This window comes from Hyla sarda, unplaced genomic scaffold, assembly GCF_029499605.1.
Source record: "Hyla sarda isolate aHylSar1 unplaced genomic scaffold, aHylSar1.hap1 scaffold_18, whole genome shotgun sequence".
Lineage (NCBI taxonomy): Eukaryota > Metazoa > Chordata > Amphibia > Anura > Hylidae > Hyla > Hyla sarda.
The window spans coordinates 1053393-1125481 of NW_026608445.1; the positions used below are offsets into that span (position 1 = coordinate 1053393).

At 45.9% G+C, this 72089-nt stretch overlaps 2 protein-coding genes across 2 annotated transcripts; both read right to left on the reverse strand.

Moving 5' to 3' along the window:
• Positions 1-34845: 34845 nt before the first annotated feature.
• Positions 34846-35781, reverse strand: LOC130313955 (olfactory receptor-like protein OLF3). The gene has a single exon (XM_056552682.1). It carries the CDS (start codon positions 35779-35781, stop codon positions 34846-34848), a length of 936 nt encoding a protein of 311 aa, XP_056408657.1.
• A 31957-nt stretch (positions 35782-67738) lies between these two features.
• On the reverse strand, positions 67739-68653 carry LOC130313983 (olfactory receptor 1019-like). The gene has a single exon (XM_056552715.1). The coding sequence runs from the start codon at positions 68651-68653 to the stop codon at positions 67739-67741; it is 915 nt and encodes a 304-aa protein (XP_056408690.1).
• Between the last annotated feature and the right edge of the window lie 3436 nt (positions 68654-72089).

Consider the following 72089-nt stretch of genomic DNA (forward strand, 5'->3'; position numbering starts at 1 on the left):
GTCATAGATGACAAACAGAAGCAGACAGCAGTTATAATAACAAATGGCTCTAAACTCCTTTTTAAGTCCAACACATTTGACCAGTGTTTCAGCTATCCGGGCATTCTGGGAGTTGTTGTTTTGCAACAGCTGGAGGCAACCTGATTGGGAAACACAGTGTTAAAGCGTGCGCTCCGGTCCCCTTCCCCGGACCGGAGCGTCCGCCCCCTCGGCCTTCTGCCCCGGGTTCCCTCGTGTCGGGGACATGGCTGTCGTGACGGCTGGCCCCCGTTCACGCGCCGCGTCCCAGCTCCACTCACCTGGCTCCACCCTCCTCGCGCCGTCCTTCTCGGCCTCCCGGCGCGCGTGGCCCCACTTTCTAGGGCGCGCGCGCGCCGCCTTCAGTAAATTTAAAGGGCCAGTGCACCGGTAATTGGTGCACTGGTTCCTCACTTCCCCTGCCTTCCCTATAAAAGGCACCTGCCCCTTCCTGCTCTTGCCGGATCTTTGTGCCCTAGTGCCTCTGAGAAAGCGTTCCTATAGTGTGTATTGCCTTGCCTGTTGCCGAACCCGTTGCTACCGCTTACTCGCCTGTGAACCCTTGCCGCCTGCCTTGACCTCTGCTACGTCCGACTACGCACCTGCCTGCTCCCTGTGTACCACGCCATATCAGCTGCCTGAGAGGTTGAGTTGCTACTGGAGGATACGACCTGGTGGTTACCGCCGCAGCAAGACCATCCCGCCTTGCTGCGGGCTCTGGTGAAAACCAGTAACCACTTAGAACCGGTCCTCTGGTACAACCCGCGCCATCGCCTCTCAGGTCCAGAGGATCCACTACCAGTCCAGCCGGTACGTGACAGTAAGATCCGGCCATGGATCCCGCTGATGTTCCTTTGCCAAGCCTAGGGGACCTCACCTCCATTGTAGCCCAGCAAGGTCAGCACCTGGCCCAGCTAACCGCCATGATGCAGCAGCTCCTGCCGTCTCAGCAACAACCAGCTCCTCCTCCTGCATCTACTGTATCTCCACCGTCTGCAGTTATCACCGGTTCCCGAGTCCGTCTTTCCCTGCCGGACAAGTATGATGAAGATCCAAAGCAGTGCCGGAGGGTTCCTCTCACAGTGCTCTCTCCACCTCGAGCTACTGTCTGACCAGTTTCCTTCCGAGTGAGCCAAGGTAGACTTTATCCTCAGTCTGCTCTCCGGGAAGGCCCTGCCTGGGTTACACCGCGGTGGGACCGCGCTGATCCAGCCACCTCCTCTGTCCAGAGCTTCTGCCAAGAGTTCCGGAATGTTTTCAAAGAACCGGCCCGGGTTACCTCCGCAGAGACTGCATTACTAAACTTGTCCCAGGGAAACTCTACCGTGGGCGACTACACCATTCAGTTTCGCACCCTAGCCTCAGAACTGAACTGGAACAATGATGCCCTTTGTGCCATGTTCAAGAAGGGACTTAATAGTGAAGCAGAGGACGTTCTGGCTGCATATGAACTACCTTCCACCCTTAGTGACCTCATCTTTCTGGCCACTAGAATCGACAAGCGTTTTGCCAATGACAGGAGGAACTTCTTCTAGAAGAAGGAAAAGCTCAACCTAGACGCTACCCTTGTCTGGCTCCCGTTTTTCAGCGTCCACCTCAACCCCTTTCCGGGCCTCCCGCTGTGGAAGCCATGCAGGTGGATCGGTCACGCATGACTCCGCAGGAACGAAGAACCTATGTCTGTACTGCGCCAGTACTGAGCACTTCCTACGAGACTGTCCTCTCCGTCCACCGCGTTCGGGAAACGCTCGCACCTAGTAAACGTGGGAGAGGTGTGGATTCCTCCTCTCCACGACTCATCATACCCGTGCAGTTGTTCATCTCTTCCAAGTCCTCTTTCTCCGCTTCCGCCTTCTTGGATTCCGGTTCAGCTGGCAATTTCATTCATGCTTCCTTGGTTGACAAGTACCATATTCCAGTAACCCCTCTTCCTAAGCCGTTCCTCATTTCTACAGTTAACGGTGAGAGACTCTCTACCATGATGTAGTTTCGTACCCAGCCTCTGCAGATGGACATTGGAATATTCCATACTGAAATCTTAGAGTTCTTTGTCCTCCCATTCTGCTCCTCCGAACTCTTCCTGGGTGTGCCGTGGCTGCAACGATATTGTCCCGTCCTGAATTGGACCTCCGGGGAAATCCTGCGTTGGGGCTCCTCTTGTTCTGGCCGTTGTCTCAAGCCTTCTCCTGTCAAACAGGTCCCGCAAGTCGCTCCGCCTCCTGGTCTGCCCAAGCCGTACCCTTCTTTTGCGGATGTCTTTTGCAAGAAGCAAACTGACGTCTTTCCTGCTAACAGACCTTATGACTGTCCTATTGACCTGGTGCCCGGTTCGACCCCACCTCGGGGTAGGATATATCCTCTCTCTCCTCCTGAGACTCTTGCCATGTCTGACTATATTCGTGAGAATCTAGAGAGAGGATTTATTAGAAAGTCTTCCTCCCCTGCTGGAGCCAGGTTTTTCTTTGTGACTAAGAAGGACGGTTCTCTCCGTCCCTGCATTGACTACAGAGGACTTAATAAGATCACCATCAAGAACCGTTGTCCTCTGCCCCTGATCTCGGAACTGTTTGATCACCTCCGAAGGGCAAAGATCTTCACCAAATTGTACCTACGAGGGGCCTATAATTTGATCCGCATCTTAGAGGGGGACGAGTGGAAGACCGCCTTCAACACAAGGGACGGGCACTTTGAGTATCTGGTGATGCCCTGCGGCCTTTGTAATGCACCTGCCGTCTTTCAGGAATTTGTCAATGACATCTTCAGAGACCTACTCTATACCTGCGTGGTCGTATACTTGGATGACATCCTAATCTTCTCCCCCAATTTGATTCAACATCGGGTCCATGTGCGTCAAGTTCTCACCCGCCTTAGGAGCAATCACCTATATGCCAAACATGAGAAATGCCTTTTTGAACGGTCCTCCCTACCTTTCCTGGGATACATTATCTCAGCCCAAGGACTTCAAATGGATCCAGACAAGCTCTCTGCGGTACTAGATGGGCCACGCTCATCTGGACTCTGATCCATACAAAGATTTCTGGGCTTTGCTAATTACTACAGACAGTTTATTCCGCAGTATTCCACTCTCGTGGCTCCTATCGTGGCTTTAACAAAATAAGGAGCCAACCCCAAATCCTGGACTTCTCTAGCCGAAGAAGCCTTCCAGTCACTGAAAGCTGCCTTTGCCTCTACACCGGTTCTCTCTAGGCCAGATTCCACCAAGCCCTTCTCTCTCGAAGTGGATGCCTCCTCGGTGGGCGCTGGAGCTATTCTTACCCAGAAGTCTCCTGGGGGCAAAACAGTTACTTGTGGCTTCTTTTCTAAAACATTCTCCCCCGCAGAGAGAAACTATTCGATTGGAGACAGAGAACTGCTGGCCATTAAATTGGCACTGGGGGAATGGAGGCATTTACTCAAGGGCGCCTCACACCCTGTGAACATCTTCACTGATCACAAGAACTTGGCTTATCTCCAGTCCGCCCAGTGACTTAATCTCCGCCAAGTTCGATGGTCCTTGTTCTTCGCCCGCTTTAATTTTGAAATCCATTTCCGTCCTGCATGCAAGAACATTAGAGAAGATGCTCTGTCTTGCTCTTCTGATGTAGTGGGCGATGAACTAACACCTCAACATATTATCCCACCTGAAAGGCTGATTGCCGTAGCTCCCTTGGACCTGAGTCTTCTTCCTCTTGGCAACTCTTATGTACCTCCACGTCAGCGGTTGCAGGTGCTCAAGTGGGGCCACTCTTCTCTTTTTGCCTGGCATCTCTGGAGAAGGATGTCTCGGACTTTGTCCACGCCTGTGTGATTTGCGCCCGGGATAAATCGCCCCGTCAGAAACCAGCGGGTCTTCCCTTGCCTCTGCCCGTTCCTGCAAGGCCCTGGTCTCACATTGCCATGGACTTTGTTACAGACCTTCCCTCCTCCCATGGCATGGCTGTGATCTGGGTTGTGGTTGATTGCTTCTCCAAAATGGCTCACTTTGTACCTCTCTCCAGTCTACCTTCTGTACCCATGTTAGCCAAACTATTCTTCCAATACATCTTCCGTCTCCATGGTCTCCCCGAACATATCATCACGGATCGTGGGGTACAATTTGTCTCCAAGTTCTGGAGGGCCCTTCGTGGGCAATTTGGGATCAAATTGGATTTCTCTTCTTCCTACCACCCTCAGTCCAATGGCCAAGTAGAACGGGTGAATCAAATTTTGGGCGACTATCTGCGCCACTTTGTATCCTCCCGCCATGACAATTGGGTGGATCTCCTTCCCTTGGCGGAATTTTCTTACAATTACAAACAATCTTCTGCTACTAACAAATCTCCTTTTTTTTGTAGTTTTTGGACAACATCCTCTTCCACCTCTGCCGCAGTCTTCCACTCCTTCTTCTGTACCTGCTATTGACAATCTAGTGCAGGACTTTTCCACCATCTGGCATGATACTCAAACGGCTCTCCTCAGGGCATCTGCTCGTATGAAGGTCCAAGCCGACAAGAGATGCAGAGCTCCTCCGGAATTCCGCCCAGGTGACAAGGTTTGGCTCTCCTCGAAATATATCCGATTCAAAATTCCTAGCTACAAATTGGGTCCTCGCAACTTGGGACCCTACAAAATCAAGAGTCGGATTAATCAGGTCTCCTACCAGCTCCATCCTCCTCCCTCCCTCCGAATCCATAACTCTTTCCATGTCTCCCTTCTTAAACCTGCTGTCTTCAACCGTTTCTCTCCCAAGCTTTTTTCTCCCACCACTGTTGCTGGTACCTCCAATATTTTTTCTGTTAAGGAGATCTTGGCGACCAAGATCTCTCGGGGGAAAAGATTTTGTCTGGTGGATTGGGAGGGTTGCGGCCCTGAGGAGAGGTCTTGGGAGCCTGATGAGAATATCTTGGGCCGCAGTCTCATTCTCTCTTTTCTGGGCACCAAGAAGAGGGGGAGACCTAAGGGGGGGTACTGTTAAAGCGTGCGCTCCGGTCACCGTCCCCGGACCAGAGCGTCCACCCCCTCGGCCTTCTGCCCCGGGATCCCAGCGTGACTGACTGGGTTCCCTTGTGTCGGGGACGCGGCTGCCGTGACGGCTGGCCCCCGTTCACGCGCCGTGTCCCAGCTCCACTCACCTGGCTCCCCGCTCCTTGTGCCGTCTTTCTCGGCCTCCCGGCGCGCGGCCCCGCTCTCTAGGGCGCGCGCGCCGCCTTCAATAAATTTAAAGGGCCAGCGCACCGGTAATTGGTGCGCTGGCTCCTCACTTCCCCTGCCTTCCCTATAAAAGGCACCTGCCCCTTCCTGCTCTTGCCGGATCTTTGTGCCCTAGTGCCTCTGAGAAAGCGTTCCTATAGTGTGTATTGCCTTGCCTTTTGCTGAACCCGTTGCTACCGCTTACTCGCCTGTGAACCCTTGCCGCCTGCCCTGACCTCTGCTACGTCCGACTACGCTCCTGCCTGCTCCCTGTGTACCACGCCATATCAGCTGCCTGAGAGGTTGAGTTGTTACTGGAGGATACGACCTGGTGGTTACCGCCACAGCAAGACAATCCCGCCTTGCGGTGGGCTTTGGTGGAAACCAGTAACCACTTAGAACCGGTCCTCTGGTACAATCCGCGCCATTGCCTCTCAGGTCCAGAGGATCCACTACCAGTCCAGCCAGTACGTGACACACAGCATGTTCACTCATGGTACTAAGTTCACACATAGCGTTTTGGTCACTATTTTTTGCAAAAACCAGGAATGGAGCCGACACAGAGAAAACAATAACGGAAAGATTTACACATTTTACTATTTTGCGTCCAGTTCTAGTTTTGGCTTAAATGGGTACTCCGCCCCTAGACATATTATCCCCTATCCAAAGGATAGGGGATAAGATATAAGATCACCAGGGTCCCGCTGCTGGCACCCCGCTATCATTACTGCACAGAGCACGCTAGCTCTGTGCATAATGACTGGCGATACAGCGGCCGGAGCATTGTTACGTCCCGCCCCCTTAATGACAGTCTATGGGAGGGGGCGTGATGACCGCCACGCCCCCTCCCATAGACTTGTATTGAGGGGGAGGGTCGTGACGTCACGGGGGGGCGGATCCGTGACGTAACAATGCTCCGGCCCCTGTATTGCCGTCATTACGCACATAGTGAGCGTGCTCTGTGCAGTAATGATAGCAGGGTGCCCACAGCAGAGATCCCAGGGGTCCCCAGCAGCGGGACCCCGGCGATCTGACATCTAGGGGCGGAGAACTCCTTTAACCCTTCTATTTACTACTTTTTTTAAATGTAAACTTTTTGTAAAAAAAAAAAAATGCTGTAAAACCCTGTACTTTTATACATTTTTATCCTGGTATATAAAGTAAAAAAAAAAAAAAAATCAGCAATTCTGGATTTTGGTATAATTTACATTTATGCCATTCCCCATGCAGTTTAACCCCTTAACCTCTTAAGGACCCATGACCAGGGGCGTAGCTGGAAACCACCAGGCCCTGGTGCAAAAAATTGCCCTGGGACCCCCGACTATAAGGTACCATGTTTCTGGCCTGAATGGGGCTCTTTATCAAGCATGAAACATACAGATAATAAAAAAAAGCATTAAAAGTGCCAATACGGAAGAGTGATTCCAGATCACTAGTGAGTGTAACTGAAATGCAAAAAAACTATAAGTAATAACACAGAAACATAAATACAACATAAGGTAGATTCTTAGCATGGATAAAATATAAGGTAGATTAGTAGCTAAACACCATAATAAAATTCATGATCATTGTAAAAAGATAAAATAAAAATCACCTCAACCTATGGAAATTGCGTTGGTGCATTTCCATTTTGAATGTACCTTTATATTTTATCCATGCTATGAAGCTACTTTAATTTAAAAAAAAATTTGTAGTATTTATCTTTCTGTGTTATTGTTACTTATTTTTTTTTTCCGGCTCAGTCACACTAGTGACGTGGAACCACTCTTCCGTATTGGCATTTATAATGTATCCTTTTATTTGTATGTTTCATGCCTGATAAATATCCCTGTTTGGGTCAAAAACACTAAATGCATGGTACCTTATAAAATAAAGCAAATTTTATTATCCATATGAATTGGCCCATCATCTATTCCTTGGAGAAGCGCCTTGATAGATATCCCACTTTTCCATGTGATTTTCACACTGTTCCCGCACATTTACCCCGCACGACATGGTACTGGATCTGTGAGAGATCATCATATACAATGGATCGTTCTTCATATAATTTGTAATTGTGCAGTGTTACTAATGTTCTAGTGACTAAGGTCCATTATTTGAAAAAGCAGAAAACCATTTAAAGGGGTACTCCGCCCCTAGACATCTTATCCCCTATCCAAAGGATAGGGGATAAGATGTCAGATCGCCGGGGTCCCACTGCTGGGGACCCTGGGGATCGCTGCTGCAGCACCCCTCTATCATTACTGCGCAGAGCGAGATCGCTCTGCACGTAATGACGGAGGCCGGAGCATCGTTACGTCATGGCTCCGCCCCTCATGACATCACGACCCGCCCCCGTTAATACAAGTCTATGGGAGGGGGCGTGGCAGTCGTCATGCCCCCTGCCATAAACTTGCATTAAGGGGACGGGCCGTGATGTCATGAGGGGCGGAGCCATGACTTCACGATGCTCTGCCCCTGTATCGCCCGTCATTACGCACAGAGCGAACTCGCTCTGTGCTGTAATGATGGTGGGGTGCCGCAGCGGCGATCCCCGGGGTCCCCAGCAGCGGGACCGCGGCGATCTAACATCTTATCCCCTATCCTTTGGATAGGGGATAAGATGCCAGGGGCGGAGTACCCCTTTAAGGGTATGTTCACGCAGAAAATTTCCACCTGAACAAATTCAAGGCAGAGTTTCTCAGTGCATCAGGTACCACTGGCACGAGGATCGGACAGACCTGCACTGTCGCCACTGACAACAATTCCTGTCAACACTGAATTTTGCCGAAAGAATGAACATGTTCACTCTTTTAGCAGAAATCCTGCAGAGGAAATTCTGCAGTTGTAATTCAGCAGCAGAATCCCATTGACAGCAATATGGGGCTGTTGCTAATTGGATTCTCAGTGTATACTGGCCCTAACCCTACCAGTTACTTAGAGAAGAACCACTTCCTATACTGAGCCAAGTAGAAAATTACGTAGCGAAGATGTCCCCTCAGATCAGTGTTTCCCAACCAGGGTGCCTCCAGATGTTGCAAAACTACAACTCCCAGCATGCCTGGACAGCCAAAGGCTGTCCAGGCATGCTGGGAGTTGTAGTTTTGCAACACCTGGAGGCACCCTGGTTGGGAAACACTGCCTCAGTTGAAAGTAGTAGTGTATATATGTCCTGTACCCATTCCTATCTATGCTTTCCTCCTGAACTTTAGTCACTTTTGTTCCCTAATATTTACTGTGGGGCCCCCGTGCCCCCTCACCCTGATCTGCCTGCAATGTAAGTAATAGTTTTGTGTGTTTGTTTTTTGTCATGAGTAGAGAAAAGATATGGGTGAGCACTGTGGCGTAGCGTGGGTTGTCAGCACCCGGGGCAAGGCAAGTAATTTGCGCCCCCTAACCTGTGGATTTTAGCACTCGAGTCTCTTCTACTAGATTAGGTAAAGAAACGCTTACCCCCTAAGCACATGTATTGTTTGTTATGAAAATACTGATGTAATTAAAGTAAAATGCATCTAAATACAAGTTTATTTTCAAACACTTTATTGAGTGCGAACATGCATTACACATTCTCCACATTTTCAGCAAGTCTATGAATACAAATCTACAAATGTAGTAACCTAGCATGGGCCGCGCTATTATATGTCGTCTCACAACCATCGTAAACGACAAAAAATATCAAGAACAAAAACTAAACATCAAAATGGAACCATACCCTGGAGATGATCCAAGGCACATGACTTTGGGTATTATAAGTAAGCGGCAAATGTCAGGGGGGCATTATATGTGCATTATATGGGCACATGACAGGGGGCCCCTGTCATGTGCCCCCACATATATTGCCCCCTGACATGTGCCCCTCACATATAATGCTGCCTGTCATGTGCCCCCACATATAATGCCCCCCTGACATGTGACCCTGACTTATAAGGTCCCTTGTCCTGTGCCCCTCACATATAATGCCCCATGTCCTGTGCCCCTCACAAATAATGCCCCCCTAACATGTGCCCCTCACATATAATGTCCCCTGAGGGGGCAGGACAGGGGGCATTATATGTGAAGGGCACATGTCGGGGGGGGCATTATATGTGAGGGGCACAGGACATGGGGTATTATATATGAGGGGCACATGACAGGGGGGGGCGTCCTGTCATGTGCCCCCACATATAATGCCCCCCTGACATGTGCCCCTTACTCATCATTTGCCCCTATCACTTATAATTTGCTTCCCCCTCCCCTTTCTCACGCCCGTCACCTTTCTCCCATGCTGCGGCTGCTCCATTCCTGCAGTCAGTGAGAGCCGCGGGGGCATGATCTCCGGGCGCCGGCGCGATGATGTGATGTCATCGTGCCGGCCTGCTGTGATTGGTTCTCACTGACTGCAGGAATGGAGCAGCCGCGGCGTGTGATAGCAAGGTGACGGGCGTGAGAAAGGGGTGGTGGAGCGGGACAGCCGACAGCTCCCGCTCCACCATGCGATAGTTCAGGAAGAGGGGCCACAATCTCGGGGGGGGGGGGCAATTGCCCCGTTGCCCCCCCCCCCCCTCCCTGGATCCGCCACTGCCTCCACAGTGGGCGGCGACCCGGCGGCTCGCATCGGATTCGCACAGCCAGCACTGCAGAGAGAGTGAGTGAGCCAGGCAGGGGCAGAGAGCTGCGAGCGCGCCCCCCCCCAGATGTTGCGCCCCACGCTACGCCTCTGGCAGACTGCTTGGTGAGATAGACACTCAGAGGGTCTGTAGTGACAGGGGGGGGGGGGGTTCCAAGGCTGGCTGAATTGTGAAGCCAAGCTCCGGGGAGGGGGAGGGTTGTGACTTACTAGGGGCTTGTGACTCCTGCATACACCATGTTATAACAGTCTTTCCCAGACGTAAATAAATCACTACGTTTATCACACCGGCTATGCGCTTCTCCTCACACAGTCCGAGATGGACGTCCTCACGCAGCAGTGCACTTAACCTCCGCGCGTCTCCGATACAGAAAAGCATAGGTCAAGAATACAAAAAATTGACCCCCTGGCTGCTGGCAAGTACTGTCTCCTTGCAGAAGCACTGCTAATCTCTGCTCTGCAAGCAAATTGTGCAGAGCCAGGAAGCGCTACATGGTAAGGGTTTTCCGGTGGGGCTGGGAGATAAAGTAGTGGCAGGGGGGCCCCCTGGCTACGAGGCCAGGTCGCAATTGCAACCTTTGCGACCTCTATAACTACGCCATTGCCCATGACATAATTGTACGTCCTGAGTCCGCTCCCATTCTATAACGCGGGGCCACATCGGGCCTGGCCTCTAACAACGGCCGGGACCCGTGGCTATTAACCCTTTAGACACGGTGTTCAAAGTTGAATGCCGCGTCTAAAGTGAAAGTAAATCATTGCTGGTTAGCTCAGGGGGCTGTTCGGGATGTCCGTGGCGAAATCGCGGCATCCCGAACAGCTGTAAGACAGCAAGAGGGTCCCTTACCTTGCCTCCTGGTGTCCAATCTCCGAATGACTGCTCAGTGCCTGAGATCCAGACATGAGCAGTCAAGTGGCAGAATCATTGATCAATGGTTTCCTATGATAAATCATTGATTAATGTGAAAGATCAGTGTGTGCAGTGTTATTGCCCCCTATGGGAGCTATAACATTGCAAAAAAAAAAGTGAATAAAGATCATTTAACCCCTTGCCTAATAAAAGTTTGAATCACCCCCCTTTTCCCATTAAAAAAAAAAACTGTGTAAATAAAAATAAACATATCGCCACATGCGGAAATCTCCGAATTATAAAAATATATTGTTCATTAAACCGCACGAGCAATGGTGGACGCACAAAAAAATTCCAAAGTCAATAAGTCCTATCAATACAAAAATGGTACTGCTAAAAACTTCAGATCACGGCGCAAAAAATTAGCCCTCACAACGCCCCATCCGTGGAAAAATTTTAAAGTTATAGGGGTCAGAAGATGACAATTTTAAATGTATAAATTTTTCTGCATGTAGTTATGATTTTTTCCAGAAGTACGACAAAATCAAACCTATATAAGTAGGGTATCATTTTAATCATATGGACCTACAGAATAAGGTGTCATTTTTACCGAAAAATTTACTTGTGTAGAAACAGAAGCCCCCAAAAGTTACAAAATTGTGTCCTTTCTTCAATTTTTTCTTACAATGTTTTTTTTTCCGTTTTGCCGTATATTTTTGGGTAAAATGACTGATGTCATTACCAAGTAGAATTGGTGGTACAGAAAATAAGCCATCATGTGGCTTTTTAGGTGCAAAATTGAAAGAGTTATGATTTTTTAAAGGTAAGGAGGAAAAAATGAAAATGCAAAAACTGAGAAACCCCAGGTCCTTAAGGGCTTAAGGACCAAGCCCATTTTCACCTTAAGGACCAGGCCAATTTTATTTATGTGTTTTCGTTTTTTTTCCTTCTTGCCTTCTAAAATCCATAACTCTTTTATATTTCGATCTACAGACCCATATGAGAGCTTGATTTTTGCGTGACCAATTGTACTTTGTAATGAAACCTCTCATTTTACGATAAAATGTACGGCGAACCCCAAAAATATTTTTTTAGGTAGGAAATTTTAATGAAAATCCCAATTTTGCACATTTTGGAGAGTTTCGTTTTCCCACTGTACAATGTATGGTAAAAATGACATGTGTTCTTTATTCTGTGGGTCAATACGATTAAAATGATACCCATGGCTAGATACTTTTATATTTTTGTACCGCTTAAAAAAAGATCTAAAACTTTTTGTACAAAATCAGTCATCTAAAATCGCCCTATTTTGACCACCTATAACTTTTTCATTTTTCCATATATAGGGCGGTATAAGGGCTAATTTTTTTGTGCTGTCATCTGTACTTTTTATTGATACCACATTTGCATATATAAAACTTTTATATCATTTTTTTGACTTTTTTATTTTTTACATTTACGCCGTTCAGCCATCGTATGTTGAAGTAAGTATCGACATACGATACTTTTTGCGGGGCCATCACTATGATTTTACTTACCGGTGCGGGCTATGGGGCGCCATGGTGCGGGTTGCCATGGTGCGGGGTGCCGTTGTGCGGGTTGCCAGTGTGCCGTGCTTCGGGGTGCTGTTGCGCCGGAGTCCTCCTCTTGATGCTGATTGGCGAATCCGACGTCACATCACATGACAGTGACGTCGCCAGCCTGCGTCTACGCCGCCACTTGAGGAGCGCCGCCCATGAGGAGAAGACATGAGGAGCTGGTGAGTATGACTTTGTAGCTCACTCACGTGGCAGAGTCATTAACCACTCACCCCGCGGCAGCGTTAATGCTGCCGCGGGGTGAGGGGTTAACGTTACCGCTGCCATGGGGTGAGGGGTTAACTTTACCCCTCACCCCATGGCAGTGGTAGCGTTAACCCCTTACCCCGTGGTAGCGTTATCGCTGCCACGGGGTGAGGGGTTAACGCTACTGCTGCCATGGGGTGAGGGGTTAACTTAACCCTTCACCCAATGGCAGCGGCAGCGATAACCCCCTCTCCCCAGGACATAAAAGCAGAGACCCCAGGCCTGGCACAAGGCCCCCCAGGCCTGGGCCAAAGGACCCCCAGGCCTGGGCAAAAGACCCCCAGGCCTGGGCAAAGGACCCCCAGGCCTGGGCAAAGGACCCCCAGGCCTGGGCAAAGGACCCCCAGGCCTGGGCAAAAGACTCCCAGGCCTGGGCACAAAGCCCCCCAGGCCTTGGCCCAGGCCTGGGCACTAATCTCCCCCACCCCAGGCCTGGGCACAAAGCACCCCAGGAATGGGCACAATTCCTCCCACCTCAGACCTGGGCACAAATCCCCCCACCCCAGGCCTGGGCACAAAGCCTCCCACCCCAGGCCTGGGCACAAATCTCCCCCACCCCAGGCCAGGGCACATATCCCCCCACCCCAGGCCTGGGCACAAAGCCCCCCACCCCAGGCCTGGGCACAAAGCACCCCAGGCCTGGGCACAAATCTCCCCCACCCCAGGTCTGGGCACAAATCCCCCCAGGCCTGGGCACAAATCCCCCAGCAGCACCAGAAGGACAGGAACAGACTCTTCCATCCTTCCAGAAGTTGACCAGTTTACCGGTTTCCAGTTGCACCAGTTTACAGTTGTACCATTTTCAAGTTGTATCCTTCTAAAAAGTGATTAAACTGTAAGGACATGGTTTATCTGTACTTTGTGTGGTTATTTTTACTTACTTTGGGTTGAAATTTCATGGACTCTGGAACCAATTACCAGTTTTTCATAGAGCTATGTACTCAACATATGATTGTCTCGGGGCTCCAGAACCAATTACCAGTTTTCCATAGACATATGTACTCAACATATGATGGTTTCAACATATGATGGTCCTCTCAGAACCAATTACCATCATATGTTGAGGGACCACTGTATATTTTGATAGTTCGGACTTTACACACGCGTCGATACCAAATATGTTTATTTAAAAAATATATGCTTTTTGGGGGTAAAATGGGAAAACGGACAATTTTCATTTTTATTGGGGGAGGGGATTTTTCATTTTTTTTTACTTTTTAGTTTTACATTTTTCAACTTTTTTTTTAACACTTTTTATGTCCCCATAGGGGACTATCTATATCAATCATTTGATTGCTAATGCTGTTCAGTGCTATGCATAGGACATAGCACTGATCAGCATTATTGGCTATCTCCTGTTTGATATCAGACCAGAGCAGAAGACCTCCGTCCGCCATTACAGATGATCGGATCACCACGGCAGCGTTGCGGGCGATCCGATCATCTATTTTATCTTGCGTATTGCCGCAGATGCCGTGATCTGTACAGATCACGGCATCTGAGGGGTTAATGGCGGACATCCACGCGATCGCGGATGTAGGCCATTACCGGCGGGTCCCCGGCTGAACCTGTCGTGTATGATGCGAGCATCGCTCCGATGCTCGCGGCCGCACACAGGACATAAATGTACGTCCTGGTGCGCGAAGTACCGCCAAACCAGGACGTACATTTATGTCCTTGGTCGTTAAGGGGTCAATTAACATTTTTGCATGCATCACTATTACATATGTTTATGTTTACCTTTGTTTACATTATTTTATTTGAAAAATGAGTAATGGGGAGTAGTTCAAACTTTTATTAGGGAAGCGGTTTATTAACATTTATTAATATTTCTTTTGTTTTACTTTTAATTCACAAATTTTTAGTCCCCATAGGAGACTATTCACTTCAATTTTTTAATTGCATACATTGCACAGCATTGATTAGTGGTATCGGTGCTTCACTTGCACAGGCTGCCAATGCACATGTACAGTTGAAGCGCCGATTGAACAGGCAGAAACAGGGTAGGTAAGCTCTGCCCTTCATCTAACCTTTTCCTCCCATGGTCCCAAATAGCTTCCATGAGCTTACCAGCAACTATTTTAGCATTTTTGGATGCTGTAATCAACTTTGGACACAGTGACTAAAGGGTTAATGCCAGATATCACCCTGATCCTCTATGGGTTAAAGGGGTACTCCGGTGGAAAACTTTTTTTTAAACCCTTAAGGACCAGGCCCATTTTGGCCTTAAGGATCAGAGCATTTTTTGCACATCTGACCACTGTCACTTTAAGCATTAATAACTCTGGGATGTTTTTACTTTTCATTCTGATTCTGAGATTGTTTTTTCGTGACATATTCTACTTTATATTAGTGGTTAAATTGAAAATTTAGCATTTTTTGAACATTGAAGCTCTCTGCTTGTAAGAAAAAATAGACATCCCAAATAAATGATATTTTGATTCACATAAAAAATATGTCTACTTTATGTTTGCATCATAAAGTTGACCTGTTTTTACTTCTGGAAGACATCAGAGGGCTTAAAAGTTCAGCAGCAATTTTCCAATTTTTCACAAAATTTTCAAAATCGAAATTTTTCAGGGACCAGTTTAGTTTTGAAGTGGATTTGAAGGGCCTTCATATTAGAAATACCCCACAAATGACCCCATTATAAAAATTGCACCCCTCAAAGTATTCAAAATGACATTCAGTAAGTTATAAAGAAATTAGTGAAGCTCACTCAGTGAATAGACATACCTGAGGTGAACTGATGTTACCTTCACCCAAAGGTCTATTGGAAATTGAATAAATGGGATGGTTGAAAATCAACCTAAAGATCCGTCCTCAAGGTATACTAGAAAGATAGGTAAAGAATAAAGAGTAATCCAGATGGGTGTAAATTAAAAATATTTCTTCAATAATAATATGATATATTGTAATGTTTGCTGATGCTCACAGTCCGTGCAGGGCCCTTGCATGGGACATAGAACACAGTATAGACATATATGTAAAAAATACAAAAAATACAAAAAATTGTTAAAAAGTGATTGAGTAAAAAAGGGGTTAATAATCTTGCATCTAAAAATCAGTAAATGTCCTGTAGATAGATCATAAGATCAAATGGATAGCGCTGTTCAATTGTAGCCAGAGAAACATAAGTTTTTATCCACACTGGTACTCTGAATAAACAGTAACAGTTTTTGCATATAATGTATGAAATGTAGATACAGTCCTTGTGTGCAATGCAGCAGATAGTAGCACAAAGAACAGGGTCCGGTGCACGGCACCACTCACCACTCCTGGGATCGCTGATGTGACTATCTCGACAGGATGGCACGGAGGTGTCAGGCCTCCGGCGGTGACCGGTCTTCGTCCCCTGCACTTAGTTGCGCTGTAGGTGTTCCTCCTTTAGGGATATGCGGTTGTGATCTTTCCGAGGTCCTCGGCTGCCTCGGATGGCACCGGCCTGGTAGGTATGCCGTGGATTCTCGGTAGTGCGGGGAGACAGCAGGGTCGGTGTGATTGTAGCAGCGGTGGGAGTGGATGCTAGCGTGCCTCGTGTGAATAGGGCGCTTGTGCGCGCGTAGAGCAGCAGAGCGATTATAGTGGTCCCGGGACTAGGGACCTCCAGCAGTTGCAAATAAAGTTCTGTTTTTAGCTGGAATTGGAGTGGATATGGGTAGATGCAAGATAGATAAAGGTATCTAGACGCGTTTCAAGGCCTGCGGGCCTTTTCCTCAGTAGAATAATGGATGTGTGGTGTGTGTCAAAGGCGTTTTTTTATAGTGTGAATGGTGGTTAAGGGAAAATTGGAAAGTCTAGAAAATCGAGGTTGGAGATAAAATCAGGTACTGGATCAGATAAAGGGAATTGAAAACAAAGAAAATAGAAAGAAAGAGAGAAGAGGATATAAGTAATGGAATGAATGTTAAATATTAAATGGTTTGGGAGAAAGTAAAGCAATTTACAGGAGTATGTCCTGTATGGATGTGTGGTACATATATTGAATGATAATAGAATATTTGTATCTATGTTAAATAAATAAATAATTTTGAAATTGCAGACTAATCGTGGAAATAAAAATTGAGGTTGAGAATATGGTGGACAGTATACAGTATGTACTGTATATATTATATGGATGTAAAATAAAAATAAAATAATGTAATGCGAAAATGTTACTAAAAAATCTTAATATAAAATGTTAATAAAAAATATTAAATATCTAAAATTATTACCGTATATATCAAAAAATTATTAAATATAAAAAAAAAAATATTTCAAATGAGAGAGTATTAAGAGAGTAGATGTGTGATCATCTGCTCTGCATTTGGATCAATGTGTAAATAAACATGTGATTATAAATATGAATATATAAATAGATAAAGATAGATAAAAATGAATATCTGGATATGAATGGGAAATGGGTAAAAAGCTGGGATAGAACCCTAATAACATATTAAAACATATCAGGAAACATGCGATAAAGCGCTGGAACATGTAGTGTTGAAGACGTCATACTTGGATGGGCCCCCACTATCCGCCAACCCCCTTCATCATCATCCTCCACTTGGCTCCAGACTAAAGGATTCGACAAATGTGGATCCTGCTCCGGTTGTAAAATCACCAACTCACCCAAAACAGTTACTGAAATCTCCTCTAAATCCCATCAATTTACCCATAAAATTACAGACTGTTTAACTTGCCACAGCAAAGGGATCATATACCTAATCCAATGCGCCTGTGGCAAACAATACATTGGATGAACTGAAAGGCAACTAAAAATCCGTATTTCAGAGCACATCTACAATATCAAAAAAGGCAATAAAACACACCCATTGTCCCTTCATTTCACAGAACACCATGGCCAAGATCCCTCCCAACTCTTCTTCACAGCCCTTTTAAAAGTAAAAAATTGTTGGAGAGGTGGCGATTTCATAACACGTATGTCCAAGGCTGAATCCCGCAAGATCTTTGATTTTGACATATTGATCCCTAAGGGACTCAATGCTGAGATGGAGAGTTTTGGATTCCTGTAAGACTTGAGATTGGGCTCTTCCTCACGACCCGTCGTTGACGTAATCGACTCGGCGACGGTTCCTGAGGGCTAGCCCGTCCAAGTATGACGTCTTCAACACTACATGTTCCAGCGCTTTTTCGCATGTTTCCTGATATGTTTTAATATGTTATTAGTGTTCTATCCCAGCTTTTTACCCATTTCCCATTCATATCCAAACATTCATTTTTATCTATCTTTATCTATTTATATATTCATATTTATAACCACATGTTTATTTACACATTGATCCAAATGCAGAACAGATGATCACACATCTACTCTCTTAATACTCTCTCATTTTTAAATTTTAAATTTTTTTGATATTTAAATTTTTTTGATATATAATAATTTTTGATATTTAATATTTTGTATTAACATTTTATATTAAGATTTTTTTGTAACATTTTCCCATTACATTATTTTATTTTTATTTTACATCCATATAATATATACAGTACATACTGTATACTGTCCACCATATTCTCAACTTCAATTTTTATTTGTATGATTAGTCTGCAATTTCAAAATTATTTATTCATTTAACATAGATACAAATATTCTATTATCCTTCAAAATATGTACCACACATCCATACAGGACATACTCCTGTAAATTGCTGTACTTTCTCCCAAACCATTTAATATTTAACATTCATTTCATTACTTATATCCTCTTCTCTCTTTCTTTCTTACTATTTCTATTTTGTTTGTTTTCAATTCCCTTTATCTGATCCAGTACCTGATTTTATCTCCAACCTCGATTTTCCAGACTTTCCAATTTTCCCTTAACCACCGTTCACACTATAAAAAAAAACGCCTTTGACACACACCACACATCCATTATTCTACTGAGGAAAAGGCCCGCAGGCCTTGAAACGCGTCTAGATACCTTAATCTATCTTGCATCTACCCATATCTACTCCAATTCCAGCTAAAAACAGAACTTTATTTGCAACTGCTGGAGGTCCCTAGTCCCGGGACCACTATAATCGCTCTGCTGCTCTACGCGCGCACAAGCGCCCTATTCACGCGAGGCACGCTAGCATCCACTCCCACCGCTGTAACATTTGATACATTATATGCAAAAACTGTTACTGTTTATTCAGAGTACCATTGTGGATAAAAACTTATGTTTCTCTGGCTACAATTGAACAGCGCTATCCATTTGATCTTATGATCTACCTACAGGACATTTACAGATTTTTAGATGCAAGATTATTAACCCCTTTTTTACTGAATCACTTTTTAAATTTTTTTTGTATTTTTTCCCTATCTATACTGTGTTCTATGTCCCATGCAAGGGCCCTGCACGGACTGTGAGCATCAACAAACATTACATTATATCATATTATTATTGAATAAATATTTTTAATTTACACCCATCTGGATTACTCTTTATTCTTTACCTATCTTTCTAGTATACCTTGAGGACTGATCTTTAGGTTGACATTCAGTAAGTGTTTAACCCTTTAGGTGTTTCACAGGAATAGCAGCAAAATGAAGGAGAAAATTCAAAATCTTCATTTTTTACACTCTCATGTTCTTGTAAACCCTTTTTACAAGGGTTAACAGGAGAAAAAGCCCCCCAAAATTTGTAACCCAATTTCTCTCGAGTAAGGAAATACTTCATATGTGTATGTCAAGTGTTCACTGGGTGCAGTAGAGGGCTCAGAAGGGAAGGAGCGACAATGGGATTTTGGAGAGTGAATTTTGTTGAAATGGTTTTGGGGGGCATGTTGCATTTAGGAAGCCCCTATGGTGCCATAACAGCAGAAAACCCCCATATGGCATATTATTTTGGAAACTACACACATCAAGGCACGTAACAAGGGGTACAGTGAGCCTAAACACCCCACAGGTGTTTGACGATTTTTCCTTGAATTTAGATGTGTAAATGAAAAAAAAAATAGTGCAGTTTTTTTTCCCACATTTACCATTTTTACAATGGTTAATGGAAGAAAATGCCACCCAAAATGTGTAACCCCATCTCTTCTGAGTATTGAAGTAACACACGTGTGGACATCAAGTGCTCTGCTGGAGCACTGCAATGCTCACATGAGAAGGAGCGCCATTGAGCTGTTACGCCGAGCGCTCCGGGTCCCCGTTCCTCCCCGGAGCGCTCGCCTCATCCTCGTTGCTGCAGCGCCCCGGTCAGATCCACTGACCGGGTGCGCTGCGGTACCGCCTCCAGCCGGGATGCGATTCGCGATGCGGGTGGCGCCCGCTCGCGATGCGCACCCCGGTCCCCGTACCTGACTCGCTCTCCGTCGGTCCTGTCCCGGCGCGCGCGGCCCCGCTCCCTAGGGCGCGCGCGCGCCGGGTCTCTGCGATTTAAAGGGCCAGTGCACCAATGATGGTGCCTGGCCCAATCTTCCCAATTAGCTTAATTAGTTTCCACCTGTGCACTCCCCACTTATACCTCACTTCCCCTGCACTTCCTTGCCGGATCTTGTTGCACTTGTGCCTAGTGAAAGCGTTCCCTTGTTTGTTCCTAGCCCGTGTTCCAGACCTCCTGCCGTTGCCCCTGACTACGATCCTTGCTGCCTGCCCCGACCTTCTGCTACGTCCGACCTTGCTTCTGTCTACTCCCTTGTACCGCGCCTATCTTCAGCAGTCTGAGAGGTTGAGCCGTTGCTAGTGGATACGACCTGGTCACTACCGCCGCAGCAAGACCATCCCGCTTTGCGGCGGGCTCTGGTGAAAACCAGTAGTGACTTAGAACCGGTCCACTAGCACGGTCCACGCCAATCCCTCTCTGGCACAGAGGATCCACTACCTGCCAGCCGGCATCGTGACAGTAGATCCGGCCATGGATCCCGCTGAAGATCCTACACTGGTCGCCCAGCTAGCCCTAAAGATCGCCCAACGAGATCACCAGCTGACCTCCGTGACACTGCATCTTCAGTCACAGATACAGCAGCTTCAGTCACAACTTCAGTCACAGCTACAGCTGCAACAACCATCTCCTCCGCCGGCTCCTGCAACTCCTCCGCAGCAACCGGCCGCTCCTAACCCCTGCTTGTCCCTGCCGGACAAATTTGATGGGGACTCTAGACTCTGCCGTGGTCTCCTTTCTGGAAAGGCCATGGATCCCGCTGAAGATCCTACACTGGTCGCCCAGCTAGCCCTAAAGATCGCCCAACGAGATCAACAGCTGGCATACTTGACCTCCGTGACACTGCATCTTCAGTCACAGATACAGCAGCTGCAGCCGCAGATACAGCAACTTCAGTCACAGCTACAGCTGCAACAACCATCTCCTCCGCCGGCTCCTGCAACTCCTCCGCAGCAACCGGCCGCTCCTAACCCCTGCTTGTCCCTGCCGGACAAATTTGATGGGGACCGCAATGATCCTGCCACAGCCACAGTCCAGTCCTTCTTCGCTGAGGTCCGTGGTGTCTTCGAGGAGCCTTCCCGAGCTTCTTCTGCCGAGACTGCCCTGCTGAACCTGGCCCAGGGTGTTTCTTCCGTTGGCGAGTACGCCATTCAGTTCCGTGCTCTTGCTTCCGAGTTGTCCTGGAATAGTGAGGTTCTCTGCGCGACCTTTAAAAAAGGCCTATCCAGCAACATTAAAGATGTTCTGGCCGCACGAGAGACTCCTGCTGACCTACATGAACTCATTCATCTTGCCACTCGCATTGACATGCGTTCTTCCGGATGGCGTCTGGAGCTCCGCTTGGATATGGACTTTGTTCGCACGAGGCGTTTTTTCTCCCCGGCTCCTCTCTCCTCTGGTCCTCTGCAATCCGTTCCTATGCTTCCCGCCGCAGAGGCTATGCAAGTTGACCGGTCTCGCTTGACACCTCAAGAGAGGACACGACGCCGCATGGAGAATCTTTGCCTGTACTATGCCGGTACCGAACACTTCCTGAAGGATTGTCCTATCCGTCCTCCCCGCCTGGAAAGACGTACGCTGACTCCGCACAAAGGTGACACAGTTCTTGATGTCAACTCTGCTTCTCCACGCCTTACTGTGCCTGTGCGGATATCTGCCTCTACCTTCTCCTTCTCTACTATGGTCTTCTTGGATTCCGGATCTGCAGGAAAAATTTTTTTGGCCTCTCTTATCAACAGGTTCTACGTCCCTGTGACCAGTCTCGCCAGACCCCTCTACATCTATTGTGTTAACAATGAAAGATTGGACTGTCTCGTGCGTTTCCGCACGGAACCCCTCCTAATGTGCATCGGACCACATCACGGAAAAATTGAGTTTTTTTTCCTCAGGTTCTTTGGCCCCAAGAAGAGGGGGAGACCCAAGGGGGGGGGTACTGTTACGCCGAGCGCTCCGGGTCCCCGTTCCTCCCCGGAGCGCTCGCCTCATCCTCGTTGCTGCAGCGCCCCGGTCAGATCCACTGACCGGGTGCGCTGCGGTACCGCCTCCAGCCGGGATGCGATTCGCGATGCGGGTGGCGCCCGCTCGCGATGCGCACCCCGGTCCCCGTACCTGACTCGCTCTCCGTCGGTCCTGTCCCGGCGCGCGCGGCCCCGCTCCCTAGGGCGCGCGCGCGCCGGGTCTCTGCGATTTAAAGGGCCAGTGCACCAATGATGGTGCCTGGCCCAATCTTCCCAATTAGCTTAATTAGTTTCCACCTGTGCACCCCCCACTTATACCTCACTTCCCCTGCACTTCCTTGCCGGATCTTGTTGCACTTGTGCCTAGTGAAAGCGTTCCCTTGTTTGTTCCTAGCCCGTGTTCCAGACCTCCTGCCGTTGCCCCTGACTACGATCCTTGCTGCCTGCCCCGACCTTCTGCTACGTCCGACCTTGCTTCTGTCTACTCCCTTGTACCGCGCCTATCTTCAGCAGTCAGAGAGGTTGAGCCGTTGCTAGTGGATACGACCTGGTCACTACCGCCGCAGCAAGACCATCCCGCTTTGCGGCGGGCTCTGGTGAAAACCAGTAGTGACTTAGAACCGGTCCACTAGCATGGTCCACGCCAATCCCTCTCTGGCACAGAGGATCCACTACCTGCCAGCCGGCATCGTGACATGAGCTTTTGGAAAGGGGATTTGTTTGGAATTGAAGTCAGGGGCCATGTGCCTTTACAAAGCCCACCGTGGTGCCAGAACAGTGGACCCCCCCCCCCAACATGTGACCCTATTTTGGAAACTATACTACGCCTCACAGAATTTAATAAGAGGTGCAGTGAGCATTTACACCCCACTGGCATTTGACAGATCTTTGGAACAGTGGGCTGTGAAAATGAAAAATTACATTTTTGCATTACATGAGGGGTGTAGTTTCCAAAATTGGGTCACATGTGGGGGGGTCCATTGTTCTGGCACTTTGGCGGCTTTGTAAACACACGTGGCCTTCAATTCCTTACAAATTTTCTCTCCAAAAGCCCAATGGCGCTCCTTCTCTTCTGACGTTTGTAGTGTGCCAGAAGAGCACTTTACATCCACATGCTCAGAAGAAATGGGGTTACAAATTTTGGGGGGCTTTTTTTCCTATTTTCCCTTGTGAAAATAAAAAAAATTAGGGTAACACCAGCATTTTAGTAAAAATATATATTTTTTTCATTTTCCCATCCAACTTTAATGAAAATTCTTCAAACACATGTGGGGTGTTAAGGCTCACTATACCCCTTGTTATGTTCCGTGAGGGGTGTATTTTCCAAAATTGGGTCACATATGGGTATTTATTTATTTTTCAATTCAACGAGAAATTTATTGAAACGACATGTGCAAACAGAGTACAATACAGAGAAACAGAAAAAATTACGGCTTTGTGGGCCGAGACAATGAGCCAAAAAGAATATCAGATGGCATGAACAACAAGTGGACACACATAAATGAGAACTAAGTGCGTTAAGCATAAGGCACAGGATCTGACTATCTATGCACAGTCCTAATGTCGCTGCAGGAACATTAGTAAGGGTGATGCACAACTCAATACAGACAGCAGATATGGCCCGCAGTGAACAAACACAGTGAAGTATACAAGGTAGATAGGGGAATAAAGCAGGGGGGAAAACCCCAGAAGAGGACAAAAGGAAATTTAGGGCAAGACTGAAAAAGGGGGACAGGGGATAGAGTACAGGCAAGGAGACAGATCACAAAGAGACAAACCTTGAAGGACTCAGCTGAGGCGGAACAGCGGGAAACCTCGGGCAGGCGAACATCTCCAGCAAAGCGAAGCACACCTCCCCGGACACAGATATGGCGTTCTGTGTGCTAACACAAGGAATGGAATGCAGATGAGGAGCAAAATTCAGACCACGGGAGCCAGGTGGCACCAAACCTAACTACATCATCAGGCTGAACGTCAAGGAGTTCTTCCATGCGGTGGACCTGGGCTATCTCCCCAATCCACTCAGACAGGGAGGGGGGTTCGGGGGACTTCCATTTCCTGGGAATGATAGTTTTAGCTGCCTGAAGTAAGTGATGGGCCAGGGACTTTTTATATTGCACCTGCGCCATGGGGAAGATGAACAGGAGAGCCGCCTCCGGGCACCAGGGAATCTGGACCCTGGTGGTCTCTCCAGAAGGGCTGCAGTTTAGGGCAACCCCACCATATGTGGACCATCGACACCCCCCGCCAGCACCACACCTCCAGCAGGAGCTCGGCACGCTAGGGTACCAACGATGGAGAACCGCCGGGACTCTGTACCAGCGAGCTAGAATTTTAAAGCTGTTTTCCTGAAATTTTGTGGCTATGACTGCCTTGTGGGTCAAGAAGAAGCAATGGGCCCATTGTTCAGGGGGAAAGGATTTACCTAGCTCGGTTTCCCAGGTGCGACAAAATGTCGGGAGGGAGTCTGTCCTAACAGACAGCAACAGGCCATAGATGGAGGAGATGGAGGAGGGGCTGACGAGGCCAAGCACAGGTGTTCGAAGGGAGTTAGGGAGCGGTGTAGCGAGGGAAGGTGTGGGTGGTGGTCGTAAAAGTGGCGCAGCTGTAAATATGCAAAGGAGGCCCGCCTGGTGGAAGGGCGATCATGAAGGAGAGCGTGTAAGGGTTTGAGTCCCGTACCGGACAGCACGGGGTGAAAACGGAGAGGTTCTAGCAGGGAAGCACCAAAAAAGCTACCGGAGGAAGAACCCGGAGGAAACCCCGGATTATCCGTGATAGGGAGCAAGGGGCCAGTACAGTCCACCAGGGCATCCGATAGCCCTGAGTTGGCCAGACTAGCTAGGGTGTGGCGGGTGGAGAACGACAAGTGGGGAGGGAAATGAGCAGGCGCGGTCATAGTCCATGGTAGTGTAGAAAGAGCAAGGGGGCATATGTCTTGCGCTAGGCTGACCCAGAGTTTGGAGGAGAGATTATGGAAATAGTCCAAGACCCGGGCATGGACATAGGCTAAATAGTAGGAGCGACAGTCTGGGAGTCCCACCCCCCCTTGTGACTTGGGGCGCATCAGGGTGAGTCTGTTTAACCTAGGGCGAGCACCGGCCCGCACAAAGGAGCCAAAGCATGCCTGCATCTGCTTCCAGAAGGAAGAGGGGATATATAGGGGGAGTGTCTGAAGTAGGCACAATAAGTGTGGCAGCAGGGTCATTTTGAGTATATTTATGCGGCCAAACCACGAGAATTCTTTGTTGTTCCACGCCGCCAGGTCCGTACGAAAACGGGCCAGCAACGGGTAAAAATTGAGAGAAAAAAGGCATTAGAGGTCCGAAGGGAGTACAGTACCTAGGTAGGAAATGTCCCCGGGGGGCCATCGGAAGGGGAATGAAGACTGGAGCTGGGACACAGTACGTTCTGGCAGCGAAACATTCTGAGCTTCCGATTTAGAATAGTTGATTTTGAAGTTTGACCAGTGGCCAAACTCAGATAAGCAGGCCATGAGGCTCGGGAGGGATGTTAAAGGATAAGAAATATAGACCAGGAGGTCATCAGCAAAAGCCAAACATTTGTAGGTACGGGGTCCTATCGTAACTCCATGAATGTCAGGGTCCGCCCTAATACTAGCCATCAAATGTTCCATCACCAGAATGTACAGGAGGGGGGAGAGGGGACAGCCCTGACGTGTACCATTATGTATTGAGAAGGGGTCAGACAACGAACCATTAATTTTAAGACGTGCAGAGGGGGCGTGGTACAGTGCCATAACTTTCCCTATAAAAGAGGGGCCAAGCCCAGCATGTCGTAGGGTTTGTGCCAGGGAGGACCAGGAAACCCGATCAAAAGCCTTTTCGGCATCTAGGGAGAGGATCATGAGAGGTAGCTTGCGAGATTGAGCATGGTGGATATTGTCAACCTTTTTAATTGTATTATCCCTGGCTTCCCTCCCTGGCAAAAAAGCAACCTGATCAAGATGGACAATCGAGGGGATGATTAAATTAAGCCTGTTGGCTAGCAGTTTGGAATAGATTTTCAGGTCGACGTTCAGTAAGGAAATCGGCCTATAGCTACTGCAGGTGTGAGGGTCCTTGGCCGGCTTAGGCAAAACAATGACATGGGCTAGGGTAGAGGCAGGGGGCAACGGATGCTCAGGGGAGACTGAGTGGAAGGCTCTCAACAAGAAGGGTAGAACGGGCTCTAGCAGACATTTATAAAACTTGGCGGCAAATCCGTCCAGGCCCGTACTTTTACCACCTGGGAGCCCTCGAATCACAGAAGCAATATCCTCAGATTAGAAGGGGGCATCCAGCGCCTCCCGCTCATCCGGGGAAAGGGGGGGGAAAGGAGAGGGAGGGTCCAACAGGGGCGACGACACGGCCAGTGGCAGGTGGTACAGATCAGAAAAGAAAGATTGAAATACGGATTTAATTTCCTCTGTGGTGTGTACCATTGGTCCAGCGGGGGATTTAATGGATGGGATATGAGTTTGGGATCAACGGGTCCTCAAGGCCCTGGAAAGCATCCAACCACTCTTGTTCCCATATTCATAAAACTTACTTCTACCCATTTGAAGCCAACAGCCCCAGGAGGCCTCTAAGAGGCATTTCACCTCCAGGCGGGCCAGCTGTAGATCCTGCAAAATGGGTTGCGAGAGTGATCGTTTGTGCGCCAGTTCCAATGAGGAAACCTTCGCCAGAGCTACCTGAATGGCGTGGGCCTTTTCCCGTTTCAGACAAGCTCCATGCCTAATCAGGATGCCGCGGAGAGCGCACTTTAGTGCTTCCCATTGGATAAAAGGGGCCGTGGGATCCGAGGCGTGAGTGGAGGCAAAGTCAGAAACGCACCTGGACAGGTCCGCTGCACAAGCCGCATCTAAAAGAAGAGATTCATTCAACCTCCAGGACCAGGCCGACTTAGTCAGGGATAGAACTCGGAGGGAACAGAAAACAGGGGCATGGTCCAACCACAGGATGTTTCCGACACTCGACCCAGTCAGCCAGGGAAGGGCATCATGGTGAACTAAAATGTAGTCCAGGTGACTATAGGAATCATGCGGAGAGGAATAGAAGCTATAATCCCGATCAGAGGGATGCTGCAGGCGCCAAGCGTCATTGAGCAGGAGGAGGGCTAGGGAGCGTTTCACTCGCTTGATGGCCGCATAAGAGAGACTGAAGCGACCCGAGGAATTGTCCAGGGTCGGATCCAGGGTGAGGTTGAGATCTCCGCATAACACCACAGTCCCCTGCACCACCGGCAATAACACGTCAATGAGACGAACCAAGAAATCACATTGACCTTGGTTAGGGGCATATACATTAACAAATGTGAAGGTTCTGCCACCTATGAGTAGGGTCAGGACTATGTACCTAGCCTGAAGATCAATAATGACATTGGTGACCTGATGTGTCAGTGATTTGTGTAGAGCTATCGCCACACCCTTGGACCTGGAATCTGGGTTGTTTGCGCAAAACCAGACAGGGAAATGTTTGCTAGCGGTGAGGGGGGTATGACCGGACTTAAAGTGTGTTTCCTGCAAACAAACAATATGTGCCTTACGCTTGTGGAGATGGTGCAGGATCTGTGCTCGCTACGCTGGGACATTGAAACCTTTAACATTGAAGGAGGCAATGTTGAGGTCCGCCATATATGGAAAGAACGACCCGCAGAAGGTCCGCCTCGGCTAGGAACAAAATAAGAGAGAAAACAAGTACCTGTGGAGAAGGAGAGAATGGAAAAATATCAGTAACACGGAAAGGAACAAAATGAGATGGAGGGCAGGGGTAGGAAAGCAGAAGCGGGGAGACAACTACTGCAGCACAACTAAGCAAAGCAGCAAAGGCTGGCAGGAGAACCGAATGCCGACACACCGTCGGGCTGGACTCCAAACTATTGGGGGGAAGTGGAAGGCACGAGAACAGAGTTGGAGACCGGTCCAGCAACCACAATAAGGAAAGGCAGGAAATGCAGGGGACCAAGGACTTAGGGAGCAAATGAGGACAAGGAGGGAGTGGGAGGAACCGCGCACGCCACACACTCGCAGGAGGGTACAGGCTTGGGAGCATGCCCTAGGAGGGGAGGCCAGGAGGCAGGGTAAAGAGGGGGGAAGGGGGAAGGATGGGAGGGGAGGAAGGGAAGGGGGGAGAAAAGGAGGGGAGGGGGGAAACGGTGAATAAGCTGACAGGCCATGGAGAAAAGGAAAACGGGATGGAAGGATAGGAGAGAGGAGGAGTGGAAGGGTGAGGAACGGGGAGAGAGGGGAAAAAGAAAAGAGAGGAAGGGGGGATCGAGGGGGAGGTAGGGGAGGGGGAGAGGAGGGAAAGATATGGGATGGGGGGAAGGGGGGAGGAGGAGGAGGGGAACCTAGGATAAGCACCAATTGCTCTAACAATTAAAAACATTAGTAAATACACCAGGAGTAGGACAGCTGCCGCTCAAATCAACCTGAAAGAAAGGGGGGGGGGGGGGAGAAGAGCATATCAACATATCAATTCAAAAATGCAGCAAGTCAAGTGGGGTGAAGCTGTCCATTTTGAGAGCCGGCAGGGACAGATTCCCAGCGGGTGACCAGCCTTTGACGGCGACCACCCCTGGGGGGTAAACCAGACTGGGGCATCTTAGAGGACTGTGGGGGGGGGGACCTCGGGACAGGGCGCTTCGGGGCGCCAGAGGACAACTGGGGCCAATGAGAGAGGGGGATGTCTGGTAAGTCCAAGTCACTGAGGAAGGTCGGGACATCCGCAGGAGAGCTCAGGGTGTAGGTCTTACCATTTCTCCGAACTGATAAAGCGAACGGGAAACCCCAGCGATAAGGGATGTCTTTATCTCTCAGGGCCTCCAGGATAGGTTTAAGCGCAGCTCTTTGAGCTAGGGTATGTCTTGACAAGTCCGGGAACAACTGCACCTGAATGTCCTTGTAGTAGATGCGTCTGCAGGCCCTGGCCGTCCGAAGTATATCCTCCTTAAGTGTGTAGTAGTGCACCCGACAAATCAAATCCCTGGAGTGCTGATCATCCTGGCTGGGAGGGCGCAACGCCCTTTGTGCCCGGTCCAGCTCAATGTGAATATCAGGGGGACGTTCCAGCAAGTCAATGAATATGGAATGCAGAGCAGGATACAGTTCGTCAGAGCCCACCGCCTCAGGGAGCCCCCGGAGGCGAATATTGTTGCGTCGGTTACGATTCTCGACGTCGTCAATATGCTGTTGTAGAGTGAAGAGCTGGGCACTGTGTTGTTTAACTGTTTCTTGCAGGACCTGAACCGAGGAAGAGGACAAAGTAGTGGCCCCCTCAACTGCCTTCACTCTGCGTCAGTGTATAAACGTCCTGACGCAGTTGAATAAATTCTTCCTTACACTCCGCAATAATTTGTTTAGCCAAGGATGAGATATCTGTTTTTGTAGGGAGAGAAGCCACCAGGGCATGGAGGTCCGCAAGAGTGACCGGGCGGTCACAGGGGAGGAGTGAGAGAGTCCCAAGAAAGCAGAGTGCCCCCATGAGGCTGGGGACGGGGGCAATGCGGAGGAAGCGGGTGAGGGGGCCCTAAACACTACTGGGGTACTCGCCAGGCTAGGAGGGGGCCCCTGAGATGGAGGCAGGGGGGGCCCAGCCAGGTCAGGTGGTCCATAGGGGCCAGGAGGAGGGGAAGGCCCCTGCAGAGCAGCGTCCTAAGGTTGGTGAGCTGGAGAGTCCCAGGGTGATCCAGAAGCCCATGAGGGTGAGGCAGCATGTTGCATGTCCTGCAGAGGCAGGGGAGCAGGCACAGCATAGAAGGCCTGGAGCAGAGGAGGTGAGCAGGGCTGAGCTGGTGGCCAGGCACTTGGGATCAGCTTCACCCCCCGGGTCTCCGTCGCAGCCATGACTGTGGGGGCTGGAGGGGCGCCAGGAGCATGTCGGGACCCGGGGAGAGGGGCCATGTGAAGCATTCAGGCCCACGTGGGGAGAGCTGCAGGGGAGGGCACAGGTCCGGACCCTGTGAGGCAGCCGGACCGGGCAGGACACCAGAGGAGGTGAAGGGAGATGGCAGTCCTCCTACCTTGGTCCCGGAGCACTGCCCCTGCAAGGGGCTGTGAGCGCAAGCTGTAGCAGGCGGGCGCTCACATGGGCTCGGTGTGCCGCCGCCGCCATCTTTGGGAGCACTGTCGGCGTAATCCTCCTGAGTCATAGGCCGGCACTGAGGGGCATCACTCCGGCGGGAAGCTGGAACGGCAGCCTCGGGGTTCGCTGGCAAGGTGTGTGTGGGCTGAACAGGGATCTGCGGCGCTGCGGTGGTCCGAGCTGCAAGTGCAGATGGCGCCGGGACCTCTTGTCTGGGAGTGCTGGCGGCCATGGTGCCCGGAGGTAGGGAGGCGCTCCTGCTCGGCTGTGAGCGGGTGAGGTACGGTACCAAGGTCCCTTTTGGAGATGGGGACGAGAGCGGGTCTTCCTCTTAGGTTTTTTGGTGTTTCCTCCCATAAAGATAGCGGGGAGATCAGAATAATGATAAGTGCAGGACAGGAGCTCCAGTGAAGCACGTCTTCACTCCGCCATGTCAAGCCACGCCCCCTGGGTATTTATTTTTTTGCGTTTATGTCAGAACCGCTGTAAAATCAGCCACCACTGTGCAAATCACCAATTTAGGCCTCAAATGTACATAGTGCGCTCTCACTCCTGAGCCTTGTTGTGCGCCCGCAGAGCATTTTACGCCCACATATGGGGTAGTTAGTAAATTGAGTTACAAAGTTTGGGGGTATTTTTTTCCTTTTGCCCCTTGTGAAAATAAAAAGTTTGGGGCAACACCCAAATTTTTGTGTAAATTTTTTTTATTAGGCTGGTGTAGCCCCCAACTTTTCCTTTTCATAAGGGGTAAAGGAGAAAAAGACCCCCACAATTTGTAGTGCAATTTCTCCCGAGTACGGAAATACCCCATATGTGACCCTAAACTGTTTCATTGAAATACGACAGGGCTCTGAAGTGAGAGAACACCATGCGCATTTGAGGACTACATTAGGGATTGCATAGGGGTGGACATAGGGGTATTCTATGCCAGTTTTTGCCAAACAGGGTGCCTCCAGCTGTTGCTAAACTCCCAGCATGCCTGGACAGTCAGTGGCTGTCCGGAAATGCTGGGAGTTGTTGTTTTGCAACAGCTGGAGCCTTCATTTTGGAAACACTGCCGTTAATTTTTATTGGGGGGGGGGGGGGCAGTGTAAGGGGGTGTATATGTAGTGTTTTACCCTTTATTATGTGTTAGTGTAGTGTAGTGTTTTTAGGGTACATTCACACAGGCGGAGGTTTAGAGTGTGTTACCCGCTAGGAGTTTGCGCTGCAGCGAAAAATTTGCTGCAGCTCAAACTTCAAGCAGGAAACTCACTGTAAACCTGCCTGTGTGAATGTACCCTGCACATTCACATGGGGTGGGGGGCAAACCTCCAGCTGTTTCAAAACTACAACTCCCAGCATGTACTGACAGACGGTGCATGTTGGGAGTTGTACTTTTGCAAAAGTTGGAGGCTGTTACCTAACTCAGTTACCTAACTAGTTGGTTCTGTTACCTAACTCAGTATTTTCCAACCAGCGTGCCTCCAGCTGTTTCAAAACTACAACTCCCAGCATATACTGATTGCCGAAGGGCATGCTGGGAGATGAAGTTATGCAACAGCTGGAGGTACACAACTACAACTCCCAGCATGCCGAGACAGCTGTTTGCTGTTTGGGCATGCTGGGATTTCAGTTTTGCAACATCTGGAGGGCTACAGTTTAGAGAAGACTGCACAGTGATCTCCAAACTGCGGCCCTCCAGATGTTGCAAAACTACAAATTCCAACATGCCCACACAGCAAACTCATTGGTGAATTCACCGGCGATTTTCGGCCGGCATAGAGGGTCTCAGGATGCCCCTGGGCATTTGCACAGGGTGCCTGCTGATATATATCAGCAGTCACCCTGGTCTGGTCCCCGCCCGGTGCGCGGCAGGGACCGAAATTCCCACAGACGTACGTGTACGTCCTTGGTCCTTAAGTGGTTAAATGAACTGGTGCAAGAAAGTTAAACAGATTTGAAAATGACTTCTACTAAAAAATCTTACTCCTGGTACTTTTTAGCAGCAGTATGCTACAGAAGAAATTCTTTACTTTTGGAATTTCTTTTTTGTGTTGCCCACAGTGCTCTCTGCTGACACCTCTGTCCATGTCAGGAACTGTCCAGAGCAGCATAGGTTTGCTATGAGGATTTTCTCCTGCTCTGGACATCTGATACGGGCATCAGGTGTCAGCAGAGAGCACTGTGGACAACACAATTTTTTTTTTTTTAAATAAAGATTTTCCTCTGTAGCAAACAGCTGCTAGAAAGTACTGAAAGGCTTAAGATTTTTTTAATAGAAGTAATTTACAAATCTGTTTAACTTTCTGACACCAGTTCATTACAAAAAATCCACTATTCTAGTGAGTTTTTATTCAACCTTTTAGTTTCACCGGGCACTAGCTGTTTACCCATAACCATATATGTTGCCAAAAAATCCAAACTAAATTTGCTTTAATAACAGCTCAGAAGTACATGCTTATACTTTTAGGTGACCTAGCAGGAGCTTTAAAGGGGAACTCCAGCAGAAACAAGTGGAAAACAAATGTTTTCAAATCAATTGGTGCCAGAAGGTTATATAGATTTGTAAATTACTTCTATTTAAAAATCTAAACCCTTCCAGTACTTATCAGCTGCTGTATACTACAGAGAAATTTGTAAAGTGCATTCCAGTCTGACAACAGTGCTCTCTGCTGACACCTCTATCCGTGTCAGGAACTGTCCAGATTAGAAGCATATCCCCATAGAAAACATCTCCTGCTCTGGACAGTTCCTGACACAGACAGAGGTGTCATCAGATAGCACTGTTGTCAAATTTCTCTGTAGTATACAGTATCTGTAGTATACATCAGCTGATAAGTACTGGAAGGGTTAAGATTTTTAATAGAAGTCATTTACAAATCTGTTTGACCTGTTTGACCTCTGTCCTCATTGACCCAGGGCATACCTGTACTTCCGTGGAAATTCCGGTCCCCGCCACTCACCATTGAGCAGCGGTGACAGGAGCAGGAGCAGCAGCAGGAGGAAAGGCTTAGCAACAACTTGTTGCATAGCAACAACTCTCAGCATGCTCAAAAGGGCATGCTGGGAGTTGTTGTTATGCAACAGCAGAAGGCACACCTACAACTCCCAGCATGCCCTTTGGTAATGTGTGCATGCTGGGGGTTGTAGTTATTCAACAGTTGGAGGCACATTTTTTCTATGAAAATGTTTGCCTCCAGCTGTTGCATAACTACAACCCCCAGCATGCACTGACAGCCAAAGGGCATGATGGGAGTTGCTGTAGTATGCCTCCAGCTGTTGCATAACTACAAATCCCAGCATGCTCTTCATGTGCATGCTGAGAGTTGTAGTTTTGCAACAGCTGAAGGCACATTGGTTGCGAAACACAGATTTTGTTACCTAACACAGTGTTTTGCAGCCAGTGTGCCCCCAGCTGTTGCATAACTACAACTCCCACCATGCACGGACAGCCAAAGCGAATGCTTGTAGTTTTTCAACAGCTGGTACAGGGTACATTTACACGGGCAGGGGTTTACAGTGAGTTTCTCGCTGCAAGTTTGAGATACAGCAAATTTTCCTCTGCAACTCAAACTCCCAGCGGGAAACTTGCTGCAAGCCCCCGTCTGTGTGAATGTACCATAAAAATACTACACAAAATAAAAAGTCAAACACTACATATACACCCCTACACAGCTACCCCCCCCCCCCCACAATAAAAATGAAAAACTTCTAGTACAGCACTGTTTCTAAAACGGAGCCTCCAGCTGTTGCGGAACAAAAACTCCCAGTATTGCCAGACAGCCATTGACTGTCCAGGCATGCTGGGAGTTTTGCAACAGCTGGAGGCACCCTGTTTGGGAAATGCTGCCGTAGGATCATTTTGGTATGGGAGGCAAGTGTAATTCTTGCATCCGTGTCCGTCTCTATGAAAATCCCTAATTTAAGCCTAAAATGCGTAATGTAATAAGGGGTACAGTGAGCATTTACACCCCACAGGTGTCTGACATATTTTTGGAACAGTGGTCCGTGAAAATGAAAAATGTAATTTTTCATTTGCACAGCCCATTGTTCCAAAGATCTGTCAAATGCCAGTGGAGTGTAAATTCTCACTACACCCCTTATTACCTTCCATGAGGGGTATTGTTTCCAAAATGTGGTCACATGTGGGGGGAGGGGGTCCATTGTTCTGGCACCATGGGGGCTTTGTAAACACCCATTGCCTTCAATTCCAGACAAACACAGAAATCCAGATAACTAAACTGTTTCACTTACATTTTCTTGCAACTGTATGTTATGTATACTAACAAGCTTTTTGTGATTGAATTGATGCTGAGAAGCAAGGAGATCAAAATACAAATTGTGGATGTGCGGCTGTGTTTCTTTTTCTCAATTTTTTTTTTTTTTACAATTGTAGTCTGTCTCCTCTTTCATAGCCAGCACTCTGCTCCACCCATTAAGCCCAGGCGTTTTTAATTAGCAGGAAACTGCATAAGTACTTGGTAGGTATTCACATTATTGTGGTTGCACTGCGGCGGTCATTGTCACTGTGATGCTTTGTCTGTGGGGTGGGGTGGCCCAGAGCCACGGGCTTTTTCGGGCAGCAGTGGGGCTGCCTGGCCACTGGGTTGCTCCCCCTGTGGGCATGGTGTAGCAGTGGTGGTGGTCGTCGCCCAGTGCTACGCCAATGTTGAGTTAGGGACCCACTCTAAATAGGTGGCCTTGACGTGGCGAGTGGGCTTGTACATTTTGATCAAAATGTATACAAACAACCTGTTAGTGTTTGAATTCATGCTGAGAAGAAAGAAGCTCAAAATACAAATTGTGGATGTGTGTCTGTGTTTCTTTTTCTCTATTTTTGTTTTATAATTGTATGTTATGCTATACTGGTTGACATGTGCCAAACAGAAAAAACAACCACCAAAACAATAGAAAATATTATTTTATTTGAAAACAAAATTACATTTTTAAGATTTTTACTAAATTTTGGCACATATATAGCAATTAAGAATTGACCTTTGGTAGCAGCATCTTCTTTAGACTTCCTTTCACTTCCTTGTTCCTTATGCTGTAGATGATTGGATTGACCATCGGAGTAATCACCGTATACAGAATGGACACTGCCCTATCTTTCTCAGGTGAATAACTATTCCTGGGACGCATGTACATGAAGACAATGGTACCATAATAAAGGCAGACCACTGTAAGGTGTGAGGCACAAGTTGAGAAAACCTTGTATCTCCCTTTGGTTGAGTGGATCTTCAGGACGGTGGAAATGATTTGGACATAAGACATGAGCGTCAGCACGAATGCAAGGAGGGCCACTAGTCCACCAGAGACATATACTGCTATTTCATTCATTAATGTGTCTTTACAAGACAAGCGGAAGAGAGGAGGCATCTCACAGAAATAATGGTCAACATGTTTTGATCTACAGAATGGCAAATGGAAGGTGAAGAAGGCATGGGACACTGAGTTCAGAAAATTTGCACACCAAGTCCCAACAGCTAACTGAATACACATCTGTGTGTTCATAATATTGTTATAGCGTAAAGGGTTGCAAATAGCCACATATCTATCATAGGCCATAATTGCCAAAATAATACACTCTGTTCCACCCAAGGCTAAGTGGAAATACATTTGAATTGCACATCCTAAGAAGGAGATACTTTTGTCTTTGGCCAAAGTATTTATCAGAAGTTTAGGCACAATAGTGGAAGAGAAACAGAGATCAATGAAGGAGAGGTTACTGAGGAAAAAGTACATGGGTGTCTGAAGCCGAGTGTCCATCCTTACCACTAAAATAATGAGAACATTCCCTAGTACAGTGACCATGTACATCAGCAAGAATAATATAAAGTAAAGACTCTGTAGATAAGGGTTGGTGGAGAGTCCAATGAGAATAAATCTGAACGCCTCTGTTTTGTTCATGTTTTCCATAACACTTATAACCAATGCGCTGTAAGAAATAAAACACTAGTAAGACCAAGAAGACAGGTGGCAGTGTAAAGGTGTCTATATATATATATACATATATATATATATATATATATATATATATATATATATATGCGTCAAATGCTATTGCATTGTGTTTAGAATAATTTTTACGTACAGGTTGGCTCCTGACAACAAGTGCTTCACCATAAGTGTATGATCCATGAATCATCAAAGACATGTTATAAAAATATACCAAAAAAACAAAATAGAAATACACAGGTCTGATCACTTGGCCAGAAAGCAGTGCAAAGCATGTGACATTTCTCTAATAAAAGAGAGAGTTGAAAACAGCCTAGTGAACATGCCCGGCTGTTACTGTCAGTACTGTACAGGCATAGCATGTGCTCACACTGCTTTAAATCAGAAAATATATTTGGGGTCCCTTGTACTTGGCCATGGTGAGTAGAAAAAAAAGTGGACCCCCATGTTGAATTTGTTGTTTGTTTGGTCCTCCCAAAAAAAAAATAAAAAAAAACGTGCACATCTTTTAAGCATTAGGCCTCACAAACACACAACCATAGTATCAATATGTACTACAGAACACTCATGAAAATATTTAGATTCACATTTATGCAGTTTATAGTGCTGCTTCCATGAAATATGCTTCCTTGCTGCATAGATAGATGGCAACAATAGTCCATCTCAGTACTTTGTACGTGACAATGTTTTGTGCATGTGTTGTTACCTTTATTAACTTGCTTTTCAATGTACAGAAATATGGAATGAGATGGTGATACAAATCTGCAAAGTAGTAATAATTACTTTAATTTAAAAAAATTATAATTATATGGTCAAATAAAATGATTATTGTGAGTATTGCTGCTTTGTAGATTTATATCACTATTAATATTGCAACAAAAATACATTATTTATTTTTACTATTATAACTACTACTATATTCATAATAATTAATAATAATAATATTTATAATAATAATAATCTTTCGGTCCTCTCCACAGGGAAAAAAAAAGCCATTGTAAAAATCAGAGTAGATATAAATTCAGATAAATGAATATTTCCATTAATCCCTTGACTCCTCTTTGGTTCCAAGACAATCATAGAATTGAAATAAAAAAGATGGAAAAGTGCTCCACTGTGAAGGACGGTATAAAAAAGGTGAGCCCCTATCAATAGAGCAACTCACCAGATGGTGTTGTGCTAAGGGAGAGGCACAACACTCTTGTAAGCATGTAATCCTTTCGGAAGGTTGTAGTGGAGATCCACCTAGGACTACAGCTTATCCCGCCCTTGGCAAAGCATAGGGAATGTATAAAGAAGATTGTGCACTTTTCCGGTGCACAGATAATAAGGATTTTTCAGAGCTGTCCACAACCAAGGTAAGTAATTTAGAATTTTTTTATTTTACATGTAACGCGTTTCAAGGACGTCTGAGGAAGAGGACGGAGCGTCCTTGAAACGCGTTACATGTAAAATAAAAAACTTCTAAATTACTTACCTTGGTTGTGGACAGCGCTGAAATATCCTTATCATCTGTGCACCGGAAAAGTGCACAATCTTCTTAAGACAATCATAGAGAAGACTATTGTTAAAATTATTTATACCATATAAATAGAAAGATGATAGATAGATAGTTAAAACAAAATACAGATTAATACAGGTTGCGATACATGAAGGAAGGTATCTATTAAACTTACTGTATTATTTATTTCTGTTGATCAAATACAAATGTTTTGGCTGCTTAAAAAAAAATATTAGCACAACTGTATGTTACTTTATTATACTTATTATTTACTTTATTATTTTCAGTTGTATGGTAAACTACATTATGAAAGCTCTGCCTCGTAGGGCCGAACAGTTGGCCAGCTCAGTTGAAGTATCTGTCTGTGACTATGAAGTAGAATGATGCAGGAAGCTCCTGTTGAAGGGAGCAAACATGAACTCCGCAGTGTTCAGTTATATATAATTTTATAATCATATCCTGATTGATCCCAGAAGAAGAAGGTTTCAACCACGGTCCCTACACAATTATGAGGTTCTAGACAATAATGTCCCCGAGCGATATAATGTTATTGGTTGTTAGCATTTTCTTAGAGTAAAAACAGCAGTGTTATTAAATATACTTCTTAAATAGTTTGTAAAGATAGAATGGATGAAGAGAGATTAATGTGTTATCATTGTTTCAGAGAAAATCCTAAAAAACTCTAACAGTAGCAATGAGAATCAAAGAAACAAAAAGGCGTTTTATGAATCAATAATTACACATTTATTAATTTACCATAGTAAGAAAAAAGAATATACATTTAAAATTCATAAAATGCATATATGGGGAGAATAAGGCTGGTGGAAAACCAAACAAGAAATGGAAGCATACATAGAAAATGTGACCACAATGTTGAAAATTGTAATGTAACAAGTCTAGGTACCACAAACAAAAGTGGGGTCTACAAAAAACGCCACAGGTAGAGGCCAAAAAAAGTGCCAGAAGTGCTGTGCAAAAAGTGGAAGGCAAAGAGATCACATAAATAAACATGTAGAGCTACAAAGTATTAGTATGCAATAGATATTAGCAATTATTACCAAGTGGTACAGACAGTTTGCTTCCACCACCCGATGTTTGCTCAAGGCTTCTTGATCATGTGCAATAACTATATGTGCAATAAGCGTGCTGTAACTATTTCTCCCTTATTTATATGCTGCATCTATTTATTGCTTGCCCTGGGATACGACATATTCATATAGATTGTTTTGTGCTGCTAATGTGCAGAGCCGGTGATATCACTGTTTTGTTGCTGTATTCCTCTCATTATTAAACGTTTTTTTATCTATTTGCATTGTCTTTTTCTACGGAATTAATACATTTGGTGTCTATGTGACACAATATTTGTTTATCTGGTAACTCAGTTTTTTCTTCTTTTTTGCTTTTTGTTGTAACAAATCAAGACAAGCAAATAACAGTAGTGGAGATTTCCAGACGAGGAGACATAATATGTGTACAATTACAAACATACTTTAGTTTTAAACACCACACTTGGGCTGCTGTCCCCTTGGCCTGGCCACTCAGCTTTAGGCTCCACTCTTACACTGTTATTACCAGCTCATGGAAACTGGTACATAGGAAGCCACCCTTGGCAGGACAGTCCATATAAGATATAAGCTAGAGAATGGCACCAAGTTCTCTCTATCAAATGTTAAAAAATGCACCAGTGTCAGGTCACCTGAACAAAAAAAGTGCAAACAACTCCAGTGGGAGATAAGCCAACGTAACTTAGAGCGAATGCTCGGTATGAGCACGGGAAACATTTTTCAGAACAGAGCCTAGAGAAGTGATGGCGAACCTATGGCACGCGTGTGACAGATGGCATGCCGAGCCCCCTCTGTGGGCATGCGGCCATAGTTCACCATTAGGGATGTCCGATATCCGGCATTTGCATGGTATCAGGGACTCATTTAATGTCCGCATCATGGCGTCCCATGGAGGAGCATATGACACACAAGTAAATCCACTTCCTCCCTCGCACCCAGCATAACGCTACAGAGGAAGCAGAGTGACGTGTATGTCACATGCTCCTTCATATACTCTATGTATATAAAAGACAGGCGGGCTCAGCACCATATAAAAAGGGGTGCTATTAAGCATATCAACCAACAAATGCTACACCAAAATAGAAAAAGAGATACGCAATATAATGCACACCCACAGTTACTATATTTCAAACGCCGTTCCATTGCCCATCAGAAACTTCCTCAGGGGTGTTGTCAGGTACCTGAGGAAGTTGCTGACGGGCAACGGAACGCGTGGGGTCTCTAGGGGGTCACCTGCCTGACTACTCCTCCATCCATTGTCCTCTACTGCTATTCCCCTGTGTTACTTATGAAGGATATTCAGGTTTTATGCAAACTACTAATGTTGTGGGGATAGGACTGTATAGGTATTACATTTTTGCAATATGATAGGCTAATAACCTATTTATTTGTGGAGGCAGGTGCCCTGGGTGGGGGTTTCCCCCCTTTCTATAGGGGGTCCCCCCCTTGTTTGTGCAGTGGCCATTTGGGCCTTTTAATTGATTTTAATTGTATTGTCTGCGTTTTGTATATGCCTATGTGCAATAAAGATTACAGCGTTTGAAATATAGTAACTGTGGGTGTTCATTATATTGCGTATCTCTTTTTCTATTTTGGTATGCTCCTCCATAAGACGCTATGATGCGGACGGGGGAAAGGGAGAACAGGGCAGAGGAGCGGCAACACCGGAGGACAGCCGCAGGTGAGCGCTGTCTTCAAGGGGGGTCCCTGTCCACAAGGGAAGGCCTGCTGTCTGCAAGGGGGTCCCTGTCCACAAGGGAAGGCCTGCTGTCTACAAGGGGGGTCCCTGTCTACAAGGGAAGGCCTGTTGTCTACAAGGGGGGTCCCTGTCCACAAGGGGGAGACTTCTGTCTACAAGGGAGGTCCCTGTCCACAAGGGGGGGCTGCTGTCTACAAGGGGGGTCCCTGTCTACAAGGAAAGGCCTGCTGTCTACAAGGGGGGTCCCTGTCCACAAGGGGGCGCTGCTGTCTACAAGGGGGGTCCCTGTCTACAAGGAAAGGCCTGCTGTCTACAAGGTAGGTCCCTGTCCACAAGGGGGGGCTGCTGTCTACAAGGGGGGTCCCTGTCTACAAGGAAAGGCCTGCTGTCTACAAGGGGGGGGGGCTGCTGTCTACAAGGGGGGATTCCTGTCTACAAGGGAGGGCCTGCTGTCTACAAGTGGGGTCACTGTCCACCAGGGAGGGAATGCTGTCTACAAGGGGGAGTCCCTGTCCACAAGGGGGGGGGGGCTGCTGTCTAAAAGGGGGGGTCCCTGTTTACAGGGGGAGGTCCCTGTCTGCAAGGGAAGGCCTTCTGTCTATAAGGGGTGTCCCTGTCCACAAGGGGGAGAAGGTGCTGTCTACAAGGGGGGGGGTCCCTGTCTACAAGGGAAGGCCTGCTGTTTACAAGGGCAACAAGAGGGAGCGCTGTGTTCAAGGGAGGGGCTGCTGTATTCAAGGGGGACAAGGGGGGTGCCGTCTACAAGGGAGGGGGGCCTGCTCTCTACAAGGGGGCGCTGTCTAGAAGGGAGACAAGGGGGGTGCTGTCTACAAGGGCGACAATGGGGGGTGTTGTCTCCAAGAGGGACAAGTGGGGGGCCTGCTGTATACAAGGGGGGGGCTGCTGTCCAAGAAGAAGAAGAGAGGAGGGGGATAACTGTTAAAAGTAAATAAATAAATGAGTATTTCTAAATGTATTAAAAATAAATAATCTGCAGCACCCCTAACCCCCCACACACACAGCACCCCTAACCCCCCCCCCCACACACACATCACCCCTACCCCCACACAAACAGCACCTACCCCACACAGCACCCCACACAACCACATAAACACAGCTGAACCCCACACAGCACCCATAGCACCCCCCACACACAGCACCCCTCAAACACAAACACAGCACCCCACAGACAAAAAAACAGCACCCCACAGACAAACACACAGCACCCCTCCAACACACACATCACCCCCACACACAGCACCCCTCAAACACACACATCCCCCCCACACACAGCACCCCCAAACACACACACACAGCACCTCACACACACACACACAGCACCCCTCAAAGCACACACACAGCACCTTAAGGGTAGAGGAGTGTTTAAACTAGGGACTTGGGGGGAGGGAACCTACAGCAAAGAGGGGGAAGATAGTGTAGATAGAGGGGTGGGAATTATAAATGTACCTGGGGGTGGAGCGGAGGGAGGGGTTAGAATAGTTAATAGGAATAGGCTTCATAGGAAAATAAAACTTACACCCTTGAATCCCATTAACCCCAATAACATAAAGGATGGAAGCCTAGCAAATAAAATGGGGGAGCTTGAGGCCTTGATACTGGAGGAACATATTGATATAGTTGGGGTCACTGAGACATGGCTGGACTCCTCGCATGACTGGGCTGTCAATCTGCAGGGGTTCACATTGTTTCGCAAGGATAGAATGAACAGAAAAGGTGCTGGAGTCTGTCTGTATGTAAGAAGTGGTATGAAAGTCAGTGTGAACGATGCCATAGTGTGTGATGATTTTGAGGAGGTGGAATCACTGTGGGTAGAATTACAAAAGGAGGGAAATACTGAAAAAATAATATTTGGGGTAATCTACAGACCCCCTAATATCACTGAAGAGATAGAAGTTCGGCTTCATAAACAAAGAGAGAGGGCCGCCCGGGCAGGTACAGTGGTAATAATGGGAGATTTTAACTATCCAGATATAGATTGGGGTCCGGGGTTGGCTAAAACTACAAAGGGGCGACAATTCCTAAATTTATTGCAGGATAATTTTATGGGCCAGTTTGTGGAGGACCCAACAAGAAGTGATGCCTTGTTGGATCTGATCATTTCCAACAACGCAGAGCTGGTTGGTAATGTAACTGTGCGGGAAAACCTTGGTAATAGCGACCACAATATAGTTACTTTTGACTTAAAATGTAGAAAACAAAGACAGGCGGGGAAGGCAAAAACATATAACTTTAAAAAGGCAATCTTCCCTGGGCTGAGGGCTGCACTACAGGACATAGACTGGGGGGAGGTGTTGTCAAATACTGATACAGAAGGTAAATGGGACATCTTTAAATCAATTCTAAATAACTATACATCTAAATATATACCAAAGGGGAACAAATATAAACGATTAAAACTAAATCCTACATGGCTGACACATGATGTTAAAAGAGCAATAAACAACAAAAAAATAGCCTTCAAAAAATACAAATCTGATGGGTCAGCGATAACATTTAAACAGTACAAAGAGCTTAATAAAATCTGTAAAAATGTAATAAAAACAGCAAAAATTCAAAACGAGAGAAAGGTGGCCAAAGAAAGCAAAACTAATCCTTAATATTTTTTTAGATATATAAATGCAAAAAAACCAAGGACAGAGCATGTAGGACCCCTTAATAATGATAATGGGGAGGTTGTCACAGGCGATCAAGAGAAAGCGGAGCTACTAAATAGGTTCTTTAGTTCTGTATATACTAAGGAAGAAGGAGCTGACATTGGCCAGGTCAGTGCTGGTAACACATCATGTAATGTACTGAACTGGCTTAATGTATAGATGGTACAAGGTAGGTTAAGTGATATAAATGTAAGCAAATCCCCAGGGCCGGATGGACTACACCCAAGAGTTCTTAGAGAGGTAAGTTCAGTAATATCTGTACCCCTGTTCATGATATTTAGAGATTCTCTGGTGTCTGGTATTGTGCCAAGGGACTGGCGCAAGGCGAATGTGGTGCCAATCTTCAAAAAGGGCTCTAGGTCTTCCCCAGGAAACTATAGACCGGTAAGTTTAACGTGCATTGTGGGTAAATTGTTTGAAGGACTTATAAGGGATTACATACAGGAATACATAGGGGATAATTGTATTATAAGTGATAGCCAGCATGGGTTTACTAAGGATAGAAGTTGTCAAACCAATCTAATTTGCTTTTATGAAGAGGTGAGTAGAAGCCTTGACAGAGGAATGGCTGTGGATATAGTTTTTCTGGATTTTGCTAAAGCATTTGATACTGTCCCTCATAAACGTCTGACAGGTAAATTAAGGTCTTTGGGTTTGGAAATTTTAGCTTGTAACTGGATTGAACACTGGCTCATGGATCGTATCCAGAGAGTGGTGGTCAATGATTCATACTCTGATTGGTCCCCGGTTATTAGTGGTGTACCCCAAGGTATTAATGATATAGAGGATGGTATTAACAGCTCTGTTTCTATCTTTGCAGATGACACCAAGCTTTGTAGCACGGTACAGTCTATAGAGGATGTGCATAAGTTACAAGATGACTTGGATAGACTAAGTGTCTTGGCATCCACTTGGCAAATGAGGATCAATGTGGATAAATGTAAAGTTATGCATCTGGGTACTAATAACCTGCATGCATCGTATGTCTTAGGGGGGATTAAACTGTCAGAGTCACTGGTAGAGAAGGATCTGGGTGTACTTGTAGATCACAGACTACAGAATAGCATGCAATGTCAGGCTGCTGCTTCCAAAGCCGGCAGGATATTGTCATGTATCAAAAGAGGCATGGACTCAAGGGACAGGGACATAATACTCCCCCTTTATAAAGCATTGGTACGGCCTCACTTGGAATATGCTGTTCAGTTTTGGGCACCTGTCCATAAAAGGGACACTGCGGAGTTGGAAAGGGTGCAGAGACGCGCGACTAAACTAATATGGGGCATGGATCATCTTAGCTATGAGGAGCGATTAAAGGAGTTACAATTGTTTAGTCTTGAGAAGAGACGTTTAAGGGGGGATATGATAAACGTATATAAGTATATTAATGGCCCATACAAAAAATATGGAGAAAAACTGTTCCAGGTTAAACCCCCCCAAAGGACGAGGGGGCACTCCCTCCGTCTGGAGAAGAAAAAGTTTAGTCTCAAGGTGCGACACGCCTTCTTTACCGTGAGGACTGTGAATTTATGGAACGGTCTACCTCAGGAACTGGTCACAGCAGGAACAATTAACAGCTTTAAAACAGGATTAGATACATTCCTGGAACAAAATAACATTAATGCTTATGAAGTAATATAAAATCCCATCCCTTCCCCAATATCGTGCCACACCCCTACCCCTTAATTCCCTGGTTGAACTTGATGGACATATGTCTTTTTTCGACCTACTAACTATGTAACATCTTGATGATGCCTCCGTCCGACTATGTAACCTTTAGACACACAGCACCCCTCAGACACACAGCACCCCTCAGACACACACAGCACCCCTCAAACACTCACACACACACATTACCCCCATAGTTGTTTTTTCTAAACTTAAACCTCAATATTCTGATTTAATTGCTGTGCTGGCACTTTGAGGGGATAAAAGTTGGCGTGCATTACGGTCTGGGCACTCGGGTTCAAAAAGGTTCGTCATCACTGGCCTAGAGCCTAAACAGATATCTCATTGGCCACCACAGTCATAGCCCAGCCATATTCCTCCAGTGGACTAAACATCTCTCCCACCAATTTCATCAATCTTTAAAATACCATAAATGATTTTAATGCATTCATAAATTTAACCATTAAGTGGCATTTCTTTATAGAAGATACTTTACAATTGTATTCTGATACACAAGGTCTCACCACAGAATAAGGAGATTTTTTATGCTTACCGTAAAATCTCTTTCTCGAAGGATCCATTGGGGGACACAGACCATGGGTGCATGCTGCTGTCACTAGGAGGCTTGACACTATGGCAACAAGAAAAGTCGGCTCCTCCCAGCAGGGTATACCCGCCCACAGGCACCTGAGGTAATCAGTTTTAGTCCCAGGAAGGAGCGCCCCCGAAAAAGCAGGGGGGAAACAAAGCCACCATAGAAGGGACCGACTAGACTGTCGAGAGAGAACGATCTTGCGGTCGAGAGACAATGGAGACCTGTCCCACCGGAAGAGAATCACCAGTTGAAGAGGTCGTGATGAAACTGGGCAAATGGCACGGCCTCCACGGCTGTCGCTAACTGACCCAGGACATCCATGCAAAAGCGAATGGAAACTGGAGCAGGGTGCCGAAGTCATCGGACTCTTGATAAGAGAGTCAGCCGATTGGTCGGTGGGGTCGAAGCAGGCAGAGGCCGCGTTGAATTGGAGCCCCAGGAGAGCGGTTGGACTTGTCCCGATTGACCATCCAAACGAAGTGAGACAAGGTCTGGAGGTTGAGACTAAGACTCTCCAGGATTTGGGCCCTGGCTGGAGCTCTGATCAGGAGGTCGTCCAAGTAAGGAATCACGGAAACAACTGTTGTCCGTAAAAGGGCTATCACAGGCGCCAGGACTTTGGTAAAGGTCCGCGGAGAAGTGGTCAAACCGAAATGGAGAGCCACAATAGAAAATGACCATCCGGAACTGCAAAGCGGAGGTACTGCTGATGACCGGAACAATGAGATGTGGAGGCAGGCATCCTTGATGTCCACCGAGGAACGAAAATTCCCCATGAACCAGGGACACCAACACCGAACGGAGAGACTCCATTCGGAATGGGAAAGAAGAAGATGCTGGCTGAGATACTCAAGAATCAAGATTGGGCCAACAGAAACACCTCAAAAATGTTCCCCTGAAGGAACTGGGACAATTACTCCCTGGATAAAAAAGGAGCTGGATCCTGAATGTGCGTGGTCCAGGCATCCCAGAAGAGTAAGAGGCGACCAACCACCCGAGAAAGGTTGGCGGGTGGGGGCGACCCTTCAGACCAAGGAAGGGCTATGGGTGTCTGATGCAGCCGCAAAACGTCCGGAACGGATAGCCGACCTCCGGAAGGGACAGGTCCGGAAGGAGGAAGCCCTCTTCCCGTGAAGGCGGCCGGCTGGACCCTTTGTTGGTACCCTTTGGGGGCACTAAAGGTCCGCAGAACCCGAAGGAGGACTTACGACAGAAAGCGGTCCGGTGAGCCTTATCCAGAGGTAATAAAGAACTCTTTCCCGCCCATCACCTTACTTCCTGAAGGCTTCCTAAGTCCACATTCCAGGCTTTAAGCCACATGGAGGGACGGTGGCTACCAGGTAGCTTGTGGCAAAGGCAGCACAGTGGCTGCGCATGGAAGCAGAACACAGAAAATCTCCAGCTGCGGAGCATCAGAGAGCTAGATGAAATAAATCCTCCAGAGGGATCTTGAAGACTACCGTGGCGGAGATGGGAGACCATACTGAAAGGGCCCTTGACACCCAGGCCGAAGCAAAAGCAGGAAGATCCTGCTGTCTCAAAGCAAGGTTTGCCAAAGTCTCCACCTTCATGTCCGCTGGATCCTTGAAGGCAGCCGCATCAGCCAACAGCCAGGTAGGCACCTTAGAGAGGTGGGAGACCGGCAGATCCACAGTTGGAGAGGAGGTCCACCGAGCAATGAGGTCCTTGGCGAAGGGATACCACGCTTGAACCTTCATTGTTTCCTGAAACTTCTTGTCAGGGTGCCTCCAGGCGGATACCAGCAGGGCGTAAAATTCAGCGTGAGAGCTGAAGGTCTTGGGTGCCGGTCGGGCACGAAAAAAGGAGACTTCTGGAGCCACGTCCAAAGTTCCTGGGTCCTTTAGATGGAAGGTGTCTCTTATGGCCGAAACCAATGAGTACACCACATCAGGCATCCGTGCGTTCCTTTGAGTCGGAGGCCGAATCAGAAACCTCACCCACAAGTTCTCCAGGTGAATGGGAACGAGGTGAGGCACGCATGGAAGAGGTGGGACAGGATGAGAAGCAACTTCTGGACCACGTCCGAAGTTCCTGGGTCCTTTAGCTGGAAGGTATCTCTTATGGCCGAAACCAATGAGTACACCACATCAGGCATATCCGTGCGAACCTCTGAGGCGGAGGCCGAATCAGAAACCTCATCCACAAGTTCTCTGGGTGAATGGGAACGAGGTGAAGCAGCCCTGGAGGTTGGGCACGATGAAAGGAAACTTCTGGAGCCACGTCCAAAGTTCCTGGGTCCTCTAGATGGAAGGTGTCTCTTATGGCCGAAACCAATGAGTGCATCATGTCCGACATATCCGTGCGGTCCTCTTCTTGTCCGCTGGTGAACCAGAGTCCCAAGCGGAAACTTCATCCACAAGTTCACCAGGTGAATGGGAACGTGTGAGATGGCCCTGGAAGAGAGAGAGACTGACCTGGTACACGGGTCTGGAGAGCCAGAGCGGCGACCATGTCAGCGTCCTCTAGGGGAGTGACGCTTGCTACAAGCTGGAGTAACGGGGCGAAGCCTGTGAGGGGAGCGCCCGTGCCTGCCGGGCCGATGTAGGGAGGACCTCTCCAAGGCAGTCACCACAGAACGGGAGACCTGAGCCAAGTCGGATATAGACTGGGAGAAGGAAGAAACCCAGGCTGGAGGGACGGTGGGTTCGGCCGTCCCTCCAGCCTGGGTTTCTTCCTTCTCCCAGGTCTGGAAGAGCATCCGGGGTAGAAATAGCAGGGGGGTCTGGGGGAGCAGTGGTGCAGGCAGAACAAGAGGGTTCAGTAGAACCAGAAATTTTTGAGTTACAGCTTTACAAGTGTAATAAGTAACTAAGGGCTAGTTATCTGTTGGGAGAGAGGAATTGTTCTGAGCATGGACCACATCTCCCAAATCTGTCCCTAAGGCAGCTGCTGTGAGTAGCATTTTTGCCCATTGAGAACTGCGGCTGATGAAGAAGAGGGGACTGTGCTAAACACAAGGGCTCTGTGATTGGCCCTGCAATAACCCCCTATGCGCGCGCACAGCACTGATTGGGGTGCAGTTTGCGCCCTTATGCAGGCTTTGGCGGCCCTGGGTGGGCGGAGCCAACACGCATCGGGCCGCCGAGATACTGTCGGCATCTGGCTGCCAAAATGAAAGTAAGAACGGGCGCTGAGCGCCCATAAAGAAAGGTATGCGCCGTGGCTGCCTCTTGCAGCCGTGGTAATACTGTGAAACACCACACACATACATGAAACATACATGTGCCTGCTCAGCCCCAGATATAATAAAGAACCCCCAATAAAGGTAAACTTTGCAGGGTCTGGAAAAAAGGTTCCCGGGATGTTCGGCGCCAACCGTGGATGGAATGAAGATTCGGTGAGTCTCAGTATACCTCAAAAATGTTCTTAATTGCCGTATCAGACGCGTTTTGAGGTCTTGGACCTCTTTATCAATGATTATGGCATGCATACATAAAAGCATTATCACTGGCTTTTTATAGTTTCTAAAAAGGCCGCCAGAGAATACAATTGGCTAGATTAAAAAGGTGTCATACGGCTGCGCTCTGGTGTGTTGTAGTGGCGCTGTCCGATGACGTAGGGGTGTTTCATTCATAAAATTCAAGGTGAGTGTTTTTGTTTTGCAGTAAAATGTGTCCATAGATTAAAATCAAGGATTGTGAAATTGTTCCATGCTATTTAGAGAGGTAGGGTGTTATGCGGTGATGCTAGTATACGAATGTGTGAGAAAATAGGTCGGGAGATACAGTTTTCTGTAATGTGTGTGCGTGTGTTATATCAAAACTAGCTCCTCCTATCCTGTCCTCCTATCCCGTCCTCCTATCCCGTCCTCCTATCCCGTCCTCCTATCCCGACCTCCTATCCCATCCTCCTATCTCGACCTCCTATCTCAATCTCCTATCCCGACCTCCTATCCCGACCTCCTTTCCCGTCCTCATATCTCGACCTCCTATCTTGACCTCCTATCTCATCCTCCTATCTCGACCTCCTATCCTGACCTCCTATCCAGACCTCCTATCCCGTCCTCCTATCCCGACCTCCTTTCCTGTCCTCATATCTCGACCTCCTATCTTGACCTCCTATCCCGTCCTCCTATCTCAACCTCCTATCCCAACTTCCTATCCAGACCTCCTATCCCGTCCTCATATCCCGTCCTCATATCTCGTCCTCATATCCCATCCTCCTATCCCGACCTCCCATCCCATCCTCACATCCTGACTCGTAATATGTGTACCAGGTAATGAAATAGCTCCAGCCTAACGGAAATTAGATGGTAACATACATTTCCCATTGATTTGCATGGGGCGTTAAAAAAAAACCCTGACCCTCACAAATGGGGGTAGTTAAGGGTTAAATTAACTATCCTATATTTTAAGTGGACATATAAGTAACATGTGACCAAGTATTATCGAAATATCTCCAGCCATTTGGAAGTTATGCAGTAACATATATTTCCCATTGACTTGCATGGGACTGTAAACATAAGCCCCGCCCCTGGCAAATGGGGGTGAGTAAGGGTTAAATTACCTATCCTATGTTTGTTGTTGACATATAAGTAACATGTGTGCCAAGTTTCATGTTAATATCTTTAGCCGTTTGAAAGTTTTTGTGGAACATACATACATACATACACACATACATATATACATACATACACACACAAACACGTTGAGTTTTATATATATAGATGTTAGTGAACTTGATGGAGTGGATCTGCTGTACTAGCGGTTGCCGGATAATGCGTATCAAGTGCCGGGTAGTGGAAATGTCCTATTGACGGAGCTGCCGCGTAAGGTGTCATATGCCGGGTTGCTGCGCTATTCAATGCTAGATGGTGGGTACCGTGGCTGGTATGATTTTTCAATTGGTATTTGGTCATAGTATTGTAGATAGTTATTTTATTCACAGGTTTCGTTGGTGTTGGCCCGATTGTGACTATTTTCATTGTTAGAAAAAGGTTTCGGTCCTTGGCGTTGGTGTGTCTCCTTTTGCCGGATAGTCAGACGGAAATTGCTGTGCTTGTTGTTACTGGATGATTGGTATAATAGGTGGTATTTTTTGTATTGTTAGCACAGATGTGTGGGTGGCAGAGGATGCTGTGGTGCTATCATAGTGTCGTTTGTTGGGAGAGGTTTTGTTAGCGCAGGTATATATAATTATGACAGCAGCAGTGGTCTCATATGATGGTGCTGCAGCGCTTTAGAAAATAGGGACCTGTTGGTGGGTATTGTTTAGAGAAACGTGTTCTGTTCATTTTTTGTTGTGGATGGCATGCTGTGTATGACAGCGGCAGTGGTCTCAAATGATGGTACTGTAGCTCTTTTAGAAAATAGGGGCCTGTTGGTAGATCTTGTTTAGAGAAACATGTGTACTGTTAATTTTTTTGTTGTGGAAGGCATGCTGTAAGCTATGTGTGTTGGATTGATCGTGTCCAATAGGATGCATGTGAAGAATGATTTATGGGCTGTATTATGTTGGGTGTTTGGTTGGGTGACAGTATGTCTTTGGTTGGGTGTTGTGATAAGGTTATCAAATTGTTGGTATTTGATGATTTTTCAGTGTTGGATTCCGGGTTTATATTATTTTATATATTATCAATATTTTCATTAAGGCCCAGGAGGGTTAAAGTGTTCATTTTGAAGATCCAAAATGACTCTCTCCTGCAGAGTCTTTCAAATCTATCATTACAATTGTCCGATATCTGTTCAATTCCAGTGTTATTATGTTTTTCAGTTGCGTGTCTCGATACGCTGTGTTTTGGAAATTTATGTGTGACATTGAAACAGTGTCCACTCATGCGGTTTCTCAGGGTTTGTGAGGTCTGTCCAATGTATTGTAGGCCACAACCACATTCTATTAAGTAAATGACATGGGTTGAGTTGCAGTCTATTTTAGATTTTATTTTGAATGTTTCTCCTGTTTGGTTGCTTTTGAACGTTTTTACATTGTGGTTGATGTTTATATATAATTTACAATTTCTTACTCCGTATTTGAAGCATCCATTCTGGTCCATGGTTGTATTCTTCATTTGTTTATTCTTTGGTATTTCTTCTCTAAGGCGACTGGGAGCCACCATATATTTTATGGTTTTTGCACGTCTGTATGTGAATCCCATTTTTTTTTGGTAGTACATTTTGAGAATGGGGTCTTGCAATAGGATGTTCCAGTGTGTTTCCATTATGTTGTTGATTTTTTGTTTGTCCGCGGTATAATCCGTAATAAAATTGTACTTGTATTGTTCTTGTTCTTTTTTTGTTTGGGGTTTTCCTTGTGTGTCTTTGACTATTGTACTTGTGGATGTATATGTTTTTTCATAGGCTGCTTGGATTATTTTTTTGGGATAGCCTTTTTCCAATAGTCTTTTTTTTTTAAATAATTTTGCTCTGTGATATGAAATCTGTAAGTTTGGTACAATTTTATGTGAAGTCTGTGGAATTGACCAAAGGGAATGTTTTTCTTCCATTTATGGTAATGGCAGCTATTGTATTCTAGAAGGCTGTTACAGTCCACGCTTTTGAAAAAGTTTTTGCGATGATTGTGGATTTTGTAACAGCCTTCTAGAATACAATAGCTGCCATTACCATAAATGGAAGAAAAATATTCCCTTTGGTCAATTTCATAGACTTCATAGAAATTGTACCAAACTTACAGATTTCGTATCACAGGGCAAAATTATAAAAAAAGACTATTGGAAAAAGGCTATCCCAAAAAAATAATCCAAGAAGCCTATGAAAAAACATATACATCCACAAGGACAATAGTCAAAGACACACAAGGAAAACCCCAAACAAAAAAAGGACAAGAACAATACAAGTACAATTTTATTACGGATTATGCCACGGACAAACAAAAAATCAACAACATAATGGAAACACACTGGAAGATCCTATTGCAAGACCCCATTCTCAAAAAAGTACTACCAAAAAAAAACGGGATTCACATACAGACGTGCAAAAACCATAAAAAATATGGTGGCTTCCAGTCGCCTTAGAGAAGAAATACCAAAGAATAAACAGATGAATAATACAACCATGGACCAGAATGGATGCTTCAAATGCGGAGTAAGAAACTGTAAATTATGTATAAACATTGTAACGCCGAGCGCTCCTGGTCCCGTTGCTTCCCCAGAGCGCTCGCGGCGTTACTCTGCTTACAGCGCTCCGGTCGGCGCTGCTGACCGAGAGCGCTGCTACCCTGTCACTGGAGGGGATGCAATCCGCGGGACGGGACGTGCCCGCTCACGGATCGCATCCCATGTCTCTTCTCACCCGCTCCGTCCTTCCTCTGTCCCTGCCCGCCGCGCGCGGCCCCGCTCTCTAGGGCGCGCGCGCGCTGGCTCTCTGAAATTTAAAGGGCCAGTGCACCACTAACTGGTGCCTGGCCCAATCTAGTCCAATCACTGTTTTCCCTATAAAACATCACTTCCCCTTCCTGTCCCTGCCGGATCTTGTTGCCTAGTGCCTAGTGAAAGCGTTCCAGTGTGTCCTTGCCTGTGTTTCCAGAATCTCCGCTGTTGCCCCTGACTACGAACCTTGCCGCCTGCCCTGACCTTTCTGCTACGTCTGACCTTGCCTTGCCTTGTCCTTTTGTACCGCGCCATCTCAGCTGCCAGAGAGGTTGAGTCGCTACTGGGCGGAACGACCTGGGGGTTACCTGCCGCAGCAAGTCCATCCCGCTTTGCGGCGGGCTCTGGTGAATACCAGTAACCCCTTAGACTCCGTTCCCCTGGTACGGCCCACGCCATCACCTCTCTGGTACAGAGGATCCACTTCCAGTATCCTCACCCTCCGCCAACCCGGATCCTGACAGTAGATCCAGCCATGAATTCCGCTGAGGTGCCGCTACCTAGCCTTGGAGACCTTTCCTCCGTTGTGGCCCAACAGTCTCTACAAGTAGTCCAACAAGGACATCAGTTGTCACAACTGACTGCAATGGTTGAGCAACTTCTGCCTCTACAGCCATCTTCTCCGCCAGTTCCTCAACTGCAAGCTGCCGCTTCCAGCACCAGAGTCCGTCTTTCTCTTCCGGATAAGTTTGATGGGGACTCTAAGTTGTGCCGTGGCTTCCTGACCCAATGTTCTCTGCACTTGGAGCTATTGGCTGACCAGTTTCCCACGGAACGGTCTAAGGTGGCATTCGTGGTCAGCTTATTCTCTGGAAAGGCGTTGTCTTGGACCACTCCGCTTTGGCACCGCAACGATCCTGCCACCGCTTCAGTCCAAACCTTCTTTTCAGAAATACGCTCTGTTTTTGAGGAACCAGCCCGGGTTTCTTCTGCCGAGACGGCCTTGTTGAATCTTGTTCAAGGAAACTCTACAGTGGGCGATTACGCCATTCAGTTTCGTACTCTTGCCTCAGAATTAGCCTGGAATAATGAAGCTCTCTGCGCGACCATCAAGAAGGGTTTATCCAGCCACATCAAAGATGTTCTGGCCACACGAGAGATACCCTCAACCCTGTCTGAGCTAATCCATTTGGCCACCCGCATTGATATGCGTTTTTCAGAAAGGAGACAGGAGCTATGCCAAGAAAAGGATCTCGTTCACACCAGGCGGTTTCCCCACCCAAAACACCTCTCTTCCAGCATCCGCTGCAACCTGTTACTGTGCCTTCCGCTGAGGAGGCTATGCATGTGGATCGGTCTCGCCTGACCCAACAAGAGAGGACTCGCTGTAGGAATGAGAACCTTTGCCTTTACTGTGCGAGCTCCGAGCATTTCCTGAAGGACTGTCCTATTCGTCCTCCGCGTCTGGGTAGACGCACGCATCTAGTAAACGTGGGAGAGGCGTTACTGGGTGTGGATTCTACCTCTCCACGCCTAACGGATTTCTTTGCCTGCTAAATCTGCCTTTTCTGCCGTGGCCTTTCTGGACTCAGGTTCAACAGATAACTTCATTGAGGCCTCTTTAGTCAACAGATTCAACATCCCTGTGACCCGTCTCGACAAGCCTCTCATTTCTTCTGTCAACGGACAGAATCTGGACTGTACCGTGTGCTATCGCACAGTGCCCTTGCGCATGAACGTAGGTGTCCTCCATCATGAGGAGATTTAATTTTTTGTGCTTCCCAACTGTACTTCTCAAGTTCTACTAGGCTTGCCTTGGCTCCAGCTCCACTCTCCTACTCTCGACTGGTCTTCTGGGGACATTAGAAGTTGGGGTCCTACCTGTCACCAGCGATGCCTTAAGACCTTACCCATCAGTCAAGTAACCGTCGCTTCTTCTCTGCCAGGCCTGCCTAAGGCCTGCCAGGACTTTTCCGATGTTTTTTGTAAAAAGCAAGCAGAGGTCTTACCTCCACACAGACCCTTTGACTGCCCTATTGACTTGCTTCCTGGTACTTCTCCACCGCGTGGCAGGATTTATCCGCTCTCTGCACCAGAGACCCAAGCCATGTCCGAGTATATTCAAGAAAATCTAAAAAAAGGATTTATCAGAAAATCTTCGTCTCCTGCTGGAGCAGGATTCTTCTTCGTTGCTAAGAAAGATGGAACCCTACGCCCATGCATCGATTACCGCGGTTTAAATAAAATTACTGTTAAGAACCGTTATCCACTCCCTCTTATCTCTGAACTGTTTGACCGTCTGCGGGAAGCAAAAATTTTTACCAAACTCGATCTAAGAGGGGCTTATAATCTTATCCGTATACGTGAAGGAGACGAGTGGAAAACTGCATTCAACACCCGTGACGGTCATTTTGAGTATCTTGTCATGCCTTTCGGCCTTTGCAACGCCCCAGCAGTTTTCCAGTTTTCCAGGACTTTGGTAGTGGTCTACCTGGATGACATTCTTATTTTTTCTTCTAACCCTGAGGAACATCGCCTCCATGTCCGTCAGGTGTTACAGCGCCTACGCAAAAATCACCTTTACGCTAAGGTTGAAAAGTGTCTCTTTGAACGCAGTAGTCTACCTTTCTTGGGTTACATTGTGTCCAGCCAAGGCCTTCAAATGGATCCTGTCAAACTCTCTGCGGTTCTGGATTGGCCACGCCCCTCTGGTTTGCGAGCTATCCAACGCTTCCTCGGGTTCACTAATTACTATCGTCAATTTATTCCCCACTTCTCCACCATCGTTGCACTTATTGTTGCATTGACCAAAAAAGACGCGAACCCGAGGTCCTGGCCATCTATGGCGGAGGAGGCCTTTAATCTGCTCAAGGCTGCCTTCACTTCTGCACCTGTTCTGTCCAGGCCTGACCCCTCGAAGCCTTTTATCCTTGAGGTAGATGCTTCTTCTGTTGGTGCCGGTACCGTTTTAACTCAAAAGACCACTACTGGGAAAAATTGCACGTGTGGCTTTTTCTCCAAGACCTTCTCACCTGCAGAAAAAAATTATTCGATTGGAGATCGTGAGCTTTTAGCTATTAAATTGGCACTCGAGGAGTGGAGACATCTTTTAGAAGGGTCACTGCATCCCATCATCATTTACACGGACCATAAAAATTTATCGTATCTCCAGACTGCCCAGCGATTAAATCCTCGCCAAGCTAGATGGACATTGTTTTTCGCCCGCTTCAATTTTGAAATTCATTTTCATCCAGCCGACAAGAACGTTAGAGCTGACGCACTATCACGTTCCACCGATGTTTCCGAATCTGAAGCCCCTCCACAGCACATCATACCTCCTGAGTATCTCATCTCCTCCGCTCCTACCACTCTTGTGCAAGTTCCTCCAGGGAAGACCTTTGTACCTCCACGCCTTTGCCACAAGATTCTTAAATGGGGTCATTCTTCTCTCTTGGCCGGACATGCTGGTGTCAAGAAGTCGGAGCAGTTGATTTCCAGACACTATTGGTGGCCCATCTTGCAGAAGGATGTGACTGATTTTGTTCAGGCTTGTACTACCTGTGCCTGTGACAAGACTCCACGCCAGAAGCCGGCAGGTCTCCTCCTTCCTTTACCTGTACCTGAACAGCCATGGTCCCATATTGGTATGGACTTCATCACCGATCTGCCACCTTCCTGCAATAATACAGTCATCTGGGTGGTCGTTGATCGTTTTTCTAAAATGGCTCATTTTGTTCCTCTGCCGGGTCTTCCTTCTGCGCCTCAATTGGCGAAACAATTTTTTCTTCATATTTTTCGCTTCCACGGGCTTCCCACGCACATCGTCTCAGACAGAGGCGTCCAGTTTGTTTCTAAGTTTTGGAGGGCACTCTTCAGTCAATTAAAAATCAAACAAAATTTTTCTTCTGCTTATCACCCTCAATCCAACGGTCAAGTGGAAAGAGTAAATCAGATACTTGGTGACTACCTGCGACATTTTGTCTCCTCTCGCCAAGACGATTGGGTGGACCTCTTGCCCTGGGCTGAATTTTCGTACAATTTTAAAAACTCTGAGTCTTCTTCCAAATCCCCATTTTTTGTGGTGTACGGCCGTCACCCGCTTCCCCCCTCCCTATCCCCACTTCCTCTGGGGTTCCTGCCGTTGATGAATTGACGCAAGATTTTTTTTCCATTTGGCGTGAGACCCAAAAGTCGCTTCTACTGGCCTCATCTCGAATGAAGGCGCATGCTGATAAAAAGAGAAGGGTTCCTCCGGTATTTTCCCCTGGTGACAAGGTATGGCTTTCTGCTAAGTATATTCGATTCCGTGTACCCAGTTACAAGTTGGGCCCCCGATTTTTAGGGCCTTTCAAAGTCAAAAAACAAATCAACCCTGTCTCTTACCAACTTCATCTGCCCCCCTCTCTCCATATTCCTAACTCCTTCCATGTCTCTCTACTCAAACCTGTTGTTCTTAACCGCTATTCTCCCAAAGTCATTCTTCCTGCTCCTGTCTCTGGATCTTCTGATATCTTCTCTGTGAAAGAGATCCTCGCCTCCAGGGTTGTCTGAGGTAAAAGATTTTTTCTCGATGATTGGGAGAATTGTGGCCCCGAAGAGAGGTCCTGGGAACCCGAGGTCAATATCCTTGACAAGGAACTCATTTGTAGATTTCTGGGTTCCAAAAAGAAGGGGAGACCCAGGGGGGGTACTGTAACGCCGAGCGCTCCAGGTCCCGCTGCTTCCCCGGAGCGCTCGTGGCGTTACTCTGCTTGCAGCGCTCCGGTCGGCGCTGCTGACCGAGAGCGCTGCTACCCTGTCACCGGAGGGGATGCGATCCGCGGGACGGGACGTGCCTGCTCACGGATCGCATCCCATGTCTCTTCTCACCCGCTCCGTCCTTCCTCTGTCCCTGCCCAGCGCGCGCGGCCCCGCTCTCTAGGGCGCGCGCGCGTCGGCTCTCTGAAATTTAAAGGGCCAGTGCACCACTAATTGGTGCCTGACCCAATCTAGTCCAATCACTGTTTTCCCTATAAAACATGACTTCCCCTTCCTGTCCCTGCCGGATCTTGTTGCCTAGTGCCTAGTGAAAGCGTTCCAGTGTGTCCTTGCCTGTGTTTCCAGAATGTCCGCTGTAGCCCCTGACTACGAACCTTGCCGCCTGCCCTGACCTTTCTGCTACGTCTGACCTTGCCTTGCCTTGTCCTCAGCCATCTCAGCCGCCAGAGAGGTTGAGTCGCTACTGGGAGGAACGACCTGGGGGTTACCTGCCGCAGCAAGTCCATCCTGCTTTGCGGCGGGCTCTGGTGAATACCAGTAACCCCTTAGACTCCGTTCCCCTGGTACTCCATCACCTCTCTGGTACAGAGGATCCACTTCCAGTGTCCTCACCCTCCGCCAACCCGGATCCTGACAAACATCAACCACAATGTAAAAACGTTCAAAATCAACCAAACAGGAGAAACATTCAAAATAAAATCTTAAATAGACTGCAACTCAACCCATGTCATTTACTTAATAGAATGTGGTTGTGGCCTACAATACATTGGACGGACCTCACAAACCCTGAGAAACCGCATGAGTGGACACCGTTTCAATGTCACACATAAATTTCCCAAACACAGCGTATCGAGACACGCAACTGAAAAACATAATAACAACTTTAAAGAATTCAAAATCACTGAAATTGAACAGATATCGGACAATTGTAATGATAGATTTGAAAGACCCTGCAGGAGAGGGTCATTTTGGATCTTTAAAATGAACACTTTAACCCCCCCTGGGCCTTAATGAAAATATTGATAATATATAAAATAATATACACCCGGAATCCAACACTGAAAAATCATCAAATACCAACAATATGATAACCTAATCACAACACCCAACCAAAGACATACTGTCACCCAATCAAACACTCAACATAATACTGCCCATAACTCATTCTTCACATGCAACCCATTGGACACGATCAATCCAACATACATAGCTTACAGCATGCCTTCCACAACAAAAAATTAACAGTACACATGTTTCTCTAAACAAGATCTACCAACAGGCCCATATTTTCTAAAAGCGCTGCAGCACCATCATATGAGACCACTGCTGCTGTCATAATTATATATACCTGCGCTAACAAAACCTCTACCAACAAACGACACTATGACAGCACCACAGCATCCTCTGCCACCCACACATCTGTGCTAACAATACAAAAAATACCACCTATTATACCAATCATCCGGCAACAACAAGCACAGCAATTCCCTTCCGGCAAAAGGAGACACACCGCGCCAAGGACTGAAACCTTTTTCTAACAATGAAAATAGTCACAATCCAGCCAACACCAATGAAACCTGTGAATAAAATAACTATCTACAAAAATATGACCAAATACCAATTGAAAAAACATCCCAGCCACGGTACCCACCATCTAGCATTGAATAGCGCAGCAACCCGGCATATGACACCTTACGCGGCAGCTCCGTCAATAGGAGATTTCCACTACCTGGCACTTGATACGCATTATCCGGCAACCGCTAGTACAGCAGATCCACTCCATCAAGTTCACTAACATTATTTTAATATAACACACGAACACACATTACAGAAAACTGTGTCTCCGGACCTAATGTGAATTTTCTCACACACTCGTATACTCGCATCACCGAATAACACCCTACCTCTCTAAATAGCATGGAACAATTTCGCAATCCTTGATTTTAATCTATGGTCACATTTTACTGCAAAACAAAAACACTCACCTTGAATTTTATGAATGAAACACCCCTACGTCATCGGACAGCGCCACTACAACACACCAGAGCGCAGTCCTATGACACCTTTTTAATCTATCCAATTGTATTCTCTGGCGCCCTTTTTAGAAACTATAAAAAGCCAGTGATAAGGCTTTTATGTATGTATGCCATGACCATTAATAAAGAGGTGCAAGACCTCGAAACGTGTCTGATACGGCAATAAAGAACATTTTTGAAATATACTGAGACTCACCGAATCTTCATTCCATCCACGGTTGGCGCCAAACATCCCGGGAACCTTTTTTCCAGACCCTGCAAACTTGCTTCATCGAGAGTGCTGCCACACATCTTGAGCATACCGGACAGCTGCACCGCAAACAGGATCCGAAGGGATCACATATACCAGATGTTCACAAGGTTGCTGTGTGCCAACACAACCTTGCAAGGTGAGATTATTACTTATATCCACCTTAATGCTTTCACCAAGTTAAAACATACTGCCCAATAGGAAGCTCTGTTTTTGCATTTTTGAATACAGCCCCACAAATACAGGAAAGGAGGGAAATCCCTCCTGGCCAGCCCCAACAGTCCCCATAGAGAAGAGTGGGCCAAAACTGGTGGTCTCCAGATGTTGAAAGTCCTCCATAAAGAAAACAAGGGGTAAATACTCACCTTAGTCAGAAGAGTTTACCTCATGAAGTCTTCCCAATGAAGTCTTCAGCCAGCTTTTGTCCCCTGCATCATGCCGGGCTACCATGTGCGAGCGAGGCGAGCAGGGAGGTAGGGGGACCCGGACCCATGAGGTACAACCCCAGGTGCTGACCGTTGGCGAGAGGAGGTTAACAGTACATAAACGCGATGTCTGTGCCCCCTCAATCGCAATGGGGAAAAAGTGAGCTGCAGTTCCTGGGTCCCCACCTGAAAACAGGAAAGAAAAAGGAATAAAAAACGAACACATCTCCTAGGAAAATAAAAAATATGAGTCCTGGTCTGGGGAGAACTCCAGACCATGTCCACCTCCTTAAGACACTAAGCTAAAACTGATTACCTCAGGTACCTGTGGTCGGGTATACCCTGCTGGGAGGAGCCGACTTTTCTTGTTGCCATAGTGTCACGCCTCCTAGTGACAGCAGCATACACCCATGGTCTGTGTCCCCCAATGGAGCCGATAGAGAAAAAATGTTTTCCAGGGTCTTGATTTCTCTCATCATATGACACTCAATAATCTGGGGGAATTACAAAGTGATAGGATAAGGGATACAGATATTATGGATTGAGCTAATAACTTTTATGTTGCCAATCCTTTCTTTTATCATTTTTTTTCTTTCCCCTTATTTTCAATCCAAATATGGCTGTATTAAAATTAAAAAAAAATTAACTCTAAGAACTTCTTAAATTTTTTAAATACCCCCATAATTTCAGAATTTCCCCCACATCCCTAAATCAAAGATATAAATAAGCCCCCTCTGCATAACATCTTAGACATCTTCCCCATTCTAAATAAGCTTTCTGTGGTATAATATGCTCTATGTATTAATTTGTAATTAATTTTTTTCGATGTTACCAAATAGCTCCATCCATTTATTAGCTTCAATTTCCTCAATTTCTTGACACCATTTCTACCTGCTTTTAGAACCGTGCTCATTTGCAAAATGTTTAATTAATATCTTGTATATTTTCCCCAAAACCTTTTTACAACCTACTGGTGCATATAACAAAAATTCAAACAACACATGTGTGCCAATTTCCCATCTGGGGTTGTTTTTTTCCTTATTAAAGGCATTCTTAAAGGGGTTATCCACCATAAGGTAATTTTAGTATATACCTTGCAGACAGTAATGGACATGCTTAGGAAGGTTCTGCACTTGTCTTGGGGCTAAATGGCTATGTTGGGAGATTACCATAAAGCTATTTTTTTGTGAACTGTTATTTCCTGTTTTGAGTTTTCCAAATTTGCCTACAAATCCCATAATTCCATTTTCCTCCCTCCCACACATCAGCCACCCCACCTAATAAAACATAAATGAGCTGCATCCATTCAAAAGACCTGTGGTTTTCAATCAGGGTGCCTACAGCTGTTGCATTAATTGCAAATCTCTCTTCCACTAAGCGATCGCTCCACCCATTGAAGCAGACAGGCTCCCTGTTATCAGCTGACTAGTGAGTCAGGTCAGGCTGTATTGCAGCCTGGGAAAAATCTGAGACAACAGTTATTTTTTATGTTGTTAAAAATAAATATTGGGGTGAAAATCACATAAGAATTGTGAGAAAACCGTCACACAAAGGTACAGACACTATATTATGAACTACACTTACTTTACAGCCCCTGTAGCATAGTAAAATAAAAAAAAAAATTTATGGAATACCTCTTTAATTTGTTTATATGCAAGCTTGGTCTGTTCCCTTAAAACCATATTGTGTTTTGAACCAATCCTATGATAACAATTCCCTTCCTACCACCATTTCCCCAATGTTCATTATCCCCAATGTTTCCAAATTCACATATTCCTTCAATTTATATAGCTCTGGGAAAGAACTGTTTCCCCAAGTTAACGTGAATTTCAAATTTCCTTTAATTCCCATCGAATTCCATGTGACCTTTCATATTTTTCTTAACATTTTACAGAACGCCAACTATTCTATTTGTGAATTTATAAAACTCACACTCTCTATCATTTCCCATATTATGTATCCTTTTTTTTACCCCCCCAAAAAAAAACTTTTCAGTTACTTTCCTACGTTCCCCTGGAGCTCCGTAACAGCTGATTGGTTGGCCGGGCTGTCTACTTCCTACTTTCCTTAGCCCTGGACGTCACACGGCGCTTCAGCCTATCACCGGCTGAGGCGGGACATCGCTATGGCCGGTGATAGGCTGAAGCGATGTGTGACGTCACGGGCTAAGGGAAGTAGGAAGTAGACAGCCCGGCCAACCGATCACCTGTTGTGGAGCTCTGGGGGAACGCAGGAAGGTAAGTGAAAGTTTATTTTCTCTTTTTTTGCCGCCCGGGCAGGATGGAATAGGAATAGTCTGTACTGGACATCTCCTTTAAGTGGTTTCCCCAATGACTACTCAGGACACTCACGCTGGAGTATTCCTACTGCTTACATCTGGGCAGAACTTAAAGATGCAGTAAAAGTAAAAGTTGCTTCTTTGGAAACTCTTCTGTTCCTGTAGAGTCATAATCATGTCAAGTTGCATGTCGAGGACAACAGAAGCAGGAGACTGATCTATTGGGAGTTGATCAACATTTAAGGGGTCAACATTTTAAGTGTATAGCTAGTGTCATGGCCTGGTCTAGTGCGTAAGAGGAAGGATAACTAGCTAAAAAGTCATTTAAGGTTTTGGACAAGCCAAATCTGAACTGACAACTTAACTTTGGATCATTCCACATAGAGTCAACACACCACTTCCTAAAGTCAGCACAGAACGGGTAAATAAGTTATAAGGTTGAAAAAAGACAAGAGTCCATCAAGTTTAAAGGGATACTCTGCCCCTAGACATCTTATCCCCTATCCAAAGGATAGGGGATAAGATGTCTGATTATGGGGGTCCCGCCGCTGAGGACCCCCACGATCTCGGCTGCGGCACCTCAGATATCCAGTGCATGGAGCGAACTTTGCTCCATGCCAGATGACTGGCAATGCGAGGTGGAGGCTCGTGACGTCATGGCCACGCCACGCTCCTGATGTCACGGCCACACACCCTCAATGCAAGTCTATGGGAGGGGGCATGAGGGACGTCACGCCCCCTCCCATAGACTTGCATTGAGGGGGCATGGCCGTGAAGTCACAAGCGGGGCATGGCCGTGATGTCACAAGCCTCCTGCTCTAAACGAATGCAGGGTGCAGCAGGGAGATCACAGGGGGCACCAGCGATGGGACCGCCACGATCAGACATCTTATCCCCTATCCTTTGGATAGGGGATAAGATGTCTAGGGGCGGAGTAACCTTTAACATGAAACCCTAATGTGTTGATCCAGAAGAAGGCAAAAAACTCTATGAGGCTGATGTCAATTGCACCATAACAGAGATCAATATTCTATCCCCATGAATCTAGTATTCATAACCTGTAATATTATATTTTTCCAGAAAAACAACCAGACCCCATTGAACTTGTTTATTGAAGTGGCAGAGAGTTCCATAGTCTCACTGCCCAGACTAGATGGGCCAAATGGTTCTTATCTCCACATTCTATGTTTCTATACAGTAAGGAATCTTTTTCTATGATAACTGTGAAACCTTCTTTAGTCTAGGCACAGAGGATGCCTCCTTGTCATGGTTATCGGCCTAGGAATGAAAAGATCACTAAAATGATCTCTGTACTGTGCATTCATATATTTGTACAATGTGATCAAATCACCCCTAAGACTTCTTTTCTCCAGACTAAATAACCCGCAGCTTGATAATGTAATCCTCCCATACCATTAATTATCTTTGTCTCCATTTCAGCCATATCTTTCTTATATACAAAATTGGACACACTACTCCATATGTGGTCTGGATTTATAAAGAGGCAAAACTATGTCCCTGTCACCAGCCTTTATGTCTCTCTTGATACTTTGTTAGCCTTGGCAGCCACTGCCTGGCACTGGTCACTAAAATTGAGCTAACTCTCCACCAGTCTACTAGTTTTACCTAATGTTTTATTATTAAGCACAGGATTGGGGAGACATTGGAAACATTTTTGGGGAGATTTATTAAAACCTTTGCAAAGTAAAAGTTGACCAGTTGCATATAGAAAGCAATTAGATTTCTTCCTTTGTAATTTTTTAAAAAGCCTCTAAAAAATAAAACAATCTGATTCATTGCTATGGGCAACTGGTCAAATTTTCCTTTGCTCATTTCCCATTTGTTGTTACACCCAAGTTCATAACTTTACATAAATCCATGTTAAACTTTATTTGTCATGTCTATGGCCAAGCCTCCAGCTTCTTCAGATCCCTCTGTAATATTATATTATCCTACTCTGTGGTGATCCCCTTACCAGTTTAGTGCCATCTGCAAATATAGAAATTCTCCTTTGTAATCCCTCTATAACAGTGATTCTCAAGTGCGGTCCTCAAGTACCCCCAAACAGGTCATGTTTTCTGTATTTCCTTAGTCTTTCACAGGCGTTATAATTATGGTCAGTGCATCAGGCATCACCACAGTTATATCACCTGTGAAAGACTAAGGAAATCCAAAAATACATGACCTGTTGGGGGTACTTGAGGACCGCACTTGAGAAACACTGCTCTATAAGATAATTAATAATGATATTGAAAATAAGTGGACGCAGTACTTACCTCTGTGGTACACCACTTGTAACTGTGACCCAACCAGAGTAATTTCCTATCACTGAGCCATTTGCTAGCCCATTTACATATATCTCCCCAGTCCCTTCATCATCATTTTATGTACTAACCTTTTGTATGGCACAGTATCAAATGAGACACAACACCCACTGTTATACCCTGGTCCAATCTATAACTGACCTCCTCATAGAAGAAGATCAGATTAATCTGACAAGACTGATCCCTTATAAACCCATGTTGGTGCTGTGTTAGGCTGGGTTCACATATGTCCCGCATCCGGCATAGGTGAACTCAGCCTAGATCGCGACACAACTGATGCCACAACTGATGACAATTTGTCATCAGGTGTATGGAATCGGCGTCCATTGTTTCTGCATGGCCTTCCCCTGTCCGGTACCCTCCAGCGTGTCCAACCATCCGGTGTCAAAACTGAGACGCTGGATGATTGTGAAATGTCCCATTCAAATGAATGGGATCAGTTCTAGCATCAGTTTCCCTCCGGTGCACGCCGGAGGGAAACTGTGATGGACGCCTGATATATGTGAACCCAACCTTAGAAGGCTATTTTGAGTTCAAGATACTCCAAAACAGCATCTCTTAAAAAAATAAAAAAAAAACACAAAATGCTTACCACAACAGATGTTATACTTCCAGGCCTATAGTAACCAGGATCCCTTTTTGACCCTGTCGAATATTGGCACCATTTTTGTAACCGCCAGTCCTGTGGTACTTCATTCCTGCGAAATTCTAGAATGGATGCCATCTGGGTCCGGTGATTTGTGTGTTTTAATATTATTAAGGTAGAGCTGCACTTCTTGTTTGGTTAAACAGGTGAGATTTGCAGGAGAATTTACATTATCTCTTCTCATGTCATCTGTTTCCTGTTTAAATACAATAGAGAAGGCATTAATTGGATTGACTTTTTCCTCATCATTCTCCACCATTACAGCTAGATTATCTTTCAGGGGGGCAAACTTTTTCAGTTTTCTAAGGGGGGAAATTATTTCAGTTTAAAGTTTCTTATTATTTATGTAGGTAAAAAAAATATTTGGGGTTTATTTTTACTTTCTGTGGTAATCCTCTTCTCTGTCACAATTTTTGCTTATTATATTCAGTATTTTACAGAGTTTATTCTTCTCAAAAAAAAATGGTGCTTTCCCACTACCTCTTGTTTTAGTAGTCTGAACTTCCTCTTTCTTCTTATCATTTATCACATCCCTCCACATCCCCTGTTTTGGTTAACCACAATGTTTTTGTTTTTTTCTTATTTATAACACATGCATGTATGTGTCATTCACAAAATCTATTCAAAATGTCTAATTTAGCTTGTGTACTTTTATTCCTGAAGACAAACTCCTAATCTATCTCACTAAGGTCCACTCTTAGGATATGTTCACACTGAGGAATTGGCAAGGAATTCTCACTTAAAAGTTCAGCCATGGAATTTCTGTTTTTTTCCCATGCGGATTTTGCACAGAATTGACATGGAATTCCGTGTGGAAAATCCATGCGGAATTCCTTGTCAATTCCGCGCAAATTCCAATTGGGACAAACCAAATGGAAATTCTGGAGCCGAATTTTTAGGAGGAAACTGTTTTTTTTTTGGGAGGGGGATGCCAACCACCAATTCAAATTTCCCTTTTTTTTTCTTCGCAGAATTTAGGCGCAAATTCTACACAAATTCTGCACAAACATTTGCTCGTCGGAAAAAAAAAATAATTAACATTGGGAACATATGGGAACTTAGACTGGGATTCCGCATGAAGATAGAACATGTTCATTCTTCATGCGGAATCGAATTCCGCTTGCGGAAATTCTACAGTGTGAACTGAGGAGCAGAAATTCAGTTAGACTCTATTGGATTTTTCACTGCTGAATGAATTGGAGAGGAATAAGCGAGCGGTATTACTTGTGGAAATTCCTCTCCAATTCCTCAGTGAGAACATACCCTTTGTTGGTAGAAATTGGCCTTCTTGAGGTTTAATGTTTTTGTAGCCCCACAAGCAGACAACTTATTATTTTGTGGTCAATATAACCAAGATGTTCCCCTCACCTCTACTTTGGATACTATCACTGGCTTTTTGATTAGTAGAAGGCCCAGTGCCCCCCTCTAGTTGGGTCCTGCGCTATTTAAGAAAGTTAATTGCCAAAAACCTGTTTCCTTTGCTGGAACTGCAGGTTTCAGATTCCCAGTTTATATCGGGGTAGTTAAAGTCCCCCATAAGAATCACCTTTCTTTGATGCTCCATTTTCTGCTGCTTCCATTATGCTTGGCAACTTTTAACAAATATTAGTACTCCTATGACACTGTTGAAGTGCAATCATCTGTGATCAAAATAGAGTAGACCGAGAACATCATAGAGTAGATCGAGAAAGGCAAAAAAGACAGTCACCAAGGAAAATTCAAAAAAAGGGAAAATACCCATTACTGGAAATCAACTTGTAGGAGAGACATAATAATGGCTCAGTACCAGTAGAACATATAGACAGTACGCATTAGGCAAATTGGCAGGATCCAAAGAAATCTAAATAGTGTAGAATGCTAGTGGAGGTTTTATTCACCAAGCAGGGGTGTATGTGGGCAGCACATGCCTTTTTATGTACACAATAAAGGGAAGCATGGGACACTGGCCCTGATTGGGCTGGCATTCCAGCCTCCTGACTTGCCTGATCCCTCTGCCCATCACAGGGATGGACAGCATCATGCAGCATATTGCTCATTCTCCTGGCAATCTTGGAATGCTGTGTGGCAGAAAATAGGAGTGGGGCTAGAGACCTAAGAAGACACAGCAGGGTAAGATGAGTTTCTGACAAGACCCATCCCATTCACATTTAAGTACATGCTCATAAGGGCCTCAATGTATATTTTACACTTGTTAAAAAAACTTGTCTAGCTATACCAGTGAGAAGTGTGTGTTCTCTCATATATCTTCCCAAGTAAATTTGCCCTAATGTTAATGTGGTAGCCTTTTCCCCCATGGAAGTAGTATTGTATTTTATCCACCCTTCCCACACTAGCATCAGAATTTTTGTCTCTCTCACACTCACCCATCGGCAGCAGCATTGTTACCCGCCATAAAGATATGTGTTCATGCTAGTGGTGGGATGGAGAGTAACCAGACAATTTATTAGGCTTTTCTTTTACCTCCTCTTCATTCATTTGTAATCTCTAGGTGTCCACTGTAGGAGAACCACCTATTGGGTGCTGGAGTTTTTCACTCATTTAAATTTCTGCAAAAATTTTGCTTGGGTTTGGCTTGGGTCCAAAGTGGCATTAAGCATGGGGCAGAGAAGTTTCAAGAACATTTTATGCCATTCAGTCTACCTGTTTATATGTCTTAGTTTAACTTTTATATTAAGAGGAAATCTATAAAATTAAATTTGATTGAAAAACGTTGTGGATTAAATTTTTTTTATGGTGCTTGTGACATCTTTATTTCTGACACTGTAAATGATGGGGTTTAGCATGGGAGTTACAGTTGAATAGAGTATGGAGACAAACTTGTCTATGTGTGTAGTGGAACGAGAATGTGGACGTAAATACAGAATCATGATAGTCCCATAATAAATAGTCACCACAATGATGTGGGAGGCACAAGTGGAGAGAGCTTTATATCTTCCATGAGAAGAACTGATCTTCAATATGGTGGAAAGAATATAAATATATGAAATCAGAATGAAAACAAAAGATAAACTAACTATGATCCCTGCTGTGATATACATTGACAACTCATGGAGCCAAGTATCACTGCATGATATTTTTAAAAATGGGGGTACCTCACAAAAGAAATGGTTGAGATGGTGGGAATGGCAGAAAAACATCTGGAAGGTGTAGGTCACTTGTATCATGGAGTTGATGAAGCTTGATGTCCATGATGCAGCTGCCAGACCAGTACACATCTTCTTGTTCATGATGGTATTGTAGTGTAGTGGTTTACAGATGGCAGCAAATCTATCATAGGCCATGATGGCAAGTACGAAACACTCTGTAGACCCAAAAGCCAAATGAAAGTACATCTGGACAGCACATTCTGGTAGAGAAATACTCTTGTCCTTGGTCAATGAGTTTATCAGGATTCTAGGTACCACGGTGGTAGAGAAGCAAATGTCAATAATGGAGAGATTAGTAAGAAAAAAGTACATAGGAGTCTGGAGCTTTGAATTAACGCTCACCACAATGATCAGAAGAAGATTTGCTAATAAAGTTATCAGATATATCAACAAGAATGCAAGAAAGCCAAAAGCTTCCAAATAAAAATTTGAGGACAAACCGAGAAGAATAAATCTGATTGAGGAGGATTGGTTGAACGGTTCCATAACACAAAGAAAAACCTGACATGGATAAGAAGTTAACAGAGATGCTTCATTATTGACCTAAAATGCCTCTTAAAAATTATTTTTGAATATAGATGAAGATTTGTCAAAACCTGTGCAGAGGAAAAGTTGACCAGATGCCCATAGCAACCAATCAGATTGCTTCTTTTATTTTGCAGAGGCCTTTTTTAAAAAATAGAAGAAGCTATCTACTTGGTTGCTGTAGGCAACTGGGCAACTTTCCTGTATATAGGTCTTGTTTAAATTGTGTAGTCCAATCATACTTATTACATCTATGATCAGCTATAAAGGGGTACTCCAGTGCTCGTGACCTCACTGCCAGACCCCCTCGTGACATCACACCACACCTCTTCCATTGATGTCTATGGGAGGAGGCGTGTCGGCCGACGCACCCCTTCCTATAGACATGAATGGAGGAGGTGTTTGTTTTGAACGCCTGTTGCTGCAAGAGATTGCGGAGATCAGACCTCTTATCCCCTATCCTTTCGATAGAGGATGAGATGTCTAGCAAAAGAGTACCCCTTTAAGACTAGTCATGAATGCCTTTTATCTATGTTTGTACTTCTCTTAAATAAAAGTATCTGACTGTCAAAACTCCCATTCATGGTAGGTAGACTGAATAAGAATCTTAGTGGTTGTTTTTATAGTTTTACGGTAATAATGGTCCTGTTCTTTATGTAGGAACAAATGCATCTTAGAGTGACTGGAAGGAATCCTCGAAACAGAATTTATTTTTTGGGATAGTAAATAGTGGTACAGCACACATTTTCGAAAGAATTGCACAGACTTTTTTTAAAAGGTGGAATAGACTCTTAAAAGGAGGGTGGCCTAAATTGCACCAAGTTTTGAAAAGGCTGTGCAAAAAAAAAAAAAACATTCCTTTACTATGCTACCGCAGAAGTGGTGTAGACTGGAAACAGTGTAAAATGCACCAGATTTTTTAAACAGCCTGAGTCACTGTTAAAAATCTGGCACGATCTTACACTGCCTAGTCCAAGTAAAACTAAGTTTGAATATGTCCCCCAATATGTGCTTCAGTGTTCAAGCCATACTTCAACAAGGAATCGAAGAAAATTTTACATGATACTCATGTATAACACAGTGGGCCAGTTGTTTATGCATTGAATGATGTTAAAGGGATACTTGGGTGGAAAACTCTTTTTTATTTTTTTTTATCAACTGGTGCCAGAAAGTTAAACAGATTTGTAAATTGCTTCTATATAAAAATATCAATCCTTCCAGTACTTATCAGATGCTGTATACTACAGAGGAAATTCTTTTCTTTTTGAATTTCTTTTCTGTCTTACCACAGTGCTCTCTGCTGACACCTCAGTCCATGTCAGGAACTGTCCAGAGCAGGAGCAAATCCCCATAGCAAACCTCTCTTTAGAACTCCTATACATACTAAAATGGGGGTTAAAACTGTTAAAGTAAAACTGGAAATATAATGATTAAAGGCCTGTATTACTATTTTCACCTTTAGGTTATGTTGTTCAATTATACAGTAGTTAGGTCTTCAGTATTGTATTGTGAATATAATACCATGTGCTTGAAATGTCTAGTACCTATATACAATGTTACAAACTCCCTGCTGTAATTACTAAACAATGAAAACAAATTCTCAGCCCAATAGAGATTAATCATTTAATTGGAGCATTTCCATCTTTTCTATGCTGGTATGACTTTTATTTATTAACCCCTTAGGAACAACAGTTTTTAGTCTTTTTTGTCCTGGTCCCTATCTAAAAATCATAATGCTTTCAATTTTCCACCTAAAGACCCATATGAGGCTTGGTTTTTTTTGTGCCACTAATTGTACTTTGTAATGACATCACTTATTTTACCACAAAATCTACAGTGAAAAAAAAGACAAAAAAAAAAAAAAACAAGGTACTTGGGTGCAAAATTAAAAAAAAAAATTGTTGCAACTTTTGAAGGCTTCTGATTCTGTGCAGTGCACTTTTTGGTAAAAATGACACATTATATACAGTTTTTAGGTCCAGTCGATTAAACTGATACCAATTTTTTACTAGTTTAAAAAAATTATAACTTTTTGTACGAAAATTAGTTTGCTTAACCTGTTGGGGACGAAGGGCGTATGCATACGCCCTTGGGTTCTGGTACTTAAGGACGAAGGGCGTATCCATACGCCCGTGGGAATTTCGGTCCCTGCCGCGCGCCGGGCGGGGACCGGACAGGGGTCACTGCTGATATCTATCAGCAGGCACCCCGTGCAAATGCCCAGGGGGGTCATTAGACCCCCCCATGTCGGCGATCGGCGCAAATCGCAAGTGAATTCACACTTGCGATGTGTGCCGATTCCGGGTCATTACGGGTCTATGGTGACCCGGTGACCCGGAATAGAAGGGGGATCGCGGATGTCTAAGACAACTACGATCCCCCTACAGCGATAGGAGTGAGGTGGCAGGGGTGCCACCCCTCCTATCTCTGCTATTGGTGGTCTAGACGCGACCACCAATAGCAGATCAGGGGCGGAGGGGTTTACTTTAGTTTTACCCGTAACACGCCAGTGCGAATGTACCCTAAAACACTACACTACACTAACACAAAATAAAGAGTAAAACACTACATATACACCCCCTTACACTGCCCCCCCCCCCCCCCCCCCAATAAAAATGAAAAACGTATTGTACGGCAGGGTTTCCAAAACGGAGCCTCCAGCTGTTGCAAAACAACAACTCCCAGCATTTCTGGACAGCCACTGACGGTCCAGGTATTCTAGGAGTTAAGCAACAGCTGGAGGCACCCTGTTTGGGAATCACTGGCGTAGAATACCCCTATGTCCACCCCTATGCAATTCCTAATTTAGTCCTCAAATGCGCATGGCGCTCTCTCACTTCAGAGCCCTGTCGTATTTCAAGGAAACAGTTTAGGGCCACATTTGGGGTATTTCCATACTCGGGAGAAATTGCACTACAAATTTTGGGGGGCTTTTTCTCCCTTTACCCCTTATGAAAAGGAAAAGTTGGGGGTTACACCAGCCTGTTAGTATAAAAAAAAAAATGTTTACACTAACATGCTGGTGTTGCCCCATACTTTTTATTTTCACAAGCAATAAAAGGAAAAAAAGCCCCCCCAAAATTAGTAACGCAATTTCTCCTGAGTACGGAAATACCCCATATGTGGGCATAAAACGCTCTGCGGGCGCACAACAAGGCTCAGGAGTGAGAGCGCACCATGTATATTTGAGGCCTAAATTCGTGATTTGCACAGTGGTGGCTGATTTTACAGTGGTTCTGACCTAAACGCAAAAACATAAATACCCACATGTGACCCCATTTTGGAAACTGCACCCCCCACGGAACGTAACAAGGGGTATGGTGAGCATTTACACCCCACAGGTGTTTGACGAATTTTCATTAAAGTTGGATGGGAAAATGAAAAAAATAAATGTTTT

Bases quoted from the DNA above. Each gene is read 5' to 3' on its own strand.
- LOC130313955 (XM_056552682.1), bottom strand. From the start codon at position 35,781: ATGGAAAACATGAACAAAACAGAGGCGTTCAGATTTATTCTCATTGGA.
- LOC130313983 (XM_056552715.1), bottom strand. From the start codon at position 68,653: ATGGAACCGTTCAACCAATCCTCCTCAATCAGATTTATTCTTCTCGGT.